Raw genomic sequence first — 72,089 nt, 5'->3', positions numbered from 1 at the left:
CACACATCCACAATATCTCAAACAGCTTTTTACACACATCCCAAATACATCAACTGCCTTTTACACACCTCCACAATACTTAAAAATGCCTTTTACACACATCCCCACTACATTAAACTGCCTTTTACACACATCCCAATAGATCAACTGCCTTTTACACACATCCACAATATCTCAAACAGCTTTTTACATACATCCCAAATACATCAACTGCCTTTTACACACCTCCACAATACTTAAAAATGCCTTTTACACACATCCCCACTACATTAAACTGCCTTTTACACACATCCCCAATAGATCAACTGTCTTTTACACACATCCACAATATCTCAAACAGCTTTATAAAAAAATCCCAAATACATCAACTGCCTTTTACACACCTCCACAATACTTAAAAATGCCTTTTACACACATCCCCACTACATTAAACTGCCTTTTACATACATCCCCAATAGATCAACTGCCTTTTACACATCTCCCCAAAACATCAACTGCCTTTTACACATCTCCCCAAAACATCAACTGCCTTTTACACATCTCCCCAAAACATCAACTGCCTTTTACACATCTCCCCAAAACATCAACTGCCTTTTACACATCTCCCCAATACATCAACTGCCTTTTACACATCTCCCCAATACATCAACTGCCATTTCAGTTCAGTTCAGTGTGTCAAATCGGAGGGCATTTTGTCCATTCCTCTGGCAGTCTCTATGGGGTGCCACAGGGTTCATTTCTCGGGCCGACTCTTTTCTCTGTATATATCAATGATGTTGCTCTTGCTGCGGGCGATTCCCTGATCCACCTCTCCAGAACACCATTCTGTATACTTCTGGCCCTTCCTTGGACACTGTGCATCTAACCCCAAAACGAGCTTCAATGCCATACAACACTCGTTCCGTGGCCTCCAACTGCTCTTACATGCTAGTAAAACCAAATGCATGCTTTTCAACCGTTCGCTGCATGCACCCGCACGCCCGACTAGCATCACCACCCTGGATGGTTCCGACCTAGAATATGTGGTCATCTATATGTGGTCATCTATAAGTACCTAGGTGGAGAGGGTAGTAAGTTTTAAGTTCCTCGGCATACACATCACAGACAAACTGAATTGGTCCACTCACACAGACAGCATCGTGAAGAAGGCGCAGCAGCGCCTCTACAACCTCAGGAGGCTGAAGAAATTCGGCTTGTCACCAAAAACACTCACAAACTTCTACAGATGCACAATCGAGAGCATCCTGTCTGGCTGTATCACCGCCTGGTACTGCAACTGCTCCGCCCACAACCGTAAGGCTCTCCAGAGGGTAGTGAGGTCTGCACAACGCATCACCGGGGGCAAACTACCTGCCCTCCAGGACACCTACACCACCCGATCTTACAGGAAGGCCATAAAGATCATCAAGGACAACACCCACCCGAGCCACTGCCTGTTCACCCCGCTGTCATCCAGAAGGCGAGGTCAGTACAGGTGCATCAAAGCTGGGACCGAGAGACTGAAAAACAGCTTCTATCTCAAGGCCATCAGACTGTTAAAACAACCACTAACATTGAGTGGCTGCTGCCAACACACTGACTCAACTCCAGCCACTTCAATAATGGGAATTGATGGGAAAGGATGTAAAATATATCACTAGCCACTTTAAACAATGCTACCTAATATAATGTTTACATACCCTACATTATTCATCTCATATGTATACGTATATACTGTACTCTATCATCTACTGCATCCTTATGTAATACATGTATCACTAGCCACTTTAACTATGCCACTTTGTTTACATACTCATCCCATATGTATATACTTCGATACCATCTACTGTATCTTGCCTATGCTGCTCTGCACCATCACTCATTCATATCTTTATGTACATATTCTTTATCCCCTTACACTGTGTATAAGATATTAGTTTTGGAATTGTTAGTTAGATTACTTGTTGGTTATTACTGCATTGTCGGAACTGGAAGCACAAGCATTTCGCTACACTCGCATTAACATCTGCTAACCATGTGTATGTGACAAATAAAATTTGATTTGATTTGATTTGAGGTGTCTGGCTAGACTGTAAACTCTCCTTCCAGACTCATATCAAACATCTCCAATCTAAAATCAAATCTTTCTATTCTATTCCGCAAAAAAAGCCTCCTTCACTCACGCCGCCAAACTTACCCTAGTAAAACTGACTATCCTACCGATCCTCGACTTTGGCGATGTCATCTACAAAATAGCTTCCAATACTCTACTCAGCAAACTGGATGCAGTTTTTCACAGTGCCATCCATTTTGTTACTAAAGCACCTTATACCACCCACCACTGCGACCTGTATGCTCTAGTCGGCTGGCCCTCGCTACATATTCGTCGCCAGACCCACTGGCTCCAGGGCATCTACAAGTCCGTGCTAGGTAAAGCTCCGCCTTATCTCAGTTCATTGGTCACGATGGCAACACCCACCCATAGCACGCGCTCCAGCAGGTGTATCTCACTGATCATCCCTAAAGCCAACACCTCATTTGGCCGCCTTTCCTTCCAGTTCTCTGCTGCCTGTGACTGGAATGAATTGAGAAAATCCCTGAAGTTGGAGACTTTTATCTCCCTCATCAACTTTAAACATGTGCAATCTGAGAAGCTCACCGATCTCTGCAGCTCTACATAGTCCATCGGTAAATAGCCCACCCGATTGTCCTACCTCATCCCCATACAGTTTTTATTTATTTACTTTTCTGCTCTTTTGCACACCAGTATCTCTACCTGCACATGACCATCTGATCATTTATCACTCCAGTGTTAATCTGCTAAAATGTAATTATTTGCCTACCTCCTCATGCCTTTTGCACACAATGTATATATACTCTTTTTTCCCTTTTTTCTACTGTGTTATTGACTTGTTTAATGTTTACTCCATGTGTAACTCTGTGTTGTCTGTTCACACTGCTATGCTTTATCTTGGCCAGGTCGCAGTTGTAAATGAGAACTTGTTCTCAGCTAGCCTACCTGGTTAAATAAAGGTGAAATAAAAAAATGAAAAATAAAATGTACACATCTCCCCAATACATCAACTGCCCTTTACACACACCCCCAATACATCAACTGCCTTTTACACACATCCCAATACATCAAAATGCCTTTACACACATCCCCAATACATCAACTGCCCTTTACACACATCCCCAATACATCAACTGCCTTTACACACATCCCAATACATCCACTGCCTTTTACACACATCCACTGCCCTTTACACACATCCCCAATACATCCACTGCCCTTTACATACATCCCAATACATCCACTGCCTTTTACACACATCCACAATACATCAAAATGCCTTTACACACATCCCCAATACATCAACTGCCTTTACACACATCCCAATACATCAACTGCCTTTACACACATCCACAATACATCCACTGCCCTTTACACACATCCACAATACATCAAACTGCATTTCACACTAAACCAACCCCTGCTAAGATGCACTGTATCCATTTACAGAATCCACGTTGATCTAAAGGGGTGAGCAGGTGGACAATATACAGTTATATACATATACAGTTTTTTTTACCATGATTTATTTTGGCTAGATAATTCCCTTTTAAGGCCTTCCTACTACCCTAAGGTCTATTCAAATGTTGGTCATTACTGCACCTTTAATGTACTGGACTTCTCTCCTGTGTTTCTCCTTACAGATACATTAAGCCAAGCGGTGGGTTCTAGGTTAACACCACCAACCATGCGGCAGTTCACCGTGGTTCTGATGTTAATCGCTTCACTAACAGAGACTTTCCCCACTAGCAGTCTCAGATACTCCCACTATACCCAAGGTACAGTCACTCATGTAAATTAAATAGTGTCTGTAAATACAGTATGTATGTGGACAAATTATCAGTGGTTTAGATCAAATGAGATGAGATAGAAAGCATGAAGGTCATGCTTCACACGAGTGTTAGTCCTAAAAGCATTATTTTGACTATGACATGACAGTATTATAACAGAGATATAAAGGGTGACTGAGACATGTGTTGTTTTTGCTGTGGTGACTGTTAAGGCTCATTTTGGGATCTACAATGCAATATAAACGTTGTTTCCACAGGGGAGAGTCCAGACAATGCAATGCTAAAAGTCTTGAGAGATTTATCCACTGCATCAACAGAGGGCCCACCCCTGACAAACTTCCTGCACTTCTACCCAATGACGTAGACAATCCACTGCTAGAGGCGGAACTACCCAGAAGGGTGTGTTGGTGGTGGTACCCAGCAAAGCCCCACCCACAAAACAGGATTCGTCAGAATCGAGCATGGAGGTCCTCATACAACCATAACTCCTTCGGCCTACGTTACGGGAAATGATAGTTATTAGGATGGGCTCTACGTCTCTCAGTTATGTATTTGATTATATTTTGAACAGTGCCTGACAATATGATGATGGTAGATATATTTATGTGTAAAAATCAGACAAAATTCCAAGGCCTACACTTGAAATATTGCTATATCATCTATGACGATTCATGACAGCTATTGATGAAATTACTTTATAATGAATTTATAATTTCTTGTTTACAACAGCCACTGTCATGTGTTACCCATATGTGTGTGTGAACCCTATGTTTTGCAACATGTTTCCGTTCTGATATCTGTGATAGTTTTATGAATGCAACTGGAAATCAAAAAGATGACACCATTCAATAAATGGGCACTGTAATCCAGCAGACTGAAATGTAATTTATCTTCAGCAATACTTTCAAGCAACTCCACCTCATGGAGTGGTTGTGGTCAACACGTTTTCACTGGGGGTTTGGCTTATTTGTCTGATCTATTGGTCTATAAACTGCTCAAGCATAAGATGAACTAAGTGCTGACGATGTAGAGTGGATAATGTTTTAGAATGAAGTAGCCAAAGCATGTAGCCACTCAGAGACAACTGCACCTTTACTGGGTCAGAGACCTTGGGCCTAGAGTAGTAGGACTTTATTACTGTACATGAACATGAAGATAGTCTACACTTTTCTTATCGGGATGCTTCTGCTTACCAGGTTGGAAGGTAAGGTTCAACAGAACAGACCACAATGCATTGGGGGGGGGGGTGTACTAAAGTAACTAAATAAAGTAAATTCATAAACTTAATTAGTAGTTAACCAAACATGAAAACATTTAGTTTTATTGACTAAAAGCCCATAGATTTTGTTGAGTGGCTAGCACTAGCTAGCATGGTTTAAAGCTACTGTTCTGTTCACTGAAATTGATATACAGTACAAGAAAATGAATGACAGTGTAGAAAAAGGCAGATCACAAAATGGGGCCTGTGTGAATTATACCAGATCTGGTATCCTCATTCGGACATTTGCATGCAAATTAGAGCTAATTAAAAAAATATACAAAGTGACAATTCTACAATTTCAACAGGTGATTCGGGAGTTCAGCAGAATAATGGAACATTTGGAGGCTCTGTGGGAGTTAAGTGTTCAGATGGTTACTGGATATGGAAATGTCCAGTTTGGCCTATCATTGAAAACTGTGAGCAGCTTTTTGTCAAGTTTCCAGACACTGGAGAAACAATAAGTTAACAGTTCCAACCTTTTCTGCCTGCCCTGACACCGAACGCGCCTGCCATACCATTCGGCCTGCCCTGACCTCGAGCCTGCCTGCCACCCTGTACCATTCGGCCTGCCCTGACCTCGAGCCTGCCTGCAACCCTGTACCATTCGGCCTGCCCTGACCTCGAGCCTGCCTGCCACCCTGTACCATTCGGCCTGCCCTGACCTCGAGCCTGCCTGCCACCCTGTACCATTCGGCCTGCCCTGACCTCGAGCCTGCCTGCCACCCTGTACCATTTGGCCTGCCCTGACCTCGAGCCTGCCTGCCACCCTGTACCATTCGGCCTGCCCTGACCTCGAGCCTGCCTGCCACCCTGTACCATTCGGCCTGCCCTGACCTCGAGCCTGCCTGCCACCCTGTACCATTCGGCCTGCCCTGACCTCGAGCCTGCCTGCCACCCTGTACCATTCGGCCTGCCCTGACCTCGAGCCTGCCTGCCACCCTGTACCATTCGGCCTGCCCTGACCTCGAGCCTGCCTGCCACCCTGTACCTTTCGGCCTGCCCTGACCTCGAGCCTGCCTGCCACCCTGTACCATTTGGCCTGCCCTGACCTCGAGCCTGCCTGCCACCCTGTACCATTCGGCCTGCCCTGACCTCGAGCCTGCCTGCCACCCTGTACCATTCGGCCTGCCCTGACCTCGAGCCTGCCTGCCACCCTGTACCATTCGGCCTGCCCTGACCTCGAGCCTGCCTGCCACCCTGTACCTTTCGGCCTGCCCTGACCTCGAGCCAGCCTGCCACCCTGTACCATTCGGCCTGCCCTGACCTCGAGCCTGCCTGCCACCCTGTACCATTCGGCCTGCCCTGACCTCGAGCCTGCCTGCCACCCTGTACCATTCGGCCTGCCCTGACCTCGAGCCTGCCTGCCACCCTGTACCATTCAGCCTGCCCTGACCTCGAGCCTGCCTGCCACCCTGTACCATTTGGCCTGCCCTGACCTCGAGCCTGCCTGCCACCCTGTACCATTCGGCCTGCCCTGACCTCGAGCCTGCCTGCCACCCTGTACCATTCGGCCTGCCCTGACCTCGAGCCTGCCTTCCACCCTGTACCATTTGGCCTGCCCTGACCTCGAGCCTGCCTGCCACCCTGTACCATTCGGCCTGCCCTGACCTCGAGCCTGCCTGCCACCCTGTACCATTCGGCCTGCCCTAACCTCGAGCCTGCCTGCCACCCTGTACCATTCGGCCTGCCCTAACCTCGAGCCTGCCTGCCACCCTGTACCATTCGGCCTGCCCTGACCTCGAGCCTGCCTTCCACCCTGTACCATTTGGCCTGCTCTGACCTTGAGCCTGCCTGCCATCCTGTACCATTCGGCCTGCCCTGACCTCGATCCTGCCTGCCACCCTTTACCATTCAGCCTGCCCTGACCTCGAGCCTGCCTGCCACCCTGTACCATTTGGCCTGCCCTGACCTCGAGCCTGCCTGCCACCCTGTACCATTCGGCCTGCCCTGACCTCGAGCCTGCCTGCCACCCTGTACCATTCGGCCTGCCCTGACCTCGAGCCTGCCTTCCACCCTGTACCATTCGGCCTGTCCTAACCTCGAGCCTGCCTGCCACCCTGTACCATTTGGCCTGCCCTGACCTCGAGCTTGCCTTCCACCCTGTACCATTTGGCCTACCCTGACCTCGAGCCTGCCTGCCACCCTGTACCATTCGGCCTGCCCTAACCTCGAGCCTGCCTGCCACCCTGTACCATTCGGCCTGCCCTAACCTCGAGACTGCCTGCCACCCTGTACCATTCGGCCTGCCCTAACCTCGAGCCTGCCTGCCACGCTGTACCATTCGGCCTGCCCTGACCTCGAGCCTGCCTTCCACCCTGTACCATTTGGCCTGCCCTGACCTCGAGCCTGCCTGTCACCCTGTACCATTCGGCCTGCCCTAACCTCGAGCCTGCCTGCCACCCTGTACCATTCGGCCTGCCCTGACCTCGAGCCTGCCTGCCACCCTGTACCATTCGGCCTGCCCTGACCTCGAGCCTGCCTTCCACCCTGTACCATTTGGCCTGCCCTGACCTCGAGCCTGCCTGCCACCCTGTACCATTCGGCCTGCCCTGACCTCGAGCCTGCCTGCCACCCTGTACCATTCGGCCTGCCCTAACCTCGAGCCTGCCTGCCACCCTGTACCATTCGGCCTGCCCTGACCTCGAGCCTCCCTGCCACCCTGTACCATTCGGCCTGCCCTGACCTCGAGCCTGCCTGCCACCCTGTACCTTTCGGCCTGCCCTGACCTCGAGCCTGCCTGCCACCCTGTACCTTTCGGCCTGCCCTGACCTCGAGCCTGCCTGCCACCCTGTACCATTCGGCCTGCCCTGACCTCGAGCCTGCCTGCCACCCTGTACCATTCAGCCTGCCCTGACCTCGAGCCTGCCTGCCACCCTGTACCATTTGGCCTGCCCTGACCTCGAGCCTGCCTGCCACCCTGTACCATTCGGCCTGCCCTGACCTCGAGCCTGCCTTCCACCCTGTACCATTTGGCCTGCCCTGACCTCGAGCCTGCCTGCCACCCTGTACCATTCGGCCTGCCCTGACCTCGAGCCTGCCTGCCACCCTGTACCATTCGGCCTGCCCTAACCTCGAGCCTGCCTGCCACCCTGTACCATTCGGCCTGCCCTAACCTCGAGCCTGCCTGCCACCCTGTACCATTCGGCCTGCCCTGACCTCGAGCCTGCCTGCCACCCTGTACCATTCGGCCTGCCCTAACCTCGAGCCTGCCTGCCACCCTGTACCATTCGGCCTGCCCTGACCTCGAGCCTGCCTTCCACCCTGTACCATTTGGCCTGCCCTGACCTTGAGCCTGCCTGCCACCCTGTACCATTCGGCCTGCCCTGACCTCGATCCTGCCTGCCACCCTTTACCATTCAGCCTGCCCTGACCTCGAGCCTGCCTGCCACCCTGTACCATTTGGCCTGCCCTGACCTCGAGCCTGCCTGCCACCCTGTACCATTCGGCCTGCCCTGACCTCGAGCCTGCCTGCCACCCTGTACCATTCGGCCTGCCCTGACCTCGAGCCTGCCTTCCACCCTGTACCATTCGGCCTGCCCTAACCTCGAGCCTGCCTGCCACCCTGTACCATTTGGCCTGCCCTGACCTCGAGCTTGCCTTCCACCCTGTACCATTTGGCCTGCCCTGACCTCGAGCCTGCCTGCCACCCTGTACCATTCGGCCTGCCCTAACCTCGAGCCTCCCTGCCACCCTGTACCATTCGGACTCTGACCTGTTTTACGAACTTATGCCTGTCCTTGACTTGCCTCTTGCCTGCCCCTTATATTTTAATAAATATCAGAGATTCGAACCATCTGCGTCCTGTATATGCATCTGGGTCTTATCCTGAAGTTTGATAGAAATGGAATTACCGACAATAGTTATTGTTGTTATATCAATGACATTAACTGGTATAAATCCTAACTTGATATGTGTCCGCTTCACTCAGACTTTCACGTAAATCATGCATTGTCCATTGAAGATTTGGACAAAAACAGATCGGATAAGATGAGATAAGTTAATATTCGGCTCAAAGGCAATACATCCTCACCCACTGTGTTATTTTTTTTTTTCTGCGGCCCAAACCCATTGGTGTTCTACATACATGGCCATAGGAGAGGCACTGCCATAGCTTTGTGTTGGTGGTTCTGAAGAAGCGAAGGGGTGAGTGTTAAGGGTGATCATTTCAACTTAAAACAATGGTTGATTAATCAGATGTCATCATAATCTCATATGTTAATAACATTGTTCCTTACATAACACGGTTGGGGTCAATTTTAAATCAAGGCAGTCAATTCAGGAAGTAAACTGAAATTCCAATTCAATCATTTTTCCAATTTCAATGATTTTCAATAAACTGAAATGAAGAAGCCAAATATTTCAAATGTTTTTAAATGTTTGAATTTTATTTTGGAATCACCTCCATGAATTGACTGCCTTCGATTTGAATTGACCCGAGCCCTGTTACATCAGAATCTCAATCATTTACCTACATTAACTCTAATTTTCACTTGAAATCTTTTTGAGTAAATGAAGTTGACATCCTGTAATGCATGACATACACCGAAGTTTAAGTTAAACACAATGGCTGCATCTCAAGATAGATGTGGTCCTCTGGCTCAATAATGGGTTTAATTCCCGCTGGGGCCACCCATACAAAAAAATGGATGCACGCATGACTGTAAGTCGCTTTGGATAAAAGCATCAGCTCCATGCATGCATAAACTAGGACTCTTCCCTAACTTTCTTAATGCTCTTCGTCCCTTTTGGGGAACAAAAGCTAGAGGTCTGTAACGTACAGGGCATTATCTGTGAGGTAAATCTCAGCAGCTATCTTATCCATTACATCCACTCATAAATCAACATATGAAAACATTTGTGTCTTTCACTAAATCCAGCCACATCCAACCAAGGTGGAGGCAAATACCAGGTAGGATTGTCCAGGACCACCCCAACAAATATGGCTCATGGCAATGCTTATGACTGGGAGATGTATTTATTATGTACCATCAACACCATCATCTCACCGGAGTCATTGAAGAGGCTGCAGATAAACGTATCTCTCTCCTGTGTATAAGTAACATTCCCACTTGGTATACCAATCATTTATGTACATTTGTTTTACAATTAACCAATGTAGACCAGACATGATTTAAGTACATACAGACTTTATAAACTAAATTCAATACGGATGTCTCCATTTTGTTGATGACAAGACTTCCTCAACGAGATCTGATGACTTGGTGATTTACCTCACAGGAAGCAGGAACCCTCTAAAACCTCTGCTTTTGATTATTGCCGTAACATGAAGCTAAAAATAACATAATATAACTTGGAGAACATTATGTTTGGCTATTCTGTTAGAAGAGTTTACTTGAGATGTGCACAATCCTGACAACTGTTGAGTTCTATAAAATACAGAATAATTCCTATATGAATAACAGTGTGTAAAGTTGACATTTCCCCTGTGTTCTTTCTAGTCTGAAAATTTCACCTTTGGCCCCTGCATTAATCCCAGTGTCAGAGCATTCGGCCAAGACAAGGACTACATCAACGTTTCCCCTGAGGCTTCTTTAAGGAGGGACTATGAGAACGTGGCGTCTGTCCTGGGAGGAAGGTACCATGGTCGATGGACGATCTGCTCTGGAGTTGACTACAAGAACGTGGAGGAATAGCTAAGAGAGGCAAAGGAGGAGGAGGATGACTATTACGGTGAGGTGAAGACAGAAGAGGCCTCTGCCAGGATATGTAGCCCAACAGAAGAAAGAGAGGGGGTGAGACAGACAAAGGAGATGATATGGAGGACGGGGAGGACATGGAGGATGGGGAGGACAGTGATGACAATGATAATGATGACTCTGTGAACTACACCACTGTGGTGTTCAAACCCAGAAACAAGATCAAATGAGCCTGAAGAGGGAAGCTACCAGATACTGTCTGTCAGTATGCTGTCACCTTGTACCAAAAGTATGGTTGTAAATGTGCAGTGTGTAGAAATCGCTCCTGTATTACCTGGATAAAAATGATAAACTGTTTGATTTATTTCAGTTATTGTGACAAAACAAGAAATGTAGAGATTCATTGATTCATCTAAACAGATTTAAAATGTATTTTCAATAACCAAAAATATAGAATTTTCAGCTGTTTGAAGCTGGTGTACAAAACTGAAAGTAAAAAGATGCAAAAACGAAGCTTAACAACAAGAAGCATAGAAGTAGTAGAATGAATAAAATGAATCAACTGCTTGTCAGACTTGCGTTCAATGAGAATTACAGATCCAATGACATTTCAATTAGTGATGCACCGATATGACATTTTGGCCGATACCGATATCCAAAATGTTCCTTCCGATACTGATAACCGATATTTAACATTTATGCTGCTTTTGAAGCATTCTAGTACAGTTAAATAGTTAACACACACACATGGACGCAGCAGGTCTAAGGCACTGCATCTCAACACAAGATGCGTCACTACAGTCCCTGGTTTCGAATCCAGGCTATATCACATCCGGCCGTGATTGGGAGTCCCATAGGGTGGCGCCCAATTGGCCCAGCGTTGTCCGGCTTTGGCCGGGGTAGGCCGTCATTGCAAATAAGAATTTGTTCTTAACAGACTTGTCTAGTTAAATTAAGGTTACACACACACACACACGCACACGCACACGCACGCGCACACGCACACACACACACACACACACACACACACACACACACACACACACACACACACACACACACACACACACACACACCACACTGACCAAAAGGTTATTTTGTTGGCATTTACGTATGTCCCCATTACCAGTAAAATGTAATCAAAACCTATTTCTTTCACTTACTTGATGTGCTGTTTCGTTGTTCATTTGTTTTGTCGTTTCATTCTCAACCAGGATTTCTATGGAACGCTGTTTGGGTCTTTGCTATGGAACGCCATTCGGGTCTTTGTGTGTCGAAAAAATATACTATTTAACACTATTTAACGTGTCAAATAACACTAGGAGACCATGTGAGGTTATGACAGAGCCAGGCGAGAATAGGAGATAGGTTGGAGTGGTGAAGGTATGAGCAGCCACCTGGTGGGAAGAGATGCCCAACTCGGAGAGGGTGGAGAGGAGGATCTGATGGAAGACGTGTCAAATAATCAGAAGCTTGTTGACCAATCAGGACCTGAATATGACTGCACGTCACATAATCATTTAATGCTTTCATACATTTTTTACATAGTTATTATTACACATTGTTTACACTATCACTCGCATTTCATGTCACAACAATTAATCGATACATTTGCTATAATGCTGGTAAAGTTGTCTTGCACACCTACAGTGCTGTCATAAAAAAAGCTAGCAAGCTCATGGATGCAAACAATGTTCTTCCCTAAAAACATAACAAAACAATATAATCTGTTTCAGTAGCTATAGTTAGCTAGCTAACTATATAGTAGGTATCATCATCTAAAATAACCCTCATTTATAAGACAGTTTTTATTGGATTAATGGTGGTAGGACCCATCTATGTTAAACTAGCCACAATAAGGATTAGTCACAATAGTGGGCGTTTTTAGTTAATATCGTCCGATTCCGACATGTTCTCCGATCTATCATGCATCCTTAATTTCAATGTGAATTTGGTCGGGTCGCTTGCGAAGCTGAATATTGTGCCTTTAAAATAATGTTCCATAACTCAAATGTTATGTGCATAGATGACATCAGTAATTTATGTAACTATTGAGTAGTTTGCTGTTTGGACAACGTGTAAGTAAACCCACTATGGTCCTCAAAGATATTCAAGACTTCTCTCCTCTACATTATGTCATTACTGTTTATTGATTAATATTATTTAACTCAGAAACATACTCGAGGGATTCTTATCTATGTGTCTGATGTTCTGGCAATAGCAGTGCGTGGGTAAAATCACTGGGGAAGCCAAGCCAGGGAAAAAAAGCAATATTACAACACATATGTTGTGATAATTGTGATTGCGTTGATTGCTTTTTAACCTGTTAGTTCATATGCCTTGCACCATGATATATAGGCCTAAGGCTGAGACAATAAGAAGACACAGTGGTAGAATAAATTCAACCACACCTTTGCTTCATGAGAACTCTGGAGAGGAACATCTGTCCAGTGAAGTCCACAAAGCATTTTACATGTAACTAACATGATCTACAGCATGGTCAAGCAAATCGTTGATTTAGAACCACAGCGAGTTACTGTAAGGAGCTTCCTCCACTATTCCAGCACCATTTCAACTTCAACATTTCAACATCATCAAATCACCTATGCTTAGTTTAGTACAGTGACAACTAAAAGACACCAAAAAAATGTAGTTCAATCAATGTAAGCTAAATATGATGTGGCTGTCCATGGTGCTAATTTCTCTGTGTGTGTGTGTGTGTGTGTGTGTGTGTGTGTGTGTGTGTGTGTGTGTGTGTGTGTGTGTGTGTGTGTGTGTGTGTGTGTGTGTGTGTGTGTGTGTGTGTGTGTGTGTGTGTGTGTGTGTGTGTGTGTGTGTGTGTGTGTGCATGGCCGCAAGTAGAAAAAATATGTTGAATCACCCTGCTTGCAGAAAAATTCCAATGATATCCAAAATGGACTATGATCCTATCATACAGTACAAGCTTTGAGTTTTTGTTGTCCTAGGCTACCTGGCAAAAAATGCTTGCTTGCTAGCCTAACTTCCTTTCATGGGCAATGATGCTACAATACTACTTCTACGTATTGAACTTCCATCCTCTCAGGCCAGGGGCGAAATATATGAATTTATGGTCGGATCACTATCACCGTTAAAATCATTGGCCAGTACAGATAATAATGTAAAAGTCAAATTCCCTTACTCCATCCATGGCTAATTTGGTGTTTGGTATTTTATTAGGATCTTCATTAGCTGTTGTAAAAGTAGCAGTTACTTTTCTCGTAGGGTCCACGCAAAACATGAAACATGACATGATACAGAACATTAATAGACAAGAACAGAATTACATATATACATATATTTTTTAAAGGCACACATAGCCTACATATCAATACCTACACACAACCTATCTAGATCAAATAGTGGAGAGGTGTTGTGCTGTGAGGTGTTGCTTTATCTGTTTTTTGAAACCAGGTTTGCTGTTTATTTGAGCAATATGAGATGGAACGAAGTTCCATGCAATAAAGGCTCTATATATCATACTGTACGCTTTCGAGAATTTGTTCTGGACTTGGGGATTGCGAAAAGACCCCTGGTGGCATGTCTGTGTGTGTCAGAGCTGTGTGTAAGTTGACTATGCGAACAATGATTGAATCTATATGTTTTGCACCTGACAGTTTACAATGTAAGGCAACACCAAATAATTTAGACTCCTCAACTTATTCAACAGCCACACCAACCAGCCATGCGAGACACAAAAGTCAGAAATAACGATATAAGTCATGCCTTACCTTTGAAGATCTTCTTCTGTTGGCACTCGAAAATGTCCCATAAACATCACAAATGGTCCTTTTGTTCGATAATGTCCTTCGTTATATCCCCAAAATGTCCATTTATATGGTGCTTTTGATTCAGAAAAACACCGGTTCCAACTCGCCCAATATGACTACAAATGATCTAATAAGTTACCTGTAAACTTGGTCCAAACATTTCAAACAACTTTCCTAATCCAACTTTAGGTATCCTAAAACGTAAATAATCAATCAAATTAAAGACGGAATATACTGTGTTCAATAGTGGATAAAATCAAGGTGGAGCGAGCTCCAGGTCGCATGTCCCAAACAAATGAGTCCACTTGGCTCGAAAAAAACTTGGAACTCAGAAAGGAAAGGGCTACTTCTTCATGACTCAAAAGAAAAACATCAACCAATTTCTAAAGACTTGTTGGCATTTAGTGGAAGCAATAGGAACTGCAACCAGGTGCATCAGAAATCTAGATTCCCATTGAAAAATAATTGAAAACACAGTGAACTCAAAAAATGTTTTTCCTGGATGGTTTGTCCTCGGGGTTTCACCTGCCAAATAAGTTCTGCTATACTCATAGACATTATTTTGACAGTTTTAGAAACATTAGAGTGTTTCCTATCTAAATCAAATTATATGCATATCCTAGCTCTGGGCCTGAGTAGCAGGCAGTTTACTTTGGGCACGCTTTTCATCCGGATGTGAAAATACTGTCCCCTATCCCAAATAGGGTTTACAAACCCATCACCTACAGAGAGATGAACCTGGAGAAGAGTCACCTAAGCAAGCTGGTCCTTTGACTATGTACTATGTACTTTGACTCAGTGAGCATAGCCTTGCTATTGAGAAAGGCTGCCGTAGGCAGACTTGGCTCTCAAGAGAAGACAGACTATGTGCACACTGCGCAGAAAATGAGGTGGAAACGAGCTGCACTTCCTAACCTCCTGCCAAATGTATGACCATATTAGAGACACATATTTCTCTCAGATTACACAGATACACAAAGAATCTGAAAACAAAAACAATTTTGAGAATCTCTCATATCTTTTGATGAACTACCACAGTTGGCCATCACAGCAGCAATATTTGTGACCTGTTGCCACAAGAAAAGGGCAATCAAACAACATAGTAAATACAAACCATATTTATGTTTATGTCTTTTCCATTTTGTAATTATTTGCACATAATATGACATTTGTAATGTCTTAATTCTTTTGGAAATTTTGTGGGTACTGTTAATTATTATTATTTATTTCACTTTTGTTTATCTAGTTCACTTGCTTTGACAATGTTAACATATGTTTCCCATGCCAATAAAGCCCTTGAATTTAATTGAATTGAGAGAGAGAAGAGGAAGTGGAAGAGGAAGAGAGAAGAGAAAGAAAGAGGAGGGCAGAGGGCAAACTCCACAGAACTAGTTTCAATGTATTGAATCATTTGGGAGTCTCTGGATTTTCACAATAAAAGGCAAAACCAGGGATTCATTCCAGTCCAATTTTTATTGAGGATTCCTTTAATATATTGTTCTTTCTGCATTTAGACACTAAGGCTTCAACTCGTTCACGCATGTACAGATATAGGATCTTAATATGAGCTAGTTTGCTACAGCAACAGGACATGTAAATTATAATGTGGATTAATATGTATGGACATTTTTGTAGGGGTTAATACATTTTTAAGGGAAAATCAAGTCTGAGATTTCAAAGTGGAAATTACAAACTTCAGAAACCCTTTTAAACATCAAAACACTACACGTTTTAAATTATTCTACAACAGGGTGATCAAATTAAGTTCCTAAATCTAAAGACAATGCAGCTTTTAAGGCAATGTCCCCACTTTTGCTGAGATTGCATTGACGGTAAACGCTGCAGATGTCAGCTCAATCGGATATGACCTTCACGTCAAACGCATTATAACATGACTCTAACACCTTTTTGGATTGAATCGTGGCCTAAGCAAAGACCAATATGAACAGACCACACCTCAACTTCTATTTACTGCAATTGTGCATAAGAGTCTAAATATTTAACAGTTCCATGTCAATCTTCATTATTATTTGTATTATTATTACTATTATTATTGTATACAGTATTAAAGTAATACATAAATGATCCTGGGGCTTAACATGATCTAATACATTGCATTGAATCAACACAATTGATCCGAAATACAGCATAATCCAAGGGTAACTCATATGGGTTAGCACTGTCAAGATGTTCATTTACACTTATTACAGGGCACAAGTCATATTGAAACATTTCATCATTTAGGTAACAAACTGAAAATGGAATTGCAGTTTCTATTTAATTGTGTAGTGCTTGTTGAAGGTTCTAGGCACAGTCATCAATTAGCAGCACTTCAATTGCATTCTCTTACTTCCCAATTAAGCAATTGAAAGGGACAAAGGACCAACAACGTGTTCAACTTTTGTGATTTACAAAAACCCTCACGCCACATGACTATAACACAATCCTTTGTATATGGATATGATTCACTGTATGGGAATGGAGCGCTCTAATAGGTTGACAAACTGCTGGAGATTGTCATACATTCTCATTGGTATCAGCACAACACGGCATGAGAAACAGGTTTAAGTCATTGTCATAATTTGAAAGGGACAAAACAGAGTAATGTTAAAATGCAAATTCATCCAGTATGATGCATCATTGCATTTATGGAGTTCACTAAAAACGTTGTGGTTTTTTTCTATGAAATGTATTTATCCCCAAAGATACATCTGTCTGTCAGCTTGAGGTAATGGCACCTGGTTTTACTTTGGCTCAAGAACCCAACACCATTCAACAATGTCATGGGAGTACTTCAGTCACACAGACTTTCTTAACTTTGATTTTGACTTAGGAGACACATCCAAACACAGATGCTGATGTAATAAAAAATGAGGTTCTTCCCCTCTTGAACTGTGCATTTCACTGTGAGGATCTATCAGTCACGCTTGGAGATGGTTACGAAGAGTCCTTGGAGGATTGATTGGTCCACTCTTTCTGATGTACATGACACCGTCCAAATTGTCTATGAGCGACACATTCACTCAAACCTTTCAAACAAAAAAAGAATAGAAGCAGGCCAATATTGTATAACTTTGAAACCATAAGATTCTCTGTAAAAAAAAAAATCCAGCAATATTTCAAGCAATAATAAACTTAATTTATATAAAAATAGATTACTTTAGATATTCTTAGATATTTATATACAAAAGTGACACAAGTGAAATAGTTCAGCCAAATGTCCATGTCTTTCACTTATTCGACAAATTAGGTGGTTATTGGTCTCTTACTGGCAGTTGAAATCAATCCTAGAGAAAGAGAGAGAGAGAGAGAGAGAGAGAGAGAGAGAGAGAGAGAGAGAGAGAGAAACTAACTTCTTAGTCATTGTGTGAATGATATACTGAGAGAGGGAGAGAGAGAGAGAGAGAGAGAGACAGACTAACTTCTTAGTCATTGTGTGAATGATATACAGAGAGAGAGAGAGACTGAATTCCTAGTCATTGTGTGAATGATATACTGAGAAAGAGAGAGAGAAAGAGAGAGAGGGAGAGAGAGAAGGGATAGAGAGAGCGAGAGAGAGAGAGAGAGGGAGAGAACTGTTTCCCTCATATCTCAATAGGGGTGCATTAGTCCCAGCCAATTCCACATGTGGGACATTGTAAAGAACATACCATTTGAGAAATGTTCAAAGTGAAAACAAACCCTGGCCATCTGAAGTGCTTGGATAGGAATGAAGGATGTTTTCTAATGACTCAATAAATAATTTGGAGTTCATTCTTGCTGAAGATGTGGAAAGGAATGTTAGTGGCTCTTACCAGATCTCTCAATCCTTGGCTTTATAATACTGCAGCTCAATGTCCTTAATGTTGCGGCATGCCCTGTGGAACATGTTACAGTCCCTTCAGATATTATTCACACCCCTTTACTTTTTCCACATTTTGTTGTGTTACAGCCTGAATTTAAATGGATTAAATTGAGATTTTGTGTCACTGGTCTACACAAAATACCCCATAATGTCAAAGTGAAATGATGTCTTTTACAAATTAATAAAAAATAAAAAGCTAAAATGTCTTGAGTCCATAAGTATGAAACCCCTGTCACACCCTGACCGTTTTTATGTCTCTATTTTTGGTTTGGTCAGGGTGTGATTTGGGTGGGCATTCTATGTTCATGTTTCTATGTTTTCTATTTCTTTGTGTTTGGTCAGGTATGGTTCTCAATCAGGGACAGCTGTCTATTGTTGTCTCTGATTGGGAATCATACTTAGGTAGCTTTCCCCCCCTGTCACACCCTGACCATAGTTTGCTTTGTATGTTTCTATGTTTTGTTTGGTCGGGGTGTGATCTGAATGGGCATTCTATGTTACATGTCTAGTTTGTCTATTTCTATGTTTGGCCTGATATGGTTCTCAATCAGAGGCAGGTGTTAGTCATTGTCTCTGATTGGGAACCATATTTAGGTAGCCTGTTTGGTGTTGGGTTTTGTGGGTGATTGTTCCTGTCTCTGTGTTTGGTTGTGCCAGATAGGCTGTTTAGGTTCTTTCATGTTTATTGGTTTTTGTATACTGTTTGTGTTTTCATCTTTATTAAAGATGTATACAAGTAACCACGTTGCATTTTGGTCTGCCTCTCCTTCAACTCAAGAAAACCCTTTACACCCCCCTTTACAACCCCTTTATTATGGCAAGCCTAAATAAGTTCAGGAGTAAAAATGTGCTTACCAAGTCACATAAGTTGCATGGACTCTGTGATTAATAATCATGTTTAACATGATTTTTCAATGACTACCTCATCTTTGTACCCCACACATACAATGAACTGTAAGATCCCTCGTCGAGCAGGGACTTTTAATCACAGATTCAACCACAAAGACCAGGGATGTTTTCCAATGCCTCATACAGACGGGCACCTTCAGTACTGGTAGATGGGGTAACAACAAAAAAGCAGACAGTGAATATACCTTTGAGCATGGTGAAATTATTAATTACACTTTGAATGATGTATCAATACACCCAGTCACTATAAAGATACAGGCATCCTTTCTAATTCAGTTGCGGAGACGAAGGAAACCGCTCAGAGATTTCACCATGAGGCCAATGTTGACCTTAAAACAGTTAAAGAGTTGAATGGCTGTGATAGGAGAAAACCGAGCATGGATCAACAACATTGTACTTACTCCACAATACTAACTTAAATTACAAAGTGATAAGAAGGAAACCTGTACAGAATATTGCCTTAATGCAAACAAGATGCATGTTTTTGAATATTTTAAGTACAACTGTAAAAACCGTGGCAAAGAAATAAACTTTATGTTCTGAATACAAAGTGATGTCCTGGAGTTTTTAATTAAGGAATAGTGCTAAGCACAGTCAAAATCCTAGAAAACCTGGTTCAGTCTGCTTTCCAACAGACCCTGAGAGACAAATTCACCTTTCAGTAGAACATTTACCTAAAGCACAAGGCCAAATATACACTGGAGTTTATGATAACAAGATGACATGGACTGTTCCTGAGTGATCTAGATCAGCTTGAAAATCCATGGCAAGACATGAAACAACCAACTTGACAGAGCTTGAAGAATTTTTTCAAGAATAATGTGCAAATATTGTACAATCCAGGTGTGCAAAGCTCTTAGAGACTTAGCCAGAAAGACTCACAGCTGTAAGGGGATTCTAACTGTATTGACTACTTATGTAAATGAGATATTTCTGTATTTCATTTTCCCAACATGTTCACTTTGTCTTTATGGGGTATTGTGAGTAGATGGGTGAGAAAACAAATCTATTTATTCCATTTTGAATTCAGGCTGTAACACAACACAATGGGTTAGGTTTTAGTGAAGACGAGTCAATGGTATTGTGAGGGTGAGGTAGCATGTGATCATTGTGGAAATATAGGCTACTTAAGTTAAAACAGAACAGACAGTTGCTGCAGTTTTATATTAATAAATTAATCAACAATACATTTATTTAAATGAATGAATTCATCTGAACATGTGGAAAGACATCACTAGGACTGAACGTACCAATAAACATTAGCCTATTTGTAGATTTTGATTTCCAGAGAACGTTTGAGTAAAAATCAATATGACACTGAGTTGGAGTTGACTATAAATTGCAGATGATCATCTTGAGCCAAAACCATAAGTTCCTTGCCTGACGATTCATGTCACTGTTGACTGCACCATCGCCATGTCTGAATGTTTGTGTTGTGGTTGTTGCCTAGCAATAGTGCCGCCCTGATTAATGTAAAAAGCCTTCAAAGGACTATACTATCTTTTCAGTTTTCTGTTTTTACCACCATGACATTTAAGGATCATATTAAATATAATGTTTTACCTCTGGTTTTCAATTATGTTGGAACTATGGAGAAGGGCTCGGAGTCTCTGAGAAATGAAAAAAATATTCAATTAGACTTCTATGTAGGAATTAGAGTGGGATTGGTTAGCAGGGTTAATCCCCACATGTGGAGGCAGATGTAAGTAGTTGTCTCTGACAGCTTAGTTGGGCACTACAATTGTTTGTTCAGTGTGTGTTCCCTCTTACCCTCTTCTCACTGAATAGTGTTGTGATGAGGAGAAATCCACCGCACATGACTGCAATGATAAAGGCTGTCTGGTAGTAGGTGCTGGAATCGTAATGACCAGTTTTCCCATTCTGGAATTTCTTCTCTGAGCCTTCACTGGGCCTTTCTGAAATAGGAGTGTCATCCACATCTGTCTTCTCTGACAGGATATCTGAGGGATGATGGCATGGTATTTAAATGGCATGGTATTTAAGATTATTCTACATGGCAAAATGGTATTACACAGCAACATGCATTACTTTATTGTTTCCTTAAAATGCATTAAAACATGCTGAATTTGGTAGTACCACATACTTACGAATACTTTCTTTAAAGTATCAGGTAAATATCAGGTACATACCAGAGAAAACAGCCAAATCTCTATGCAAGTGAATGTGTGTATTTTGAATCAGGAGGAGAACACATAAAGTAGTTCAAACAGGGTGCTATGCTACAGTATTTACCTGTGCTCAAGACTTCCTCATAGTATGTCCTAGCATGTTTTGACTCAGTCTTCCTGATTTGGCCCAGGACCTTTGTAGTGGTGTGTAGTTTGTCTGGCTCCTCCTCTGTCATCTTCAAATGTGGAGATGCTTCAGTCGAGGTGCTCCCAATTGGATGGTTCCAGTCATGTGAATATCTCTCTGTGCTTGGGTATGTTTTTGTAGTGTCCTGTAGTTGAGGGGTCTCTGTTGAAACTCCACCCAGATATATTCCATAGTTCCTGGCATCCAGTGACCTCTTGGCCAACACATAGGCAGTGCCCTCATCACGACTGAGGGTGATGCCCATCACCTTGTACAAGAAAGGGACAGGTGTGACCAGCTTGACCCTAGGGACAGCAAAGAGATTGTGGGGTGAACCTGCTGCTCCTCTCCCTGCTGGTTTGTCTGCAGAAGCCTCCATCGCCCTTTCAGTCTGGGGGTAGTAAAAAGCCTTGTCCTTGGAGCCAACAGTCTCCAGGAGAACTAGGCTGGGAGGGGAAGACAATAAAGGGTGGTCTGTAGCAGAAGGGGGGTTAGAGCCTGTTTTATAGAGTGCAGAGTCTGACTCAGTTCCAGTGGGTGGAGGTGGACGAGAGTCCCAGTGTAACTCCCCCTCTCTGCCCTCTCCAAGTGAATGTCCATCAGGGACAGTCACCTGCAGCTCCCTAAGGGAGGGGGGGCCTACGGTACCAGGACTCCCTAGGAACACCTCAGGGTCAGCGCTGTGGGTACCCAAGGGTGGGTTAGGAGACCTGGGTTGCATGGCTGAGGTGGGTTGGGAGAGGGTGGGCTGTGGGGGATTGCTCCATACACTGTGGGAGACCAGGGAGACATCAGGGGCCACCGGACCCACTGTTGGACATTCACACTGGTGTTCCGGTTCAGGTTCAGCTAGGGGCAGATGAGAGGAAGATGTAAGGGGTTTGGTTTACATTCATTCTTTTGCAGGTTTTACTACATCATTTCTTCCATCCAAGCCAAATGTCCTCATCTGCTTGCATGCTCCTCCTCTATATCAAGGTGTTCAGTACTCCCTTTTGACCTATGCTTTTCAACACACTAACTAGTCAACCAATCTAACTGTCTATCCTGCTCTCTATCCACCATTCATAGCGACAATAGTGGTAGGTGGATTGTTTGTCCAGATCTGAAATAGGCTAACTAGCAATCATACCACACATAAAAGCCTTCAAATCTGCATATATTTTCTATATGAATACACATGAACAAAAAGGAATAGCTGATAGGCAGCGGTAGAGGCCAGGTGCATCACTGCGTATGATAGAACAGCGAAGACATGAGACACGCAGCTCAAAAAGCTCCCCTATATACGTATCTTGTTTAGGGACAATACAATTATTGTACCTAGACTAGCCTACAACACCACAATGCAATGAATAATTGAAATATTGTTTTCAAATGAGTACCAAAGTCTACTCTAGGCGGCAGTGAAATCATCATTTGAATAACAGCGCAGAAGCTGTGTGATTTGAATGTTTCATTCCATTTGTATTGGTTGTGAGTCTACTCTCCACAATTTATACAGTCTAGAAAGGCACAGTAGCAGGCCAGTCTGGCTGTATTTCTACTTCTGATAATGAGATGGGGTGTCTGTTGCAGATCATCATTCTCCCAAGTCATCCTATAATAGGGAAAGGGGGATACCTAGTCAGTTGTACAACTGAATTCCTTCAACTGAAATGTGTCTTCCTCATTTAACCCAACCCCTCTGAATCAGAGAGGTGTGGGGGGATGCCTTAATCAACATCCATGTCTTTGGCACACAGGGGCAGAATGACAGATTTTTACCTTGTCAACTCTGGGATTCGATCCAGCAGCCTTTTGGTTACTGGCCCAACACTCCAACCACTAGGCTACCTGCCGTGGCCACATATGCTCCCCGAAATCTTAGTGTACACTCTGCCTCCTCTCCAATCGGAGCAGCTCACACACCTAGAACCGAACACTTCAATATAGTCTAAATGTGTGTCATTTAACTTTTAAAATGTTTTGGCTTTTATATGTGGCATAAACACAGCCAGTCACAATATTTTAATCTGATTAGGCTACTTCAAAAGTCTCCTGTAAGCGTACACGCGTTCATCCCAAATATAATTCCTGCATCCTCAAAGTAAAGTACATGTCGGATAAAAAATGTCACAACGTCATGAGAAAGCATGCAATCCACAGATTAAATAAGTTATGATGAACTTCACAGGGTGGTGAAAGTGCACGTTGATGAGTTTGATGCTCCTTTCAATAAATATTGAGGGTCTTATTCTGGTGACATGATGATCGACACTTGGCTGCCATTTGACAGATAAAAATAATCTCACAGTTTTGTCCATAATAATCTCATTGTGTAGGCTATACCAACACCATATCTCTGAGCTATTGACTAGAGCACACATGCCAGTACAAGAGTGGGTACATTCACTATACTATACCTATACAACATTTTTTTGTGACAAAACCATCAGTAGGCCTAGAGTTGAAAATGAGATGGAAACCCATTTAACTTGAATTTTGTGTTCGTTACAATTGAATTGAACTGCAGAAGGTATTTGTATGTTCACTACATATTTACTTAAGCACAGACTTTTATCCACAACAAGTTAATTTGATGGACACAAAACACTGATGGGAAAATGCACATATTTTTCTGAAGCAGATTTGAGAATATTTGCATGACAATCTGTGGTCAACTGGATGGTAACCTACAGACACCCTAAATAACACAGTTGCAGTTCTGACATACGCTATTATGTTTGTTTTAACAAAACAAACTGTGTACACCTGCGCCCAAACAGGCCATTGTTTTATTAGAAAAAATATGGCCTTCATAATATCCACTGATGTACATAGGATGCTGTATATAGCATTTTGTAAACATACTAAAACAAAAAAAAGAGATACATAATATTTGTCCAGCCTTTGCTGCTATGCTTGCAGATGCGCATAATAAGCTACGACCCCCTAAAAAGTACGTAATAACTCCAAATATAAAAAATGTAGCTTGGTTGTTGTCAGTGGCGATTTCAGCATGTAAATCTTTGAGGGGAAAACCTTTAAAAATGTATTAAGACGCATGCCAACTATGCCACTGCACAACAGTAAATAATTGCACTATAACAGTGACAAACGGTGTCCATAAACTGTTAGAGCCTACATAAAGCTGTCCCAACAGCAGAACTTTCCTTCAGCACCATGGAGGGAATCCTTACCACCTCCAGCGGAGCCTTGTCTGGCAGCGAACAGTTCATTCAGCCTCATTTACTGCCTTTTTAAAAAACAAAGTTGATATGGCTGACTTGTTTAAACAAGTGTATTTTCTACTGACAATTGACATGTACAAACTATGGCATATGGGAATGATGAGCTGATAGGAGGCAATCCATGATTTTTATTAAGACATTAATGAGCAAGCCAAGACAGACGTAGTCAATAAAACTATTTGTTCAGCACTTTTGAAATGTACAGCGACAGAGCTCAGAACATGGGCCGTTCTTACAGTACTTTCCCTGTACACCAAGCCAGAACCGTAGGATAAATAAACGGGGCATATAAACAGACAATGAAAGCTTTTACAATATTCGATGATGACATTTCTCTATTCCAGACTATGTGCACCACCAGCTCAGAACAGTAGGCTGAGTTATTTGAGGAAAAGCGACCAATTTATTAGGGTGAGGCACATGGGCTACTAACAGCTTACTACACAACATTGTTGTGCCTTTGGTATCATTAAACTGAAGACTGTTAGTTTATCGAATCAATTCTCTGTAATTATTATTACGTGACTAACTACTCAGGTAATTGTAATGAACTAGAATGTCTTGGCACCAAGGAAAATAGGTTATAATTTTCCTAATATAACTTTCAGATATTTTAATATCTGATCAATTAGTCTTCTAATTAATTAATTATTCTTTACCTCACATTAGTCTCATTCCAAACGTCGTAAATTGTTGGTTATCTGCACAAATCCAGTCTTCACTATGAATCCTTCATACATTAATTGTCTCAATCATTTATTTATTAACTAACTAAATAATCACAGAAATGCACATACAAACAAACAAAGTAGATATGGTTACAAGGAAATGATAGGGAATGTGCCCTAGTGGCCTAAACCTGTATTATGGATTGGTGGACAAAAGGGAAGTGGGTGTAGACTGAGAAAGGCGGGAAATACGCAAATTAGTCACGACACACTTGATGATCGTATTCATTGAAATGCTAAACGTTTGCACATGAACGCTCACTCATTCGGGAATAATTGCAATCAAAATATATATTTATGCTCAGTGTGTCGTCGTGATCTCTGTTGGGATCGTTCGTCTTTCTGTTGGAGAGTTTGTCCGCCCTCTCTCTCTCTCTTTCGTGGTTAGAATGGATAGTTCAGAGTAACATTCAGCAATGTTGTTATAGAATAGATGTTTCAGCGGTTGTCGGCCTTCGCATTCAATGGTATAGAATTCCTAGCTGCAGACTAGTAATTGGTATCGAAGATTTGCTCTTATTCTGTTGGTATCGATAGTCTCTGAGTTTCAACAAGCATTACAACAAGCATTACAACCTTTAATCGAGGTAAGCTGGTCTGAAGAGAATTCCTCCCTGTGGGGGTTATATTCGTAAAAGTAGAAAGGGGCTGTCCCGTGATGTCAGATCAAAGTCTGTGCTCATGGGGGGGGCAATGATTTAGTTATAATTGAAAGTGAATTGGAGTTTCCTTCATTAAACAGTTTAAAATCACATTACATAATTTCACAAATAGTTTCATCTTTACTCATTAATTTTATACAACAATTAGATGTAAGCCTCACAACTGAGACTCTTGTATAAACATAGTTATGGTAATGTGGCTGTATAGTCTCTCATGAGTTTCAGAAAATTGTACAACACGGACCAGTTCATAGCTGGATTCTTCCCCGACCGTGTACACCTTCTCCAAAACATGGAAATTGCTCAGTTCTCAAGTTCTGTGATGTGGAAGAGGTTAATTTGTTCCCCTGTGAACCTTACTCCCTCTCTACTCAGGCCATGAGGAAAGAACTCATCTAGGAATTTATGACCTGCCTAACAAAACCTGGGTGTAGGGGGAAGAGACAGAGGTGGTGAGAGAGAGAGGGGCATGGTGCAGAGAGGGGGGGATGGTGCTGGCTGTACCCAAAGAGGGCCACGTTATGACAACATACACTTAGTATTACTTTCTTTGCTACAATATACATATCTCCCTATGACAATTTTGGTCTCACCATGAACAGGAAGGTGGCGAGGCGGTCCTTCTTGTGGGCAAATTTTGTCATCAACCTTTGTCATCAAAGTCTGCCATTCTCTGGATTGATGGTGCATTCAAGACAACTGGGAACTCCAAGAAGAAAAAAACAAGGTTGAATCATGACATCTTCATGTCAGAGCTTTAGAAAGAGGCCTGAGTTCCCGACTTGGAATTTTGAGTTCTTTGACCGTTCAAAACGCATTTTCCAGTTGTTTTTTTCCAAGTTGTCTTGATCTTACTGAAGTCTGAGATTTCCCAGTTCTGAGTTACCAGATGTTTTGAAACAGCAGAAGTCATGCTGGATTGACAACATGGCCAATGTACTCAACCTTTTCTGGCCCATGGAGTTGCATGTGACCCTTAAACCAAGACTTGGACCACTCCACTGAATAGCAGGCTATTGATTGCTTTGCAATGCTTGCAGTTAGCCACTGATTCCTTCCAAACCACTCACTCTTGAATTTGCGATTTCCGACTTGTTGTGTAATGTTTATGTCCAGTGGCCGATGAGCACAGATACATTTTATCTATAATGTCTCTTCATATGACAAGGATTGAAAAAGATTTGCCAGTAGATTGTCGACTTGATTTATGGAGATGACTGCTTGTCTAGCTTGCTAGCTAAGATTTTGAAAGTATGATGTTGACATGATCAGTCCTATCAAAGCTACGATAGATATAACATGATTTGACATCATTTTATCTGTGGCCAATGACCTTGAGCCTTCTCGGATCAGCACCCAAGGGACTTGAATTGTTTTGCTCTCCCTGTAGATTTTGCGGTGACGTAGGTGTCCCCATGATTGACAGAACACTGAGCCAATCACAGGGCAACTAGAGAACATTACCACCCCTACGATCTGTATTTTTCCGCTGGCTACCCCACCACCACAGAAAGCACTGAGTTAGGCTGAAACACCTTAATTTTGGAGCTGCCTAACTCAAAAAAGAAAAAAAGAGACAATGTTTGTAGGTGGCTATATTAACTCAATTTTAATTGTATTTATTACGTTGTTTGCAAACTGATATGTGCAATAAAAAGCATGAGCTGGCGCACACCCAGAGACAATTATTTAGTGTAAAGTACTGACTGATGGTGAATAAACTGTAAATTATAAAACAAAGAGTCGCACACTCCGAATGTATAACCTCCCAGTAATTTACCGGGTAAAAAAACACCAATGTTTCGGCATCACTGTGCCTTCTTCAGGGTAATGCCATGAATGCTTGAACCAGGTTATGTAGACAAACAGTGCAATTAGTGCAACCAATGACAAAAGTGAGTGGTGTGTCGTAATTGCTAGGTTGATCTGAATGAATTGAGCTAAACTGTTAAAAGACAATAGCCCATAGCATATTGGATATATTATGCCATTTATATTAGCATAACATTAGCATCAACATACATTATTTCATTTAATTTTACCTATATATTTCAATATTTTTGATTTCATTTAAAATAATGTTACATGTAATAGTTTGGTTAAACCGTAATAATAATAAGCATCATCAACAGTGGGAACATAGTAGGTGCACTCTGATAAGATGTAGAAAGAATACATTCATTTACAAGCCCTCTTCACAGAATATATAATTGGTCATAAGAAGGGCCTGAGATCAAAGTCAATATTCAGACCACTAGGGGTCAAAGTTTTTAAATAGGATAACCAGTAAACCTTCCTCTGTAGTAGTAGGATCTCCATGTTACCTCCTCTCCTTGGTAGAGAAACATGCTCAATGCCTCTACATTTGAGGGAGGAGATGGGATGGTTAGTATTGGATTTTGGGTAAACTTTGAACATTGCTAAACTACAGGACTGTTTTGCTATCACAGACTGGAACATGTTCCGGGATTCCTCCGATGGCATTGAGGAGTACAGCACACCAGTCACTGGCTTTATCAATAAGTGCATCGAGGACGTTGTCCCCATAGTGACTGTGCGTACATACCCCAACCAGAAGTCATAGATTACAGGCAACATTCGCACTGAGCTAAAGGGAAAAGCTGCCGCTTTCAAGGTGCGGGACTCTAACCCGGAAGCTTATAAGAAATCCTGCTATGCCCTCTGACGAACCATCAAACAGGCAAAGCGTCAATACAGGGTTAAGATTGAATCGTACTACACCGACTCCGACGCTGATTTTATGTGGCAGGGCTTGCAAACTATTACTGACTACAAAGGGAACCACAGCCATCAGCTGCCCAGTGACACAAGCTGATGAGCTAAATCACTCGCTTCGAGGCAAGCAACACTAAGGGAACATGCATGAGAGCTTCAGCTGGTCTGGACGACTGTGGGATCACGCTCTCCCTAGCCGAAGTGAGTAAGACATTTAAACAGGTCAACATTTACAAGGCTGCGGGGCCAGACGGATTACCAGGACGTGCGCTCTAGGCATATGCTGACCAACTGGCCGGTGTCTTCACTGACATTTTCAACATGTCCCTGATTAAGTCTGTAATACCAACATGTTACAAGCAGACCATCATAGTCCATGTGCCTAAGACCACAAAGGCAACCTGCCTAATGACTACAGACCCGTAGCACTCACGTCCGTAGCCATGAAGTGCTTTCAAAGGCTGGTAATGCCTCACATCAACACCATTATCCCAGAAACCCTAGACACACTACAATTTGCATACCGCCCAAACAGATCCACAGATGATGCAATCTCCATTGCACTCCACACTGCCCTTTCCCAGCTGGACAAAAGGAACACCTACTTGATAATGCTGTTCGTTGACTACAGCTCAGTGTTCAACACCATAGTACCCTCAAAGCTCATCACTAAGCTAAGGATCCTGGAACTAAACACCTCCCTCTGAAGCTAGATCCTGGACTTCCTGACGGGCCGTCCCCAGGTGGTGAGGGTAGGTAGCAACACATCTGCAACGCTGATTCTCAACACTGGAGCCCCTCAGGGGTGTGTGGTCAGTCCCCTCCTGTACTCCATTCTCATCAACGGGGCTGTAGTGGAGCAGGTTGAGAGCTTCAAGTTCCTTGGTGTCTATCACCAACAAACTAGAATGGTGCAAAAACACCAAGACAGTTGTGAAGATGGCACGACAAAGCCTATTCCCCCTCAGGAAACTGAAAAGATTTTGCATGGGTCCTCAGATCCTCAAAAGTTTCTACAGCTGCAACATTGAGAGCATGGTTGCATCACTGCCTGGTGTCAGGACCCGGTTGCGAACCTGGGTCTACCGGAGTGAGAAACAGTCACTTAACCAACTGAGCCACGAATAGTCAGCAGAACCCAGAAGATGAGGCAGACACAGCAGTACTTAAGACGGTGTATTTAATAAAGTAAAAAGGAGAAGTCCTTCAATACAAAAATGGTAAATCCAAAAGGTGGTAGGAATAGCACAAAAAAGCCTTAAGAGATACTCAAAAACAAAAACAGAATTCCACAAGAGCATCCACCGGAATCGACAAGAATACACAGAACACTAGGGCTGGGTGCTAACATACAAACACAGAGCACAGAACTGAGGGAAACTAAGGGTTTAAATACAATCAGGGGAAACGAGGCACAGGTGCAAATAATAATGGGGAACAAGGAAAAAACATAAGGTCAAAAAGCACAATGGGGGCATCTAGTGACCAAAAGAACAACCCTGGCCAAATCCTGACAGAATCCCCCCTAGGAACGGCTCCTGACGTTCCTACCAGCTCTCTCAGGTTGGAGGGCCCTGAATGACGAATGAGGTCAGGGTCCAGGATGTCTTTGGCAGGAACCCAGGAGCGCTCCTCGGGACCGTAGCCTTCCCAGTCCACCAGATACTGCCAGGACCGCTGCACCCGGCGGGAATCCAGTATCCGATGGACGGTATAAGCCGGCTGGCCTCCAATGACACGAGGCGGAGGGGGAGGTCTGTCTGCCGGGACAAGGGGAGAAAAACAACAGGTTTTAACAATGAAATGTGAAATGTGGGATTAATCTTAAGGGATCTGGGTAAGTGTAGGCGATAAGAAACTGGGTTAACTCTCCTGGCAACCTTGAAGGGACCAATGTATTTTTGGGACAGCTTCGAGACTCCACCCGTAGAGGTAAGTCTCTTGTGGAGAGCCAGACTCTCTGGCCGGGGCGCAGGGTAGGCCCGGGACGGCGACGTCTGTTGGCTTGTTGTTGGTACCTCTGTGAGGAACGCATAAGATTAAGACGGGTCTTCCTCCACATAAGCCGACAGCGTCTGACGAACTTCAAGGCTGAAGGCACTCTGACTTCTGCCTCCTGGTCCGGGAACAATGGAGGAGCATAGCCAAACTGACACTCGTGCGGGGACATACCAGTGGAGGAGGAGCGCAAGGTGTTGTGCGCGTATTCGGCCCAAACAATAAAGGATGACCATGTGGACGGGTTGTCACGAGTCATACATCGGAGGGTGGTTTCCAGCTCTTGATTCATCCCTCTGTTTGGCCGTTGGACTCCGGATGGTACCCTGAAGATAGACTGGCAGAAGCCCCCATGAGTTGGCAGAAGGCCTTCCAAAACCTTGAGGCGAACTGGGGACCTCTGTCAGAAACCATATCTTGAGGAATGCCGAAGACTCGGAACACATGATTAATTACCAACTCAGCCGTTTCCTTGGCAGAAGGTAACTTAGTCAGAGGGACGAACCTGGCCGCCTTTGAAAACCTGTCGATTATGACTAGGATAGTAGTATTGCCATGGGATGGAGGAAGTCCAGTAATAAAGTCCAATGAGATATGGGACCAGGGTCTGTGGGGAACAGGTAAAGGGTGAAGGAGTCCTTGAGGGCGGAGGTGAGAAGATTTGCCCTGGCAGCACACGGGACAGGCATTGACGAAAGTGGCAACGTCTTCTCTTATGGTAGGCCACCAGACCAGAACTTACGCTGGATGAACTCCAAGGTGCGACCTACGCCCGGATGACAGGTGAGGCGAGAGGAGTGCCCCCACAGAAGGACCTGAGTCCTCACTGCCTTGGGGACAAACAACCGATTGGCAGGACCTCCTTTCGGGTCCGGTTCGCTAGCTTGAGCACGTCTCACGGTATCCTCAACTTGCCATGAGATCGGAGCCACAATCTTAGCAGCAGGAAGGACAGGCATGTCCGTGTCATCTCGAATGGCAGGAGCGTAGACTCGGGACAGGGCATCCGGTTTGAGATTCTTCGACCCGGGCCGATAGGTGAGGATAAACTGGAATCGATTGAAGAAAAGAGACCATCTAGCTTGTCTAGAGTTCAACTGCTTCGCCTGCTGGATATACTCCAGATTTTTGTGGTCCGTAAGCACTTGAAACGGGTGAGAAGCCCCCTCGAGCCAGTGTCTCCATTCCTTCAATGCCATCTTAACCGCTAGGAGTTCACGATCCCCCACATCGTAGTTCCTCTCAGTCGGGGTAAGCCGGTGTGAGAAGAAAGCGCACGGATGAAGCTTCTTGTCTTCACCCCTCTGAGACAGGACAGCTCCAACACCAACCTCTGATGCGTCTACCTCCACCACAAATGGTTCATCCGTAGTCGGTAGTATCAGGATGGGAGCAGAGAGAACGCGCTGCTTGAGTCCTTGGAAGGCCGTCTCAGCTTCTCTTCCCCACAAAAACCTTGCATTGCCACCCTTGGTTAAAGCTGAGAGAGGGGCTGCCACCAAGCTGAAGTTCTTGATGAACTTGCGGTAAAAGTTTGTGAAGCCCAGGAAACGCTGAACTTCCTTAACGGATTTGGGGGTGGGCCAATCCGCTACCGCCCCTACCTTCCTGGGGTCCATTTGGACTCGACCGGGTTCCACTACAAATCCCAGGAATTGTACTCGGGATGAATGGAATCCACATTTTTCCGGCTTAACGTACAGATGGCTGTCCAGGAGGCGTATGAGTACTTGTCTGACATGCTTAGTGTGTTCTTGAAGGGAGCTCGAAAAGATGAGGATGTCATCCAAGTAAACGAACACAAATATGTTAAGCATATCCCTAAGCACATCGTTTATGAGCGCTTGGAACACCGCTGGGGCGTTGGTCAGGCCGAAGGGCATCACCAAGTATTCATAGTGACCAGTAGGCGTGTTGAAAGCGGTCTTCCACGTCACCAGGTCTGATCTGCACAAGATGGTATGCGTTCCGCAGGTCAAGCTTAGTGAAAACAACTGCTTCCTGGAGCAGCTCGAAGGCTGTGGCCATAAGGGGTAGCGGGTAACGGTTACGGACGGTTATGGCATTGAGTCCCCGGTAGTCGATGCAAGGACTAATCCACCGTCTTTCTTGGCCACAAAGAAAAACCCTGCTCCCGCCGGGGAGGTGGATGGAATGAACTTCCAGAGCGTCCTTGATGTAGGTATCCATAGCAGCTCGTTCGGGTGGAGATAGGGAAAAGATCCGACCCCTGGGGGCAAGTGCCCGGAAACAGGTCGATGGGGCAATCGTAAGGTCTATGGGGTGGTAGCATGGTGGCCCTCTGTTTGCTAAACACCAGTTTGAGGTCATGGTAACACTCGGGAACTCGGGTCAGGTCGATGGATTCTAAAGACTCGGGAGTAGAACTCGGGAATTCTGGAAAATACAAGTAGCTTGGCACGTAGGACCCCACTGCTTGATAGTGCCCACAGACCAGTCGATGTGAGGGTTATGGCTGTGAAGCCAGGGGTATCCAAGGACGAGAGGGAACTCGGAACAGGAGATCAAATGGAAGTTCATCAATTCCTGGTGTTGTGAAACTGAAAGTCGCAAGGAGGTAGTGACATGAGTGACAAGTCCAGATCCCAAAGGGCTTCCATCCAATGTAGTGACCCTCATGGGTTCACTTAGAGGTTGAGAGGGAATCATTCTCCTTCGCCCAGACACCATCCATGAAGTTACCTGCGGCTCCAGAGTCTACCAAGGCTTGAAGGTGAAGCTTGTGGTTGTCCCAGGAGAGGGTGACTGGAATGAGCAGACGGGAGTTGGACGGATGCGAGGAGGTTATGTTTCCCGTTACAGTTCCCCCGGTCTGTATGGGACAGAGCGTTTCCCTGGAGCCCGGGACACGTGGAACGGAAATGGCCCGGTTTGCCGCAATATAGACAGCGTCGCTCCTCATCCGGCGGTCTCTCTCAGCCTGGGAGATTCCAATCTGCATGGGTTCTGATGGAGCCAGCGAGGATAAAGGTGGGGACTCGGAGCTGGGACTGATAGGGGCTAGAGGTCTACGGTTGAGTTCTCTCTCTCAGACGCTGGTCAATGCGTGAGGCCAACTTGATCAGGGACTCGAGATTGTCCGGTGGTTCCCGAGTGGCCAGTTCATCTTGGATAGTGTCGGAAAGGCCTTTCAGAAAGCACACCGTGAGCGCCTCGTTGTTCCAGCCACTTGCTGCTGCCACCGTGCGGAACTGGATGGCATAGTCGGTCACGCTGGAGAGTCAGGAGCTGTTTGGCTGAGTCAGAATCACTGCTTGGGCCTTGAAACACTCGTTTGAATTCCTCAGCAAAGGCAGAGTAGCTGGCACAGCAGGAACTATGGGCATTCCACACAGCAGTAGCCCAGGCCAGGGCTTTTTCCGACAGCAGGGTGATGATATAAGCGATCTTAGACCGGTCGGTGGGAAACGACGAGGGTTGTAGCTCAAAGGAGAGAGAACATTGGGTGAGAAACCCTTTACAAGCACTTGGATCACCTGAGAACCGTTGGGGAGGTGGAAGACGAGGTTCAGCCAGGGGGTTAACTGCCATGGGTACGTGAATCTGAGGTACTGGGACGGGAACTGTTGCCGGGGTAAGACGATCAGATATTTGCTTAATGGAAGTCAGCATCTCCGACAGAAGATGAGAATGTCTAGCCATTAAGGCCTCTTGCTGAACCAGGGCGGCTTCGTGGCGTTGGACAGTCTCCTGGTGGTGGGACAGCATGGCAAAAGGTCCTGGGAACTGGCTGCCTCTGGGTTCATTTATGGCTCTGTGTTTCTGTCAGGACCCGGTTAGAACCTGGGTCTCCGGAGGAGAAACAGTCACTTAACCAACTGAGCCACGAATAGTCACAGAACCCAGAAGATGAGGCAGACACAGCAGTACTTAAGACGGTGTATTTAACCTCTTACATCTATGGTGGCGCTATTTCATTTTTGGATGAAAAACGTTCCCGTTTTAAACAAGATATTTTGTCACAAAAATAGACTAAGCATATAATTGCTACTGGAAAGAAAACACTCTGACGTGTCCAGAAATACAAAGATCTTCTCTGTGCGTGCCCTTTAACGTGAGCTTCAGGCAAAACCAAGATGAGATGGCATCCAGGAAATGACAAGGATTTTTGAGGCTCTGTCTTTCATGATCTCCTTATATGGCTGTGAACGCAAGAGGAATGAGTCTGCCCTTTCTGTCGTTTCCCCAAGGTGTCTGCAGCATTGTGAATTTGTAGGCAGATCATTGGAAGATTGACCATAAGAGACCACATTTACCACGTGTCCGCCCGGTGTCCTGCGCAAATTGGTGCGCAAAAGTCACCTGCCAGTATTTTTCCATGGGACACAGAGAGGAAAGCAAGCTTCCAGAACTGCATGTCAATGAAGAGATATGTGAAAAAACACCTTGAGGATTGATTCCAAACAACGTTTGCCAGGTCGATATTATGTAGTTAATCCGGAAAAAGTTTCACGTTGTAGGTGACTGCATTTTCGGTTTGTTTCGGTAGCCAGGCGCAATGTAGAAAACGGAACGATTTCTCCTACACACAGACGCTTTCAGGAAACACTGCATCTGGTATGTGGCTGAGAGTCTTCCTCATTGAAAACATCAGAAGCTCTTCAAAGGTAAATGATTTTATTTATTTGGTTATCTGGCTTTTGTGAAAATGTTGCGTGCTACATGCTACACAAAATGCTATGCTAGCTTTGCATACTCTTACACAAATTAGTCCATTTCTATGGTTCAAAAGCATATTTTGAAAATCTGAGATGACAGTGTTGTTAAGAAAAGGCTAAGCTTGAGAGCAAACGCATTATTTTAATTTTATTTGCGATTTTCAGAAATTGTTAACGTTGCGTTGTGCTAATGAGCCTGAGGCTTAGTCACAAACCCGGATCCGGGTTGGGGAGTTTCAAGAAGTTAATAAAGTAAAAAGGAGAAGTCCTTCAATACAAAAATGGTAAATCCAAAAGGTGGTAGGAATAGCACAAAAAAGCCTTAAGAGATACTCAAAAACAAAAACAGAATTCCACAAGAGCATCCACCGGAATCGACAAGAATACACAGAACACTAGGGCTGGGTGCTAACATACAAACACAGAGCACAGAACTGAGGGAAACTAAGGGTTTAAATACAATCAGGGGAAACGAGGCACAGGTGCAAATAATAATGGGGAACAAGGGAAAAAACATAAGGTCAAAAAGCACAATGGGGGCATCTAGTGACCAAAACCCGGAACAACCCTGGCCAAATCCTGACACCTGGTATGGCAACTGTTTGGCCTCCGACCGCAAGGCACTACAGAGGGTAGTGTGTACGACCCAGTACATCGCTGGGGCTAAACTGCCTGCCATCCAGGACCTCTACACCAGGCGGTTTCAGAGGAAGGCCCTAAAAATAGTCAAAGACCCCAGCCTCCCCAGTCATAGACTGTTCTCTCTACTACCACATGGCAAGTGGTACTGGAGTACCAAGTCTAGGACAAAATGGCTTCTCAACAGATTTTACCCCCAAGCCATAAGACTCCTGAACAGGTAATCAAAAACCTGGACTATTTGCATTGTGCCCTCTCCCAACCAACCCTTCTTTTACGTTGCTGCTACTCTCTGTTTATCATATATGCATAGTCACATTAATTATACATTCATGTACATACTACCTCAATTAGCCCGACTGACCAGTGCCCCTGCACATTGGCTATCCGGACTATCTGCACCACCCGCCCAACCCTCTTTTACGCTACTGCTACTCTGTTTATCAATTGTCACTTTAACCACACCTACATGAACATACTACATCAGTCAGCCTGACTAACCAGTGCCTGTATATAGCCCCGCTACTGTTATCGCACCGTTACTGTTATTTTTCTTTTTTACTGTTGTTTTTATTTATTTCGGTAACTATTGTTCACCTAATAGCCTTTTTAAAACTTATACATCGCACTGTTGGTGTGACGTTCTGACCATAGGTCTATTATTTTATTCTTTGTTTTAGTATGGTCAGGGCGTGAGTTGGGGTGGGTAGTCTATGTTTGTTTTTCTATGTTGGTTTTTGTGTTCGGCCTAGTATGGTTCTCAATCAGAGAAAGGTGTCGTTTTATTTATTTATTTATTTCACCTTTATTTAACCAGGTAGGCAAGTTGAGAACAAGTTCTCCCGTTAGTTGTATCTGATTGAGAATCATACTTAGGTAGCCTGGGTTTCACTTTTGGTTTGTGGGTGTTTGTTTCTGTGTGAGTGTTTGGGCCACACGGTACTGTTTCGGTTTTTGTTGTGTTTTTGTTTTGTTTTGTTTTGTTTTGTTTTGTTCACATCGTTTATTGTTTTGTATTTCAGTGTTCAGTTCGTTTTGAATAAATCATCATGAACACTTACCACGCTGCACTTTGGTCCGATCCTTCTTCCACCTCTGAATGCCGTTACAGTTGGTTAAAGCCTGTAAGTAAGCATTTCACTGTAAGGTCTACACCTGTTGTATTCGGCGCACGAGACAAATTAAATTTGATTTGAACATTTCTATACTAATGACATGATAGATCAGAAGTAATGCTATAGTATCAGGGATGATAGAGAATTGTTTTACATCAGAAGTTAATGGTTATCTGTAGGAGCCAGATGTCTTTGGAGTGTGTAGGGGAGACGGGTGGAGATCTTAGAAACTAACAATGTCACTGAGGGAGAGAGGGTAATGTATAATGTTTACATTATGTCAGGATATGTTTTTGTTAGTCATCAGGGATCCGCTGGGAGGAGAAGAGACAGTCTGGTTTTAATGACCATGACAGCCTTGAGTTGGTGAGGAGTGAGCACTTTGGGGTAGAGGTCAGGTAAGATGAAGTGAGGAAGAACAGATATCACTAAGGTTCTGTCTAGCAACAGGGATGCATTGGCTGTTCAGTTGTGGAGAATGCGACTCCAACTAGGAGAAAGGGTTAAATATCAGTACTTTTGTATCAACTCTTAGGGAAGAATTACACTAAGCTTCTCTAATGTCCGTGAGTTATTTACTCTGAAAATTAGAACTTAATATTAGATTCAACAAAGTGAGCTGTAACTGGATAGTCCGTATTCTTACACCTAATTGAGCTGCGGTGTTCAGCTATGCGTTGTTTTAATTGTCTTTTCGTTTGTCCCATGTAGGCTTTCCCACATGTAAAGGATATGAGAGAGATTACTCCCTTTGTCTTGCCTGAGATGTTACCCCTAACATGAAGTTTTTTCGAACTGTATGTGGGTGTCTGAAGAAGGATGTTTTTATAGTGCTATTGCACTGTGCGCAAGATCAACATTTGTAGTTCCCATTTGGAATAGGTATCAAGAGTCTAGGAGTAGGCTCAGGAGGCAGGTCAGATCTCACCAAGTTAACCCCAATATTGCGACCCCAGCTTATAGACCACCAGTGGAGGCTCCTTGAAGAGGTGTGCAATTTTTTTGCCTGATTGCAGAATATGCCAGTGCTTTTTCAGGATTGCTTTCATGTTCTCTGAACACTTGGTGCAAAACTCTGTTGCATTTTTTCTTTGGTTTAGTTTTTAGCAATAAATATTTTCATCGCAGCATTAAGAGTTTTGTCCTTGTAGCCTCTAATTTTTAATTTATCTGTCCTTTTCTTAGCATTGCTATCAAAATCTGACTGGTGGGCACAGATCTGTTTTAACCCAGCATAACTGGCTATGTGGTAGACCATTCCTGAGGGGAAGGGGATGCATACTATCTGCATGTAGCGGGGTATTGCGGTCTGTGGGCTTTGTGTATAAGTCTCTATGTAATGCATCATTCTCTTCGATGATCCATAAATCCAGGTAATTACATTTTCTCTCATCAGTCTGAGTTTGAAGATAGGCCTTGAAATACATCCACAGGTACACCTCCAATTGACTCGAATGATGTCAATTATGTCAATTAGCCTATCAGAAGCTTCTAAAGCCACAACATCATTTTCTGGAATTTTCCAAGCTGTTTAGTGGATGTAAACAACTTAGTGGATGTAAACTTCTGACCCATTGGAATTTTGATACAGTGAAATAATCTGGCTGTAAACCATTGTTGGAAAAATTACTTGTGTCATGCACAAAGTAGATGTCCTAACCGACTTGACAAAACTATAGCTTGTTAACAAGAAATTTGTGGAGTGGTTGAAAAACAATTTTTAATGACTCCAACCTAAGTATATGTAAACTTCCATTGTGTTATTTCATAGTTTTGATGTCTTCACTATCATTCTACAATGTAGAAAATGGTAAAAATAAAGAAAAACCCTGCAATGAGTATGTCCAAACTTTTGACTGATATTATGTATATTTATCTTGTTTAGCATTGCTTGCTGTTTGGAGTTTTAGGCTGGGTTTCTGTATAACACGTTGTGACATCTGCTGATGTAAAAAGGGCTTTATAAATACATTTGATAGATTGATTGATTGTAATAAGTCTACATGTTTCTCCTTTGCAATGTGTTTTAGGTTTTGTTTTTTTGTTGTTTTGAAGTCATGCAAAAACGTTTTTGCCTGCTATCGGTCCAATTTATCAGGGAGTGTTGCAGCACCCTTAGCACCCCTTGGAGGAGGGTGTTGTGTGTGTGTGTTGCAATTCCATTTGGTGTGCAGCACGTTGGCAGCACTTGCTGTGACGTGGAGTGCAGCGCATCGTGGGCTGTATGGAAGCGTGCCTAATTGAATTGACAACCCAAATCATTGGGCGGCCAGATAGAGATGTATCATGGGCCGGATTCTGCTCACAGGCCTTGTGTTTGACACGTGATCTAAAGAATAAGCTATAGACTATCCAAAACAAGATTGTAAGAATTGGGATTAAACTCCCCTCATACTCCTCTGGAGGTTGAGCATGTACTTTGTCCATATACTGTGTCTTTTTACTGGCAAATAAAATTAATCAATCAATACAAACTTGGCAGCAGACATTTGTTGAATGGAAAGAGACATCTGTACCAGAATACCAAAACGTTTAACGACATTTGGAGATTGCCAAGCCTTTAATACTGGATAGACCTTCAAGGTAGGTAAGGATGTATTTTCTGTTTGTCGAGCTTGACATTGTCTATTTACTGTGATGTTGAAAACACAAACCGTGATATTGAAGTGCGCAAAGTCAGTATGCTTTGTTTATTGGTTGTGGGGTGCATTTGCACATTTGAACATGTTGGTCTAAAATTTGTTGCATATATTTTATACATTAGTAAATATGGCATCGAAATTGTGTGAACCTAATTTCCCCCCAACTCGTCATTGTCTGCAAGCCGGCTTGTAATGTATGCCTAAAGAAACCAACAGGGAGCATGAGCTCGTCCGTGGTGATCGGTGAACCCTCAACTTTCTGGCCTGTAGCTCTGCTTGGCATCGACTTGGCATCGACTGCCACAAAAGTCGATATCCACGTTTATAAACGCATGGTCGCTTTAGTTATTGTTATTTTTGGTGGTAAACATTATTTAGAGTTAATTCTATGAGGGGGGGACGGTGTGCAATTTTATTTACAGTACAAGGGGAAGGTCATGTGAAAATATTTTTTTATGTTGGGGAGGGGGGTGCATTTTTTTTGGTGGACACCTTGAACTGTCTCTAACATGGTCACGATAAGTAGGTCTGAGAATAGTCTGAAAACAGCTTGGAGTAATCATGTGTGGCAAAAATGTTTTGTTCTTAAACAGCAAAGTAAACACGTATACAATCTCTAAAACATTGCTGGGAGTTTTGCTGGCTTTTGAAAAGCAAGCATTGTTTAGATGCGTGTTTCCCAGATTTTCTGTTGATACTTTAGGCCTTGACTGGTTTTTAAATGGGCTATAATGTTATATTTTCATCAACCTTTAAGCCTGCCATTCCAAATGAAAGATGATCCTTTAAGGCTACGCTCATAAAATGTTCCACTACGGGGGACAAACAGCAAAAACAATCAAAATAATATGTGGTAGTTATGGGAAACAGTAAACAATTCACAATGACTTCAACCATCTCTTAGAATAGATATTAATGGATAGTATAATTAATCTCACTCTACCTTTGGTTGGGATGGGGAGCACAGTGGCGGATTCTGAGTAATCCTCAGCGTACTCTTCCTCACAGTTCCAGTCAACAGGCCCGTTGCTCTTGGTCATCAGGGTCATGTACATCTCAATGACCCCGCGGGCTTTCCTCAGAGCCTCTCTGGGCGAGGTGCTGTGCACCCTCACAAACTTCACTGGGTTGTCCTGTGACAGAGACAAGAGGAGAGAGGGAGAGTGGTGACGGGATGGGTCACTTTCTCTACAAACAATTCAAAACATCCTGAAATACTTTCAAGTTGTTTTTAATGGCACTCAGTTAATGCCTCATACCTAATGAATGTTTCATCAACTATGAAAACTCCGATCCTATGAAGGAAGTTGCAAGAGGAGCAGGCTATTCTTGATAATTATTAGAAACAAAATGAAAGTGTCTATTTCCAACGCCACTTCATTGGCTATTGGCCACCTTGGCTTAAGTCTTCAGTATTTCATAGTTTAAAATAGTTTTGTGAAGCACTCTAAAACAAATTACTTGAAAGTAAAAGTATTTCAAAATAGTACAATTGTTTGTTTTGTTGAAAGAAATCAACTGAGAAATTATACAATCAATCACTCTGATTGGGTCGAGTAATTTGTTTTGAAAAGGAGTTCATTTAATATTTGATACTGGATAAAACTACAGCCATACAGACACATTAAGCCAGCCCAAACTTCACAGTGTAGATGTTGGACAAGCATTCCCTTAAGAGACAGGAGTCACTTGAAGAGGGACCATTGTCTGATACCATCATCACAGGGTACCCAGAGACATACCGGGGCACCAGTCTCATGTCTGACCTTAATCTAACACTAATCTAATATAGACAAGATGATTTGCCCAGACTTACGGGCATTCTGAAGTGTGCATGCTTATGCTGTCTCCTGGGCCCTGCTACCTCCCCAAGCCAACTTAATAGATATCACATTGTTTTCCATGCTGTTAAACATATTCTGTTAACCCTGCCATATCAGGGGTCACAATCTCATTGAAGAAAGAATTCAATGCTAAATTGAATATTGGTGACTGTTCCTCTGTACTCTGTAAATTGAATTGATTTGAGGTCTGAGGAAGCTGGATTGATTGTATTTCATCCCTACTTTATCTTATCCCTACTTTATCTATTTAACAACCATGATCACTGAGCAGCTCAAAATGTTTAGAGAAAATAATATATATCTGAGCCATATTGTAATAAAGCAATGTGTTTAGAGTTATCATGTCCTATTGGAATTTAAGAAACATTATTAACATCACTGCATACTATTATGCCTTTTCAAATAGTCCAATTTAATAAGGCTGAACTTCATGCACCAACCACCCAAGCAGTGTTTCACTTTGTTTACTTCTAAGAGGTAATTATGCTGCCATCAATAAAAGTTGAAGTCTGGCACAATCCAACAGACCTTTGGAAGAGATTTAGCTAAGCCTATTCCCAGACTAGAGTAGCAATGCTCATAAGTAAGTAGCACACACCTCAATCTCCTCGTTGATTTCAGGTATGCAGTTGTGGGAGTAAAGGTTGTAAATGACCTTCTTCAGGGATTTGACATAGCGTCCGTTGTCCGACTTCATGACATAATTGAAGTTTGTGTTCAGAAGCTCCAGGATTTGTGGAAATGCTGCTTTCACATAACAGACTTCACTCTGTGGTTCAAAGGAGAAAGAAACCTATCGTCACTGCATTTTTTTAACACCGATTTCCATTGAGGTTTGAACCTCCTTTCCAAAGCAGACCTGGAAAGTCACTCATGACTCAACATTCATTTCCACTTAGCCATAGTGACTTTGCTTCCTGTATCACTAGCCTTAATTGGAGGTGGAGGAAAAGTTAGCGACATACCAACAGGTCCTTGTGGTTGTTTTTGACACAACCTTTAAACAGACCTTCACCATTTCAGAGACCTTGATAGCCCTTTCCTGCAGTCAAATGACCTAGTGGCCGCATGGGTGGAATGCTATCAAAATAATAAACCTTAGAAAGACCGGCATTTACATTTTTTTATGTCAAACAGTTTAGTTATATTTCAGTCTTCCATGTATATAAAGTATAATATTGGGATGCAAACTCAACACATTGAAACTCTATCTGACATGGTACAGGGGTATTATTTTCTGAAGCCCATAACCATGTGTGTGAGGTGTAAACTTTTGTTTCAAAGTACATTTGTTTAAGACTACCAAGAAACACTCTGTGTGACCCTGATTTAGCCCACTGCAGTAAACAGTTAACCCGTAAACCATTTCCTGATCAGTGTCAAGTTAAACTGGTGGGGGGCTTGACTCCGCACTGCCACACAGCTCTCTCTCTCTATCTATCTACTGTAACTTGGCACAGTTCAGAGGTATTTTCAAAACATTTCCCTTCCAGGGGATGAACAACCTGGTTCGTTCATGGCATTATATTTTTCTTCTAAATATAATTCAATTTTTGCGTAAAGGCTGGATGGAGCGAGAGATGTTATGAACTTAGACCTGTAATGTCAGAAGTGAGCATTAGTTTGAATCAGAAGGCCAGCCTGGCACATCTTGAAAGTACAAGACTATCTTGACAGTGACTGGTTGTGATGTTTATGGTATAATATCCTTTATGTGCACGCATCACTCATATGGTGTTGTGAAAGTTGTAATTACAGTGTAGTAGGAAGGAAATACTCACCAAACTCTGGAGCTCAGTAAATACATAGGTTATTGAACAGCCATTCTCCAACTGATTGTCAATCTGTGTGGTAAACAAAGATCCAAACAGTGAAATGTGGAACTCAGTCATGCAGCCATACAGAATTCACGGCTGCCACATTTTGTGTGCGGGTCACAGAAGGAAAAATCCTACATTTAGATAATACATTAACTAACTTGGGAGGAAACATTTCATTAACATCAATATGTTCAGGCATGAGTTATATGACAGTTTGAGTGATTGAAAGCAACTGTCTCAAGTAGATTTTTTTGTTTGGAGTCTATCCTTGCATGATTAAGTGTGGTATGAGGTGACCTCACCAGGCGATTGAGGTTGAGGAGGTGACCCTTTGTCACAGAGTGCTGACATGGACCAGGGACGCCAGCCCACGCCAAAGGGAAGCAGAGGAGGACGACGAAGCACAAATGCCTAGCCTGAAATGAACAGAGCAGTATTATTACATAACTACTGCTACTACTACTACATAGTACTACAACAACTTATATTTCCACTACAACTACTTCTTAGGGATATACAGGTCAAAGTTTAGTTCACACTGAACCATATGTTCCCATAAAGAACAGCAAAGATCTAAATCGGGTTCAATATTGTTCATTAATGAGTTGCAAAATGTTAGGCACAATAGTTACTTTTATCCACATGTGATAACTAAATTACATATTAAGTATATACAATTCTAGGTCACATGGGGTATGACACATTTTTGGATATGTCTTCAAATTTGATAGTCAATAAAATCATGCTAGTTTAATTTAAAATCATATTGTATCTTGTTTAGTTTTTTCACTTTTCATACTGAAAGTGATTGTAAAGTACTACAGTATCTCTGCTGCCAATTCCCATACTCTTGCAGATCACTGGTTATAAACATCTGGAAAAGTGAACAGCTAACAGTATATCCTATCACATCAAAAAAGAGTGAGAGAATACAAATGATTTGGTTCTACCTGATTGAAGACACTTGTTTCAAGAAAATGTTGTCATTTTTACAACTTGTAATTTAAATTAATATTATTCTTTTTTACAAGGACGTAAAGATGTAATCTTTAACAAATACATGCACACGCACACATGCGCACACACACGTACACGATACAATTATCATTAGGCTTATCAAGTCTGAAATTTTCAAGTGGAAATTACAAACTTTAGAAGCCTTTTTAAAACATTACATTACAAGTTCATACCTGTCGGGGGGGGGGTGCTGCAGCACCACTTGCAAAATCATAAGTAGTACATTTAAAAAAAATATGTGAATAAATCTTTAAAAAGTAGTGCACTGGGCCTTTACGCCAACATAGCCGTCTGTAACGCAGCCAAACATTCCCCAGCTTCCCCACCCCCACCACACACACACACACACACACACACACACACACACACACACACACACACACACACACACACACACACATCCTATGGCTATACAAGTTTGCGTTTCCTACAACAACAGGAGGATCAAATTACGATACGGCATTTGTATTTTATGGTTATTCTCCCCAAAATCATGACCAGATGGAACCTGTGGGCTTATTTATTTTCCTTTCTTTCACAGCAAAAGCGGCATATGTAATTGATAGATTGATATGTTTCGCAACAGTATAAAATGTTATATGGATTAATGCCATAATAATAAAAAAATAAAAATATTGAAATAACATGTGTTCATCAGAAGATGTTGCCTCCATAGATTCCGTCATGGCCTTAACCATACACCAGAGAACACTTCATTTCAAGACATATACAGACATCAGACACTGGTCACATTCATCCCATCTTTGTAACAGAACAGAAAAAAATCATCATGTGAATAAAATCTTAATGTACACATTGGCTAGCACCGTGGAGGCCAAAAACAACAGTTATTGATGGGTGGGTGTTCTAATGAAACACTCCAACAGCACTCAAGTATTTTTTATTTCAATTAACTCAACTCATGTAAACACCCTGCTTCCAATATCCCAACAATATGAGCACAGTTATTTGTTTAATATGAAGACCATTTGTGACCCACTGTATAAAACAGGACTTTTGTTGAAAAAAAGTACATATAGAGATTTTTGTTACAATGACGGCTTTCAAATGAATGAATTATGTATTTTCATTAAAAAATCAAATGCAATAATAATCTAAGAAGATTAATGTAATAATAAAATAATATTATTACTACATCTTGAAGCTGTTTCCTGTAGAGAGGAATTCCAAGACTTGCCTTTCTGAGAGAACAGTATATCAAACAATTATAAAAAGATAATTCTATTAGTAGCGTCCGTTAATGTGGAAGAAATGTTTAGCTTTTAAATTGAATCCCTTTCAAATTCATATACAGAGATATGGATCCAAGGAATGACCATGCATGATATCACCACTACAGTTAAATACATGTTTTGAGGCTATACAGTTTGTTTACATGTATTTTGTTTACAAACAAGATTATATTTTGGGTTCTGATGGGGTACAACAGTTACACTAAGTTCATGTGGCATTTATTTACAGTGCCTTCAGAAAGTATGCATACCCCTTGACCTATTCCACATGTTGTGTGTAACAGCCTGAATTCAAAATGTATTAACTTCATTGGGATAGGGGGCAGCATTTCACTTTTGGATGAAAAGTGTGCCCAGAGTAAACTGCCTGCTACTCAGTCCCAGATGCTAATATATGCATGTTATTAGTAGCGCTGGATAGAAAACACTCAAGTTTCTAAAACTGTTTGAATAATGATATATGATTATAACAGAACTCATATGGCAGGCAAAAACCTGAGAAAATCCAACCAGGAAGTGGGAAATCTGATGTTGGTAGTTTTTCAACTCAGCCCCTATTGAAGATAGGTGGGATATTGGACACGTTGCACTTCCTAAGGCTTCCAGTAGATGTCAACAGTTGTTTATTTCAGGCTTCTACTGTGAAGGGGGTGAGAGGGGAATGAGTCAGAGGTCTGCCAGGAGCCACGAGCTCATGACGCACGGTCATGTGAAAGTCATGTGAAAGTTACCTCGCATTCCATTGCTTTTCTACAGACAAAGGAATTCTCCGGTTGAGACATTGAAGATTTATGTTAAACATCCTAAAGATTGATTCTATATTTTGTTTGATATGTTTCTATGACCAGTAATATAACTTTTAAGACCTTTCATCTGAACTTTCCGCTGGATATATGGACATAAATGATTAACTTTATCGAACAAATCAAACATTTATTGTGGAACTGGGATTCCTGGGAGTGCATTCTGATGAAGATCATCAAAGGTAAGTGAATATTTATAATGCTATTTTTGACTACACAACATGGCGGATATTTCTTTGGTTGGTTTGGGCTCTGAGCGCCGCACTCAGATTATTGCATGCAATGCTTTATCTGTTAAGTTTTTTTAAATCTGACACAGCGGTTGCATTAAGGAGAAGTTTATCTAAAGTTCCATGTATAATAGTTGTATCTATTATAGTACATGTTAGAATCACCTTTGGCATTGAAAACAGCTGTGAGTCTTTCTGGTTCAGTCTCTAAGAGCTTTGTACACCTGGATTGTACAATATTTGCACATTATACTTAAACATTCTTCAAGGTCTGTCAAGTTGGTTGTTGACCATTTTCAAGTCTTGCTACATATTTTCAACCCGATTTTTAAGTAAAACTGTAACTAGGCCACTCAAGAACATTCAATATTGTCTTGGTAAGCAACTCCAGTGTATACTTGGCCTTGTGTTTTAGGTTACTGTCCTGCTGAAAGGTGAATTTGTCTCTTAGTGTCTTTTGGAAAGCAGACTGAACTAGGTTTTCGTCTAGGAATTTACCTGTGCTTAGCTCTATTTTGTTTATTTTTATCCTGAACAATACTCCCTAGTCTTTTGCCCCAAACATAATTCTTTGTATTCATGACATGAAGTTCATTTCTTTACAACATTTTTTGCAGCCTCCAACTCAATCATCAAGTTTGCAGTCGACACAACCATAGTAGGCTTACCAACAATGATGAGACAGCCTACAGGGAGGAGGTGAGGGCCCTGGTGGAGTGGTGACAGGAAAACAACCTCTCCCTCAACGTCAACAAAATGAAGTAGCTGATCGTGGACTTCAGGAAAAGGCAGAGGGAACACACCCCTATCCACAATGACAGGACCGCAGTGGGTGGAAAGGTGGAAAGCTACAAGTTCCTTGGCGTACACATCACTGACGATCTGAAATGGTCGGTACAGGTGCACCAAAGCTGGGACTGAGAGACTGAAAAACAGCTTCTATCTCAAGGCCATCAGACTGTTAAATAAACATTACTAGCCAGCTACCACCCGATCACTCAACCCTGCGCCGTAGAGGCTGCTGCCCTATATACAGTAGGGCAAAAAAGTATTTAGTCAGCCACCAATTGTGCAAGTTCTCCCACTTGAAAAGATGAGAGAGGCCTGTAATTTTCATCATAGGTACACTTCAACTATGACAGACAAAATGAGAGAAAAAAAATCCAGAGACTCACATTGTAGGATTTTTTATGAATTTATTTGCAAATTATGGTGGAAAATAAGTATTTGGTCAATAACAAAGGTTTCTCTCAATACTTTGTTATACACCCTTTGTTGGCAATGACAGAGGTCAAATGTTTTCTGTAAGTCTTCACAAGGTTTTCACACACTGTTGCTGGTATTTTGGCCCACTCCTCCATGCAGATCTCCTCTAGAGCAGTGATGTTTTGAGGCTGTTGCTGGGCAACACGGACTTTCAACGCCCTCCAAAGATTTTCTATGGGGTTGAGATATGGAGACTGGCTAGGCCACTCCGGGACCTTGAAATGCTTCTTACAAAGCCACTCCTTCATTGCCCAGGCAGTGTGTTTGGGATCAGTGTCATGCTGAAAGACCCAGCCACATTTCATCTTCAATGCCCTTGCTGATGGAAGGATTTCACTCAAAATCCCACGATACATGGCCCCATTTATTCTTTCCTTTACACGGATCAGTCGTCCTGGTCCCTTTGCAGAAACCAGCCCCAAAGCATGATATTTCCACCCCCATGCTTCACAATAGTTACAGTGTTCTTTGGATGCAACTCAGCATTCTTTGTCCTCCAAACACGACGAGTTGAGTTTTTACCAAAAAGTTATATTTTGGTTTCATCTGACCATATGACATTCTCCCAATCTTCTTCTAGATCATCAATGCTCTCTAGCAAACTTCAGACGGGCCTGGGCATGTACTGGCTTAAGCAGGGGGACACGTCTGGCACTACAGGATTTGAGTCCCTGGCGGCATAGTGTGTCACTGATGGTAGGCTTTGTTACTTTGGTCCCAGCTCTCTGTAAGGTCATTCACTAGGTCCCCCCGTGTGGTTCTGGGATTTTTGCTCACCATTCTTGTGATCATTTTGACCCCACGGGGTGAGATCTTGCGTGGAGCCCCAGATCAAGGGAGATTATCAGTGGTCTTGTATGTCTTCCATTTCCTAATAATTGCTCCCACAGTTGATTTCTTCAAACCAAGCTGCTTACCTATTGCAAATTCAGTCTTCCCAGCCTGGTGTAGGTCGACAATTTTGTTTCTGGTGTCCTTTGACAGCTCTTTGGTCTTGGCCATAGTGGAGTTTGGAGTGTGACTGTTTGAGGTTGTGGACAGGTGTCTTTTATACTGATAACAAGTTCAAACAGGTGCCATTAATACAGGTAATGAGTGGAGGACAGAGGATCCTCTTAAAGAAGAAGTTACAGGTCTGTGAGAGACAGAAATCTTGCTTGTTTGTAGGTGACCAAATACTTATTTTTCCACCATAATTTGCAAATAAATTCATTAAAAATCCTACAATGTGAGTCTCTGGATTTTTTTTTCTCATTTTGTCTGTCATAGTTGAAGTGTACCTATGATGAAAATTACAGGCCTCTCATCTTTTTAAGTGGGAGAACTTGCACAATTGGTGGCTGACTAAATACGTTTTTGCCCCACTGTACATAGACACTGTACATAGACATATAATGACTGTTCACTATAATAATGGAACACTAGTCACTTTAATGTTTACATACTGCTGTACTCATTTCATATGTATAAACTAAATTCTATTTTACTGTATTGTAGTCAATGCCACTCTGACAATGCACATCCTAATATTTATATATTTTTAAATTCCATTATTTAACGTTTAGATTTGTGTGTATTGTTGTGAATTGTTAGATATTACTGCACTGTTGGGGCTAGGAACACAAGCATTTCGCTACACCCACAATAACATTTGATTTGAAACTCAACTGTTTTAAAGTCAACATTTGCCTCATGGTGAAAGCCCTGAACGGTTTCCTTCCTCTTTGGCAACTTAGTTAGGAAGGACGCATATTCCCCCTCAGGAAACTAAAAAGATGTGGCATGGGTCCTGAGATCCTCCGACCGCAAGGCACTTCAGAAGGTAGTGCGTACGGCCCAGTACATTACTGCCATCCAGGACCTCTACTCCAGGCAGTGTCAGAGGAAGACCCTAAAAACCCTGATCAAAGACCCCAGCCACCCCAGTCCTAGACGGTTCTCTCTACTACCGCATGGTAAGTGGTACTGGAGTGCCGAGTCTAGGACAAAAAGGCTTCTCAACAGTTTTTACCCCCAAGCCATATGACTCCTGAACAGGTAATCAAATGGCTACCTGGATTGTTTTCATTGTGCCTCCCCCAACCCTTCTTTTACGCTGCTGCTACTCTCTGTTTATCATATATGCATAGTCACTTTAACTATACATACTACCTCAATTTGTCCAACCAACCAGTGCTCCCGCACATTGGCTAACTGGGCTATCTGCATTATGTCCCACCACCCGCCAACCCCTCTTTTTACGCTACTGCTACACTCTGTTCATCATATATGCATAGTCACTTTAACCGTATCTAGATGTACATACTATCTCAATAAGCCTGACTAACCGGTGTCTGTATATAACCTTGCTACTGTTATTTTCAAATGTCTTTTTACTGTTTTTCTTTACTTACTTACCCACACACACACCTTTTTTCGCACTATTGGTTAGAGCCTGTAAGTGAGCACTTCACTGTAAGGTCTACAGCTGTTGTATTCGGCGCATGTGACTAATAAACTTTGATTTGACTGGGTGTATTGATACAACAACCAAAGTGTAATAACTCCAGCATGCTCAAAGGGATATTCAATGTCTACCAATAGGTGCCCTTCTTTGCAAGGCAATGGAAAATCTCCCTGGTCTTTGTGGTTGAATCTGTGCTTGAAATTCACTGCTCGACTGAGGGACCTTACAATTATCTGTATGTGTGGGGTACAGAGGTGATGTAGTCATTTAAAAATTACTTAAACACTATTGCACACAGAGTGAGTCCGTATTTAAACTTGCCATAAGGTTGAATGCTTACTGACTCAAGACATTACATGATTTACTAATTTGTAAAAATTTCTAAAAGCAGAATTTCACTGGAATTATAGAATATTGTTTAAATGTAATCCATTTCAAATTCAGGCTGTAACAAGTCAGGGGGTGTGAATAATTTCTGAAGACACTGTATATTCTTCAGGAATCAATAGGTGTATATATCATTAATTTATGAGTAGACAATAGTATGTAGCAACTGCTGATTTCCCTTAAGGTTTGGGTGCATTTTCTGACATTTGCGACAAATGCACTGTTTGACGGAGAGCATCATATTTTGAACACAGAATATTTAGAATCATACGATAGCACCTATGTATCATCCAAGCTCACTTTAATCCATTTTACAAAAAAAGGACGATACAATCATTAATTTCTTCAATTTGCTATCGTACCCAGAATCTAACAGAACAGTTGAAAAATGTTGCATTTGAAAATGTGACTGTCTCAGCTCCGTACATGACACCCTTCTATTGGGGTTAACGCTGTTGCATGTTTCAGAATACCCTGTGTCTGAGCAGTTGGAGCCAGGTTCCATACCACAGCGCCAGGGAATTCCACCCAATAGTACAGGAAGGGAAAGAAGGAAAATAAATAAAGGAGATTATTCAGTCCATCTTAATGCTTATCAATCATCTTCACTGTGAAAACGCTAGCAAAAAAATGCTTTGCTTTTAAGGATTCAGACATAATTCACATCTTCAGTCATAGTAACAGACACCAGATTGTGGCAAATTGTTGAACTTTTCATGCGAATCATTGATCCCATAGATGTAGACATGCCCTTGGAATTATCATATTCGTGTCCGGTATCTGAAATAGGTCAAAATTAGACGTTCATCCATTTTCTCAAATGTAACATTTCAAAGTTATTGCAAAAGTCAAATTTTGAAGTGTTTAAGGTTAAGTTGAGGCATTAAAATCTCAAACAACTTTCTATCACTGGGATGGAACTTGAAACCTCTATATATTTTCCACTTCACAGTAACAGCAGACATTTGACGAACTGACTTGTTGGAAAGGTGTCATCTCTGATGGTGCCACGTTGAAGTTACTGAGCTTTTCAAAAGGACATTTAATGCTAATGTTTGTCTATAGAGTTTGCATGGCTGTGTGCTTGATTTTATACACCTGTTAGCAATGGGTGTGTCTGAAACAGCCAAATCCACTTATTTTAAGGGATGTCCACATACTTTTGTGTATATAGTGTATTTAACCCCTCATTGTTGTCACTAAACAGTCTCCATATCTACACTGAACAAAAATATAAACGCAACACGTAAAGTGTTTGTCCCATGTTTCAAGAGCTGAAAGAAAATATCCCATATATATTCCCATACACTTTATATGTTCCATACACATAACAGTTTATATCTCTCAAATTGTGTCCATAAATTTGTTATGTGGACACCAAAGAACGTGAAGCTCTCAAATCCCTGTTAGTGAGCATTTCTAATTTGCCAAGCTAATACATCGACCTGACACATGTGGCATATCAAGAAGCTGATTAAACAGCATGATCATTACACAGGTGCATTTTGCCAATAAAAGGCCACTCTAAAATGTTCAGTTTTGTCACACAATACTATGCCACAGATGTCTCAAATTTTGAGAGTGTGCAATTGGCATACTGACTGCAGCTGTTGCCAGAGAATTGGCAGTACGTCCAACCGGCCTCACAACCGCAGACAACATGTGGCATTGGGTGAGCAAGTGGTTTGCTGATGTCGGGAACAGAGTGCCCCATTGTGGTGGTGGGGTTATGGTATAGGCAGGCATAAGCTATGAATAACAAACACAATTGTATTTTATCAATGGCTCCCCCTGCAACTGGATCCTGGACTTCCTGTCGGGCCGCCCCCAGGTGATGAGGGTAGGTAGCAACACATATGCCAAGCTGATCCTCAACACTGGAATCCCTCAGGGGTGCGTGCTCAGTGCCTTCCTGTACTCCCTGTTCACCCACGACTGCATGGCCAGGCACGACTCCAACACCGTCATTAAGTTTGCAGCCAACACAACAGTGATCACTGACAACCTGATCACTGACAACAACGAAACAGCTTATAGGGAGGACGTCAGAGACCTAGCCAGGTTGAGAGCTTCACGTTCTTTGGTGTCCACATCACAAACAAACTAGAAGGGTCCAAACACACCAAGACCGTTGTGAAGAGGACACGACAAAGCCTATTCCACTACAGGAAACTAAAAATATTTGGCATGGGTCCTCAGATCCTCAAAAGGTTCTACAACTGCAACATCGAGAGCAACATGACTGGTTGCATCGCTGCCTGGTACGGACTGCTCGGCCTCAGACCGCAAGGCACTACAGAGGGTAGTGCGTACGGCCCAGTACATCACTGGGGCTAAACTGCCTGCCATCCATGACCTCTATACCAGGCGTAGTCAGAGGAAGGCCCTAAAAAGTAGCAAAGACTCCAGCCACCCCAGTCATAGACTGTTCTCTCTACTACCGCATGGCAAGTGGTACCAGAGCGCCAAGTCTAGGTCCAAATGGCTTCTCAACAGTTTTTACCCCCAAGCCCTAACACTCCAGAACAGCTAATCATATGGCTACCCCCCCCAACCTCTCCACCCTCCCGACTAACCGATGCATCCGCACACTGACTCTGTACCGCTACTACCTGTGTATAGCCTCGCCACTGTTCTTTTTGACAGTTTTTTTTACTTTTTATTTCTTTACTTATTTATTGTTTACCTAATACCTATTTTTTTACTTAACTGCACTGTTGGTTAGTGCTTGTAAGTAAAGTAAGCATTTCAATGTAAGGTCTACCTACACCTGTTGTGTTCAGCGCAAGTGAAAAAATACATTTTGATTTTATTTTATTTGAATGCATAGAGATACCGTGATGAGATCCTGAGGCACATTGTGAGGCCAATTTATTTTAAGGTATCTGTGACCAACAGATTCATATCCTTATTCCCAATAATAGGATATCCACAGATTAGGGCCTAAGGAATTCATTTAAATTGACTGATTTCCTTTTATGAAATGTAACTAAATAACATCTTGAAATTGTTGCATGTTGCATTTATATTTTTGATCAGTATACTTCCATGAATTTTTCAACTGGTACCCGGGGACCTTCAGGCGAGTCTTGTGAGGACTGTGAGTATTCTAGAACAAAACAACCTACATCTACGTGTTCATGAGAGACTCGTCTGTCTTTTGTAGGCCAAACCGTTCGATAGATAGAGACTAGTGTGTGAGAAGAACAATTTTAAGGACGTCCCATGGTCTGACAAACACTGCCCTAGCTCTGTCACCTTTCAACACAGACGTGAGACATAGCCGGATGTGGTGGATTGAGACGCATCTAATGCAAAACAGCAGATATCTCTAACTTGAACTGATATATTTATTTTTATGCTAATTACATTTACACGGGGGCACGAAAATTGACCTTAAGGGGTTTAAACTTGTGAAGTCTTTTTGCAGGAAATTGACTAATTCCTTTGATGTGGCTTTTTGTCTGCTTCAATTACTCCTCTTTTCACAACCCATCTCCCCATCCATCCCATTCACGACGGTCATATACATGTATGATACACCAAGAGCCTGGCCGTCGGGGGAAAACGCAGCACCCCCACCCCCAAACTACTTCCTGTGGCTGTGAATACCAACAAGAACCACAGGAGAGAGAGATATCTGCTGAGCTTAGCAAATAAGTTCAAGAAGAGACATTTAAAAAAGACAGTGTTCTTATGTCATCCTAGATGTTGTCTTTTCAGTGTGGTACTGTGTGTTTTAGCTGGGCCACAGAAGTTGTTTCATAAACCTGTGACGCATCCCAAGGTCATTTCATAAGCAACAAAAAAATGCTTCCAATATTTCTTCTCACTGCCTAAGATCCATTGGCTACACTGGGTGTGTTTCACAGTACAGACTGGAACCATCGATCTTCTTCACAGTAACAGTAACCACTCTCTGTGCATTGCCTAGGCTACTACAGTAAATGCAGTTAATTACAACTCAATAACTGTCTTGTCAAATTCACACAAAGTATAAAATAAATAAAATAAACTTGCCTTCAATCAAGTCAAAGCATCACTCTCTGTGTGAATTGCAAACTTAGACCTTATACTCTAAACAAGATCCACAGCCATGATGAATACGTAATTTAAAACAAATAAATACATGTCATTAATGTCAATAACAAATGTTGATAACAAAATATCTAGCATTCAGCATTCAGCTTAAGATTTCCAGCCCATAATCTTTGCCCTCAACAAAGAAAGCTTGGAATGATACAAGTTGACATCAGAATAAGATGCCCAAAATGCCAAAGTTCCAGAGTGGGGGACCTACCTTGGCTTTGTGGGCTGGTTTGTGTGTGTTCATCTGGCTGACCTAGGCAAGTAGAAAAGAGTAGAGTCCACTTTTAGAGTCATTGGAGCAAAGTTCCTTTCTCTGGTGGTGATTCAATTATTTCCCACTTGAAGTGCATAACGATGAGGAGAAAAGAGAAGGGAAGAAGTGACACCAAATGAGGGAAAGATCAATGTCCGGATGTTGACTGACAAGAAGTTCAGCTCTGCTTAGCCATATCTGTCTTCACTGACTGAATGACTGAGCGAGTCTGAGTGTGGATTGGGTTGTGGGTGTGGGTGTGTGTGTGACCGCCTCTCCTCACTGGTACCTCATTTAAAAAAAAATGTTTTTTGAGAGGCAGTATTAAAACCACTCCTATATCTCTCTGTCTTTGTCCGTCCCCCAGCCACACTCTCTCTTTCTCTCTCTTGTTCCTCTTACTTGCTCTCTCATTCTCAATCTCCTCTCTTTGTAACTTGCTGTCAAAATCTACTGTATCAATCTCTCTTTCTCAAGTCATACTTTCCTTGACACATGGAGCGGTGCCCCTGTTGAGCACTCATGAAACCCAATGCAGTGAGAGTCCTATCAGATGTCTATCTCAGTCCAACTCTTTGGCACAGTATGACCACTTGTTATTTGTCTTGTATGACCTTTGTAACTGGCCCGTAATATCTTCAAGACTCTGTATGTGAAGACACATTGAGCAGCTCTGTGAACATGAAGGGTATTTTCTAATTCAACTCTACAAACAAGACCGAGCTTTTGTGTTTCAATAATGTCTCATTAAAGATCACATGAACAGGTTGAATCCTTATAGCAATAGTTTACCATTGTGAACATTGGTGGTATGTTCACAATGGTAAACTATTGCAAAAAGGATTCAGCTTGACCATGTGATCTTTAATGAGACATTATTGAAACACAAAAGCTCGGTCTTGTTTGTAGAGTTGAATTAGAAAATACCCTTTGTGTAGAAAATCCTTGAATTCAGTGCATTTTTACAAATGAGTGAAATCCAAATTAAAAATAGCAAAACTTTTGTAATTATTAGATTAGATTGAAATCATATTGTACAATCTATGTGTCTCCCTTTCGTACACATACGTTATTGGTTGCATTCAAGAGGAGATCATTTTTTGTTTTCAGTTTGTCAATATCAAAGTAGCCTGTCATTTGTGTCTTTTTGTGGTATAAAAACATTATGCTAATTTCTCCAGTTTGTAAAATTTGGTCCAATTTTTTTGTAAAAGGACAACATTTTCCCGCACAGCCTAAATAATTTACCCCTGGACCTCGAGTGTGCGCTCTGTACAGAAGGTAATTTTTGCAAATAGTTGTTGACTTCAATAACCTGCAGTGACTAGGCTACTGGTACCAAATCTGGACATATTCCTAGTCATCACATTAGGAATAGTATTTTACTGTTTGTCTGCAAATGCAATGATAGATGCATATGCTTTATTATCCAGATGATCTATTTATTTATTATTAAAGTGAATTCTTCAGTTCTGGTCAAAGGTTTCAACTACAGCCTGGGAAGATAGTTTAACACTTAACCTTGACCCTTCCTGTGGCTATGGTGGAAACTAGATAACTGGTCAAATTCCTTTTTTAGTACATAATGACATTCAAAATGTCAATATTTACCACTAAATCATGAGACCAGGCTGTCAGACTCAGTACATTATATAATGATGACCCAGCTCCAGTCCATTGGGTCATGGGGAAAAGTCAGGATGCTGAGATTTCACTTTCAGATTGTTGTCTCACCCAGAGTCAAGCCAATCACTGCTATATGACACTTGGCAGACTGGAAATCACTGATCACATTAGCCTTCTGGCATACCCAAAGCCACAGTCCCGGACAATAATGTTCCAAATAACTGCGGCCCTCTATCTCCTATCTAATAAGCTGTATCGCCATTGAACAACACATCTGTCTTTATGGTCCCCAGGCCCTATTGGCTATGTATACAGTGCCTTCAGAAAGTATTCACACCCCTTGACTATTTCCACATTTTGTTGTGTTACAGCCTGAATTTAAAATGTATTAAATTTAGATTTTGTGTTACTGGCCTACACACAACACCCCATAATGTCAAAGTGTAAATATGTTTTTTGACATTTTTACAAATTAATTCAAATGAAAAGCTGAAATGTCTTGAGGCAAGACATTGCGTATTCATAATGAAGGGCACAAATTGGTAGACTGGTAAAAAAAAGCAAACATTGAATATACCTTTGAGCACGGTTAAGTTTTTAATCACACTTAATTACACTTTTTTAACCTGTTGAAACTCTGGGGGCGCTATATCATTTTTGGATAAAAAGACGTGCCCGTTTTAAGCGCAAATTTTGTCACAAAAAGATGCTCGACTATGCATATAATTGTTAGCTTTGGAAAGAAAACACTCTGACGTGTCCAGAACTGCAAAGATATTCTCTGTGCGTGCCCTAGAACGTGAGCTACAGGCAAAACCAAGATGAGACGGCATCCAGGAAATGAGCAGGATTTTTGAGGCTCCTTTTTCCATTGTCTCCTTATATGGCTGTGAATGTGAGAGGAGTGAGTCTGCCCTTTCTGTCGTTTCCCCAAGGTGTCTGCAGCATTGTGACGTATTTGTAGGCATATCATTGGAAGATTGACCATAAGAGACCATATTTACCAGGTGTCCGCCCGGTGTCCTGCGCCGAAATTGGTGCGCAAAAGTCAGCTGCAAGTATTTTTCCATGGAATTCAGAGAAGAAAGCAGGCTTCCACGAACGATATATCAATGAAGAGATATGTGAAAAAACACCTTGAGGATTGATTCCAAACAACGTTTGCCATGTTTCGGTCGATATTATGGAGTTAATTCAGAAAAAGTTTGACGTTGTAGGTGACTGAATTTTCGGTTCGTTTCGGTAGCCAAATGTGATGTACAAAACGGAGCGATTTCTCCTACACAAAGACGCTTTCAGGAAAAACTGCACATTTGCTATGTAACTGAGAGTCTCCTCATTGAAAACATCCGAAGCTCTTCAAAGGTAAATGATTTTATTTATTTGGTTATCTGGTTTTTGTGAAAATGTTGCGTGCTAAATGCTACTCAAAATGCTAAGCTAGCTTAGCATACTCTTACACAAATTAGTGAATTGCTATGGTTCAAAAGCATATTTTGAAAATCTGTGATGACAGTGTTGTTTAGAAAAGGCTAAGCTTGAGAGTAGGCGCATTATTTTCATTTTATTTGCGATTTTCAGAAATCGTTAACGATGCGTTATGCTAATGAACCTGAGGCTTTAGTCACGATCCCGGATCCGGGATGGGGAGCTTAAAGAGCACACCCAGTCACCTTTCTTAACTCAGCTGCCGGAGAGGAAGGAAACCGTTCAAAGATTTTACCATGAGGCCAAATGTGACTTTAAAACAGTTAGAGTTTAACGTCTGTGATAACTGAGGATGGATCAACAACATTGTAGTTACTCCACAATAATAACCTTCTCACACCCTGATCTGTTTCACATGTCTTTGTGCTTGTCTCCACCCCCCTCCAGGTGTCGCCCATCTTCCCCATTATCCCCGGTGCATTTATACCTGTGTTCTCTGTTTGTCTGTAACCAGTCCCTCTTGTCTTGTCAGGTCTTACCAGCATACTTTCCCATCTTCCTGTTTCTCAAGTTCCGTTTCCTAGTTTTCTCAGTTCTGACTATTTTGCCTGCCCTGACCCCGAGCCTGCCTGTCATGCTGTACCTGCCTGTCTCTGACTGGATTACGAACCTCTGCCTGCCCTGACCCCGAGCCTGCCTGCCATCCTGTACCTGCCAGACTCTGACCTCATCACAAACCCTTGCCTGCCCTCAACCTGCCCTTTGCTGGCCCGACTGGCCATGACAGACCCAGCAGACTCAGACCAGATCCACATTGTTATCTCCCAGCAAAGAGCCACCATTGGAAGACACGAGGAGGAACTCTATACCTTGGCAGAATGCCATGACCAGGCGTTCGATACATTGCTGGAGCAATTCCGTGGATTCCTTGCTAGGCAGCGGGCCACACCAGTAATCCACCAGACTCTCAGCAACCCTGCCACCAGCGATTGTTCTTCCCAGCCTACCCCAGTGTCCCGAGAACCCCACTTACTTCCTCCGGAGCACTACACTGGAGATTCTGGAACCTGCAGGGCCTTTCTTTCCCAGTGCTCTCTCATCTTTGAGCTGCAGCCTTTTTCGTTTCCCTCTGACTGCTCGTAACCTCATAACGCTGTTGTCCAGGAGGGAACTCGCCTGGGCTACAGAGGTGTGGGAGCAACAGTCTGCCGTCTGCCTCATTCTGAAGGAGTTTGTGGCAGAAGTATGGAAGGTGTTCGATCCAGCGCTACGCCAAGACTCCCGTAGTGTGGCAGACAACAAGGTGGATTTTTGAAAGTTGGCAGCTGAGAGTGCCTGGAACCCATAAGCATTGTTCGACATGTTCCTTCACAGATTATTGGAGGTGATCAAAGATGAACTCGCAGCCTGGGAGCTGCCAATGGACCTTTACTCCCCCGATCGATGGGCGGCTACGAGAACATAGGAAGGAGAGGGAATCTGTGACCTTTTGCCCTAGCTCGTCCTCGATTCCCACCTCGCCTCCAATGAATCCCAGAGAGCCCCGAAGTCTACATATCCGAGTGAATCCGATGTCACCCGAGTTCACTCGGGAAAGACTGAGGGCTGCCGACTCACCTCATTCGGATCCCATGCAACTGGGCAGGGCTAGATTGTCTCCGGCTGAGCACGTATGCGGACTTAACACCCAGAGCTGTCTATTTTGTGGAGCTATGGGACATTTCTTAGCTATCTGCCCATTAAAAACCGAGGCTCATCAAGTAGCTATGAGTACGCTGCTGAGTCGTATGGAGAGTTTCCCATCCTCCATTGCTCGTACCTCTCTCCATGCTACCCCAAATCTCTCCGGATGCTCATTGACTCATGGGCCGATGAGAGCTTTATGGACGATACCCTAGTCTCGGAGCTGGGAATCCCCACACAACCCATCTCCATTCACATGGATGCCAGAGTGTTAGATGGGAGAGTCACCCACACTACGTTTCCCATTAACCTGAGAGTGTCGAATTCCTGTCAATTGAATTCCCTCATGAACCCGTGGTTTTGGGGTTCTCCTGGCTCCAGAGGAACAATCCTCTGATCAGCTAGGCAACTGGTTATATCCTGCGTTGGAGCCCGTTTTGCCATGTACATTGCCTGAAGTCGGCACTGCCTGCCCTGGGACATCTTTCTGTGGGCTTGGGAGAAGCCACGAACCTAACCGTCATCCCTGCGGAATACCAGGACCTCTGGGAGGTTTTCAGCAAGGCCTGTGACACCTCGGTTCCTCCGCATTGGCCGTAAGCCTGTGCCATCTACCTTCTCCCAGGCACTACACCTCCTCGGGGTTGACTTTATTCCCTGTCGGGTCCGGAGACCGAAACGATGGAAAGGTATATTGAGGACTCTCTCACTGCTGGATTTGTGTCTCTCTTCCTCCCCGCCTGCATCCATGTATCGACTACCGGGGTCTCAATGACATTACGGTTAAAAACCGTTGCACGCTACGACTCATCTCCTCAGCTTTCGACACTCTCCAGGGAGCAACCATCTTTTCCAAATTGGACCTTTGGAACATCTACCATCCGTTTCGGATAAGGAAGGGGATGAGTGGAAGACTACCCTTTAACACAGTTATCGGGCACTCCGAGTACCTGGTGATGCTGTTCAGACTGACCAACGCTCCAGCAGTGTTCCAGGCCCTGGTCTATGATGTACTCCAAGACACGTTGATCCGATTTGTGTTTGTCTACCTCGACGACATCCTCATCTATTCTTCGTCAGCTCAAGAGCATGTCCTCCATGTCCGAAGTTTCTCCAGTGTCTCCTGGAGAACCAGCTGTTCGTGAAGGCAGAGAAGTGTGAGTTCCATCACACCACCATCTCCTTCCTAGGATATGTCATCGCTGCAGGGAGTGTTCAGATGGACCCTGACAAGGTGAGAGCGGTGATGGATTGTCATCAACCCACGTCCAGAGTGCAGCTTCAGCATTTCCTGGGGTTTGCCAATTTCTACCGTTGTTTCATCCGGGGTTACAGCACCCTTGCTTCCACCCTCTCTGCACTCACCTCTCCCGAGGTGCCATTCATATGGTCTCCAGCAGATGACCGGGCGTTCTCTGACATCAAGCTGCAATTCACTACAGCCCACATCTTAAGCCATCTGGATCCGTCCCATCAGCTTGTGGCGGAGGTCGATGCCTCGGACACCAGGGTGCGGTGCTATTCTGTCTCAACGCTCTTCCAGGACCAGAAGCTGCATCCCTGCTCTTTCCTTTCCTTTCCCATCACCTTAACCTCGCCAAGAGGAACTACGATGTGAGAAGACTTACTCGCTGTACGGATGGCGTTGGAGGAGTGGAGGCACTGGTTGGAAAGGGTGGAACAGCCATTTTTGGTGTGGATAGTCCAGGTTCTTATGGGCCATCTCCGCACAGCCAAGCACCTCAAGTCCAGGCAGGTGAGATGGGCCCTGTTATTCACTTGCCTCCATTTCACTATTTCCTACCGCCTGCGGTCCAAGAATGTGAAGGCTGACGCCCTCTCATGTATTTACAGCTCCGCTACTTCACCCTCAAACCCCGAGACCGTCCTCCCAACTTCCTGTCTAGCAGCTGCTATTGTCTGGAGAATCGAGAGTCTGGTCCGCAAGACTCTGCCCGTGCTCCTGTTCTGGAATTGACTCATTCCTCGAGACTCATCTATCATCCTGGCTCCAGTTGGACCTTGAATTTTGTCCGACAACATTTTTGTTTACCCACTATGGTTCCTGATGTCTCTGCATTCGTTGCCACCTGTATTGTGTGTCCGCAAAACAAGACTCTGCAGCAAGCTCCGACTGGCCTCCTTCAACCACTTCCTGTCCCTCACCTCCCCTGGTCCCATATATCCTTGGACTTTGTCACGGGCCTCCCGCCGTCTGATGGCAACACCACCCTCCTTACGGTGGTGGACCGGTTTTCCAAAGCCGCCCATTTTTGCCCTCAGCTAAGGAGACGGCCCAGCCCATGGTGCCGTCTTCCGGATCCATGGACTGCCAGTCGACATGGTCTCTGATCGTTGTACCCAGTTTTCGTCCCGGTTCTGGAAGGCATTCTGCACCCTTATTGCTTCACCGGCCAGCCTGTTGTCCAACGGCAAAGCAGACCATGTGATTGTCTGAGGATGGCGCCCCACATTAACCTCTCTAGGGTAGGGGGCAGCATTCAGAATTTTGGATGAAAAGCATGCCCAAATTAAACGGCCTGCTACTCGGGCTCAGAAGATATGATATGCATATAGCTGGTCGATTTGGATAGAAAACACTCTAAAATTTCCAAAACTAAAATATTTAAAATAGTGTCTGTGAGTATAACAGAACTGATTTAGCAGGAGAAAACCTGAGAACAATCCATTCAGTAAGTTTATTTATTTTTTTGGTTTTGTAGTTTTCTATTCAATGCCATTACAGTATACATTGACTTAGGACTCCATTTCTAAAGACTCCACAAGAAATGGTTTCAGGCTTGTATTCTTATGAGGGAGTAAGACCAGTCTGAACGAGTGGACCCTAACGTGACGCAGAGTGTTTTTCAGGCGCATGTGCATTTTATATACCTTTTATATTGACAACGTTATTGTCCGGTTGAAATATTATAGATCATTTAGGCTAAAAAACAACCTGAGGGTTGAAAATAAACATTGTTTGACATGTTTCTATGAACTTTACGGATACAATTTGGATTTTTTGTCTGATTGTTTTGACTGAGTTTGAGACTGAAGAAAACGCGCTAACGAAACGGAGGTTTTTGAATATAAGGAGACTTCATCGAACAAAATGATCATTTATTGAGTAAATTAATGTCTTCTGATTACCACCATATAAAGATCATAAAGATCTAGGAGCATGAGGACAGATGCAGAGCCTCGGTCTGACGCCATTATAAGCTAATTTACCACCTTCACGAGCACAGTCTCAGTGCTATGATGGGGTCTAAAACCAGACTGAAGCATATACATTCTGTGTCTTCAGGAAGGCAAACAGTTTTCTTAAAAAAATTTGAGAGGAATTTGAGATTCGATATAGCCGATAGTTTATTATATTTTCTGGTTCAAGGTTTGGCTTTTTCAAGAGAGGCTTTATTACTGCCGCCTTTAGTGAGTTTGGTACACATCCGGTGGATAGAGAGACGTTTATTATGTTCAACATAGGAGGGCCAAGCACAAGAAGCAGCTCTTACAGTAGTTTAGTTGGAATAGGGTCAAGTATGAAGTTTGAAGGTTTAGAGGCCATGAATATTTTCATCATTGTGTCAAGAGATATAGTACTAAAACACTTGAGTGTCTCCCTTGATCCTAGGTCCTGGCAGAGTTGTGCAGACTCAGGACAACAGAGCTTTGGAGGAATACGCAGATTTAAAGAGGAGTCCGCAAATTTCCTTTCGAATGATCATGATCTTTTCCTTAATTAAAGAAGTTCATGAATTTATCACTGCTGAAGTAAAAGCCATCCTCTCTTGGGGAATGCTGCTTTTTAGTTAGCTTTGCGACAGTGTCAAAAAGGCATTTTGGATAGTTCTTATTTTCCTTAATTAAGTTGGAAAACTAGGATGATCAAGCAGCAGTGCGGGCTCTTCAATACGGCATGGTATGGTCGTTTTGTTCGATAATGTCCTTCTTCATATCCCAAAAAGTATGTTTAGTAGGCGTCATTAAGTTCGGTAATCCACACGTTCAACAGGCAGACAAAGAAGTCCCAAAAGTTACTGGTAAAGTTTGTCCAAACATGTCAAATTACATTTCTAATTAATCCTCAGTTAGTCTAATATCTAAATAAATTATAATATTTCATACAAAGAATAGTATGTTCAATAAGGAAGTAAAATAACAAAGAGCACTCCCTCGTTTACGTGCTCAAAGAGACTACTTTTGCCTTAGTGCTCCAGATGGATAAACAACTATTCCTGGTTGGTTTTTCAAAAAACAAGACTGAAGCCATGTATAAAGTCTGTTGACATCTGGTCATAGGAATTGCAATCTGGGAGGCGGAAGTCATAGTATCCACAAGATTCACATGTGAAGTGGGTGGGAGCCAAAAAAAAGATTCTGGATTGATTGTCCTCGGGTTTTCACTTGCCATATCAGTTCTGTTATACTCACAGACATTATTTTAACAGTTTTAGAAACATCAGAGTGTTTTCTACCCAATACTATCAATTAAATTTGGCACATCAGTCATCCGAGATTCCGAACAAAAACCAGTCTCCAAACAGGTTAACAAACTATAGTTTTGGCAGGTAGAACATCTACTTTGTGCATGCAAGTAATTTTTCCAACAATTTTTTACAGACAGATTATTTCACTTCTAATTCACTGTATCACAATTCCAATGGGTCAGAAGTTTACATCCACTAAGTTGACTGTGCCTTTAAACAGCTTGGAAAATTCCTGAAAATAATGTCAAGGCTTTAGAAGCTTCTGATAGGCTAATTGACATCATTTGAGTCAATTGGAGGTGTACCAGTGGAGGTATTTCAAGGCCTACCTTCAAACTTAGTGTCTCTGTGCTAGTTATCAAGGGAAAATCAAAATTAATCAGCCAAAGGAGCAATTTCCAAATGCCTGAAGGTACCATGTTCATCTGTACACACAGTAGTACGCAAGTATGAACACCATGGGACCACTCATGCATCATACTGCACAGGAAGGAGTCGCGTTCTGTCTCCTAGAGATGAACGTACTTTGGTGCAAAAAGTGCAAATCAATCCCAGAACAACAGTAAAGGACCTTGTGAAGATGCTGGAGGAAACAGGTACACAAGTATCTATATCCACAGTAAAATTAGTCCAATATCAACATAACCTGAAAGGCCGCTCAGTAGGGAAGAAGCCACTGATCCAAAACCGCCATAAAAAAGACAGACTATGCTTTGCAACTGCACATGTGGACAAAGATCGTACTTTTTGGAGAAATGTCCTCTGTTCTGATGAAACAAAAATAGAACTGTTTGGCCATAATGACCATTGTTATATTTGGAGGAAAAAGGGGGAGGCTTGCAAGTCGAACAACACCATCCCAACTGTGAAGCACTGGGGGGGGGGATCATGTTGTGGGGGTGCTTTGCTGCAGGAGGGACTGGTGCATTTCACAAAATAGATGGTATCTTGTGGAAGGACAATTGGGTGGATATATTGAAGCAACATCTCAAGACATCCGTCATGAAGTTTAAAGCTTTATCACAAATGGGTCTTACAAATGGACAATGACCCCAAGCATACTTCCAAAGTTGTGGCAAAATGGCTTAAGGACGACAAAGTCAAGGTATTGGAGTGGCCATCACAAAGCCCTGACCTCAATCCTATAGAACATTTGTGGGCAGAACTGAAAAAGCGTGTGCGAGCAAGGAGGCCTACAAACCTGCTTCAGTTACACCTTCTCTGTCAGGAGGAATGGGCCAAAATTCACCCAACTTATTGTGAGGAGCATGTGGAAGGCTACCCGAAATGTTTCAGCAAAGTTGAACAATTTAAAGGCAATGCTACCAAATACTAATTGAGTGTATGTAAACTTCTGACCCACTGGGAATGTGATGAAATAAATAAATGCTGAAATAAATCATTCTCTTTACTATTATTCTGACATTTCACATTCTTAAAATAAAGTGGTGTTCCTAACTGACTTAAGACAGGGCATTTTTACTTGGATTAAATGTCAGGAATTGTGAAAAACTGAGTTTTATGCATTTGGCTAAGGTGTATGTAAACTTCTGTAATTACTATGCATGCAAGTTTCTCCTGTCTAAAAGTTGAGGAGAGACTGACTGCAAAACGTTAGTGCTGAAAATCCCAAATTGTTTGCTTAGTTAACTTACACACAGCTCTGACCCACACACTTATCCTTCCAGACATGCCACCAGGGGTCTTTTCACAGTTCCCAAATCAAGAACAAATTCTAGAAAGTGTACATTATTATATAGAGTCATTATTATATAGAGCCATTATGGAACGTTGTTCCTTCTCATGTTGCTCAAATGAACAGCAAGCCTGGTTTCAAAAAACAGATAAAGCAACACCTCACCACACGTCTCTCCCCTATTTGACCTAGATAATTTGTGAGTACAGTGCCTTGCGAAAGTATTCGGCCCCCTTGAACTTTGCGACCTTTTGCCACATTTCAGGCTTCAAACATAAAGATATAAAACTGTATTTTTTTGTGAAGAATCAACAACAAGTGGGACACAATCATGAAGTGGAACGACATTTATTGCATATTTCAAACTTTTTTAACAAATCAAAAACTGAAAAATTGGGCATGCAAAATTATTCAGCCCCCTTAAGTTAATACTTTGTAGCGCCACCTTTTGCTGCGATTACAGCTGTAAGTCGCTTGGGGTATGTCTCTATCAATTTTGCACATCGAGAGAATGAATTTTTTTCCCATTCCTCCTTGCAAAACAGCTCGAGCTCAGTGAGGTTGGATGGAGAGCATTTGTGAACAGCAGTTTTCAGTTCTTTCCACAGATTCTCGATTGGATTCAGGTCTGGACTTTGACTTGGCCATTCTAACACATGGATATGTTTATTTTTGAACCATTCCATTGTAGATTTTGCTTTATGTTTTGGATCATTGTCTTGTTGGAAGACAACTCTCCGTCCCAGTCTCAGGTCTTTTGCAGACTCCATCTGGTTTTCTTCCAGAATGGTTCTGTATTTGGCAGGCCCAAGCCATGATGCTGCCACCACCATGTTTGACAGTGGGTATGGTGTGTTCAGGGTGATGAGGTGTGTTGCTTTTACGCCAAACATAACGTTTCACATTGTTGCCAAAAAGTTCAATTTTGGTTTCATCTGACCAGAGCACCTTCTTCCACATGTTTGGTGTGTCTCCCAGGTGGCTTGTGGCAAACTTTAAACAACACTTTTTATGGATATCTTTAAGAAATGGCTTTCTTCTTGCCACTCTTCCATAAAGGCCAGATTTGTGCAATATACGACTGATTGTTGTCCTATGGAAAGAGTCTTCCACCTCAGCTTTAGATATCTGCAGTTCATCCAGAGTGATCATGGGCCTCTTGGCTGCATCTCTGATCAGTCTTCACCTTGTATGAGCTGAAAGTTTAGAGGGACGGCCAGGTCTTGGTAGATTTGCAGTGGTCTGATACTCCTTCCATTTCAATATTATCGCTTGCACAGTGCTCCTTGGGATGTTTAAAGCTTGGGAAATCTTTTTGTATCCAAATCCGGCTTTAAACTTCTTCACAACAGTATCTCGGACCTGCCTTGTGTGTTCCTTGTTCCTCATGATGCTCTCTGCGCTTTTAACGGACCACTGAGACTATCACAGTGCAGGTGCATTTATACGGAGACTTGATTACACACAGGTGGATTGTATTTATCATCATTAGCCATTTAGGTCAACATTGGATCATTCAGAGATCCTCACTGAACTTCTGGAGAGAGTTTGCTGCACTGAAAGTAAAGGGGCTGAATAATTTTGCACGCCCAATTTTTCAGATTTTGATTTGTTAAAAAAGTTTGAAATATCCAATAAATGTCGTTCCACTTCATGATTGTGTCCCACTTGTTGTTGATTCTTCACAAAAAAATACAGTTTTATATCTTTATGTTTGAAGCCTGAAATGTGGCAAAAGTTCGCAAAGTTCAAGGGGGCTGAATATTTTCGCAAGGCACTGTATGTATTGATATATAGGCTTCGTGTGCCTTTTTTGGAAATGTATGTAGATCTGTCCTTTAGCTGCTCTTGTCTATTAATGTTCTGCATTTTGTAATGTTTCGTGTTTTTGTGGACCCCAGGAAGATTTTCCTTTAAATGCCAAATTCCTTTAAATGCCAAATGCAGCTGTTTATATCAATATCAAATAATTTCTGAGTAACAATTAAGTACCTTAATAAGTACCTTACTAGATTTCAATTAAAATGGGTAATAGTAGCCTGTGTAGATTGTATTTTCAACCAGCAAATATCAGGATATAACATTGCTAAAAAAACTTTTTTAGTATTAGTTTTATCAGCTGTTTCAACTGCAATGGGCCCTTAATTAACAATGCAGGCAAAGTGCATGGAAATAATATTAAAACGTTCAATGCTGACAACTCATTAAATGGACTGCCACAAGGATAGTTTGGCAATTAGAAGGATAGGAAGTTACCTGTATATCACTAGATATAACTGACATTCCATCCACTGTTATAAGACTATTAAAACCAGATCAGCATGGACAGTATTATGCAGTACAGCTGCAGTCACATGAACAGTGGTCCTGCTGTCATGAGAGATCTGTTTCCAAGAGACAATTCACATTTCCTAGAAGGGGAAGAGTGAGATGCCTCTGAAAAATCCATATGTGGTCGTGAGTTTGACTGAGCCAGCTAGCCGTTTGGATGGAACTCAATCCATCTTAAAGCGATAGATATCAGAGTTGAATACAGTAACTGTCAAAACAAAGATATTGATTTTGGCACTACGTAACAACAGCTGTGGTGGTGAAATTGAGTGTAGCAGGTTAGCTAGCTGAAGTATGTCTGAGTGGACAGAGATGGACAATGCCTTGGGCAGCAGGGGGCTGAAACCCAATAAGCTTTCCACAGCATCTATTCAATATGGTGTCCTTCAAGGGTCGAATCTGGGCCCCACTATTTGTTCCCAGTACATTCCCTGTACATGGGAAACCTTGGTGACATCATCCGCAATCATAACATTCATATTCACCTCTGAGGATGACAGCGTTTTACCAATCAGTCCCAGTGACCAAGCTAGTGTAGCTACCCTTCACAATTTTCTTGCTGACATCAAATGTTGGATATCTGACAATTTTCTCCAGCTCATTGATAAGAAATAGAAGGTTGTTTCATTTGGCCCGCACATTGCTAGAACCCAAAATGTAAATAATCTTGGTCATTTGTTCACCTACGTAAATGTCACGTTCTACGTAAATGTCACATTCTGACCTTTAGTTCCTTTGTTTTGTCTTTGTTTTAGTATGGTCAGGGCGTGATTTGGGTGGGTTGTCTATGTTACATTTTCTGTGATTGGCCTGGTATGGTTCTCAATCAGAGGAAGCTGTCAATCGTTGTCCCTGATTGAGAACCATATTTAGGTAGCCTGTTTTCAATTGTGTTTTGTGGGTGGTTGTTTTCCGTCTTTGTGTGTTTGCACCAGACAGAACTGTTTTGGTTGTTTCTTTGTTGTTTTGTTAGTCAGTGTTCAGTTTTGATTATTATTAAAAATCATGAGCACTTACCACACTGCGCTTTGGTCCGATCCTTACTCCTCCGCTACAGTAAAGCCCACAGCCAGAAACCTTGCTGTCTTCTTGGACCATGACCTAAACCTCAAACTTAATGTAAAGAACGTTGTCCAGTCCTGCTTTTACCATCTAAGTAATATCGCAAAAACAAATCAGTCACTGATCTGGAGAGAGTTATACATAATGTTATTAATCACATTTAAGGTTAGGCTTGGTTTAGCCCAATCCTATATCTCTGATATTGTATCTCCATAGTGAGGACTCAGCTTGAGATCCTCTGGCAGGGCACTGTTGACCATTCCAAAGTCTAGGTTGAGTTTTTGTAGAATATCTTATACAATGGGTTAAAGCTATGTATAGTAACCCTTGGTGTAAAATAGTAAATAATGGCTATTTCTCAAAAAGTATTAAACTGTTAAGATGAGTAAAACAAGGTTGTCCACTATCGGCATTTCTATTAAAATCAGATCAAACAATAATATCAATGGGTTAAAAATCCAGTGCTTAAAAACAAAGGTGTCATTGTATGCTGATGATTCATGTTTTCTTTTAAATACACAGTTTGGATCTCTCCATAGTATCATAGAGGATCTACAAACATTTTCTAACCTAAGAATATTATATTATGTATTGGATCACTAAAAAATATAACTTTTACATTATTGTGTAGTCAAGGTTAGGTAACTAACTTTTCAAAATATAATCCATTATAGTATCGTAACTTTTGGATTACCCAAACTCAGTAACGTAATCTGATTGCATTCAGTTACTTTTAGATTACTTTTCCCTTAAGAGGCATTAGAAGAGGCATGAGAAGACAAACATGTATGTTACCAATTGAATGATATCTATTGCAGGATAGATCAATGTTAAAGTTTATATAGCTGTCCATATATGGATATTAAATGTTCCTTTATGTGTTGGTTATGTAGACTTCTTCTAACCCATTGCTTTCTACTAAATATAATAATACAATTAAATTATATATTTACAATGAAAACCAAAGTCTATCAGAATTACCTGAGCATGACCCCAAAATTAGGAACTTATTAGCCATCCCTGCTCTGTTGTTTATGATTTTGTTGTCATAGAGGACAGATTGGGCTCATTGATTTGTGTTGAACAATAAATGCTGCCCTCATGGAATGCCATGCTTTGAACACTACTGAAAAGTTATATTTACATGTGAAAAATGAATGTCATGTGCTGCATTTACTATAGGCCTATACTTTACCTTTTTGTTTGTGATATTTTGATATTTTGATAATATGCAGCTGTTTAAAGGGAAATCCACAGAAGAAACAATAGCAACATGTCGGCCACGCCTTTGTTTTGGTAAAAAGCTGAGGGATAACCACTCTCAGATTAATAGACAGAGCTATGGATGCAAGGACTGACCATCCATGATATTCAAATTATTGTTTTAACCATGTAATGAGGCCATACAGTGTTTGTTTACTAGGCGTATGTCACTGGTCACTACTTCACAGGAGAGCCATTTGAAGATAAACTTTACCCTTTCACATGTACCATCACATGGGTGTGATCGTTCTACAGTGGTCCCTGAAGCATACGATCACACCCGCTTATTTAGAATGGCTAGTTTCGAATGACGCAACAATCAGCAATTGAGCTTGCCACACTTTTTTCAGCCATGCATTTTTTCCTCACAGAAACCAAAGATAATAGAAGAAGACAAGATGAGTTTGGTCTGTTTATAGTATGCATGTTGAAGGGGTATGTCGTCTACCATCGTTCACATCCCACCATTCACTTCCTGAAGTTCTCAAAAAATTTGTGAACCCTTACTCACCTCATTTTGTTATAGCATCTTTGGTCCGACAGACAATTAAGAGGAACCCAGAATGCATTGTATGTCACCAAACATGGCCCCACACATAGCTGGAATTTTCTTAGCTCATCATAATCAGTACAACCTTCAAAAAATTATTTTACACACGTACTATGTGCCCATTACAATCTATGCAAAAATCAGAATGCATGATTTATCACCAGGAATTGAAAAATGTGAATAAAACAGTAAATATATCAATAATTACCACACAAAACATTTTCTGATAGTGATTTATTGATACAAATGGCGCGGGCAGGCAGTCAATCACGTAAACTCTCACTCCCGATGAGCCATTCAGTGTTGTTGTTTATGTATGTAGCTAGTGAGCTTAGCTGTAGCATTAGCAATGTCTTTCAAAAAGAGACAACTCACAAATGCGGACATTCTGGAGATTTAAAATAGTTCTGTCAATGAGTCTGAAAGTCAGGAATCAGATTCTGTGTGACAGTGAGGAGTTGCCCCCCAGTCATTGAGAACCCTGAATCTGAGGACCCCTTGT

General features: G+C 42.4%; 2 protein-coding genes across 4 annotated transcripts in view; one reads left to right on the top strand and one right to left on the bottom strand.

Moving 5' to 3' along the window:
- Positions 1–4,656, top strand: part of kiss1 (KiSS-1 metastasis suppressor) — a 10,250-nt gene extending 5,594 nt beyond the window's left edge. Inside the window, 3 exon segments of the mRNA XM_064967947.1 lie at positions 3,697–3,831; positions 4,101–4,180; positions 4,183–4,656. Coding sequence (XP_064824019.1) covers positions 3,741–3,831; positions 4,101–4,180; positions 4,183–4,356 — 345 coding nt within the window. The 5' untranslated portion in view covers positions 3,697–3,740 and the 3' untranslated portion in view covers positions 4,357–4,656.
- An 11,362-nt stretch (positions 4,657–16,018) lies between these two features.
- Positions 16,019–55,748, bottom strand: LOC135541629 (uncharacterized). 3 transcript variants are annotated; one of them, XM_064967943.1, is made up of 11 exons: positions 55,417–55,748; positions 44,017–44,130; positions 43,676–43,738; positions 42,493–42,663; positions 40,994–41,183; positions 21,556–22,467; positions 21,073–21,263; positions 20,866–20,912; positions 18,344–18,406; positions 17,819–17,836; positions 16,019–17,578 (listed from the first exon to the last, which is right to left on the bottom strand). In XM_064967943.1, exons 1-9 carry the CDS (start codon positions 55,447–55,449, stop codon positions 18,352–18,354), a joined length of 1,776 nt encoding a protein of 591 aa, XP_064824015.1. In that variant the 5' UTR covers positions 55,450–55,748; the 3' UTR covers positions 16,019–17,578; positions 17,819–17,836; positions 18,344–18,351. The 3 variants fall into 3 exon arrangements, with proteins under 3 accessions (XP_064824015.1, XP_064824014.1, XP_064824016.1); XM_064967942.1 differs by having other exon boundaries at positions 16,019–17,836; XM_064967944.1 differs by lacking the exon at positions 17,819–17,836.
- Positions 55,749–72,089: the final 16,341 nt, after the last annotated feature.

The sequence above is a fragment of the Oncorhynchus masou genome, chromosome 6 (genome assembly GCF_036934945.1).
Source record: "Oncorhynchus masou masou isolate Uvic2021 chromosome 6, UVic_Omas_1.1, whole genome shotgun sequence".
NCBI classification, from domain to species: domain Eukaryota; kingdom Metazoa; phylum Chordata; class Actinopteri; order Salmoniformes; family Salmonidae; genus Oncorhynchus; species Oncorhynchus masou.
This window is presented reverse-complemented; position numbering and strand designations above follow the sequence as displayed.

Excerpts from the sequence above, each read along its gene's own strand:
- LOC135541629 (XM_064967942.1), bottom strand. The coding sequence starts at position 55,449 with ATGAACACACACAAACCAGCCCACAAAGCCAAG. Across the intron at positions 44,131-55,416 it reads AACCAGCCCACAAAGCCAAG|GCTAGGCATTTGTGCTTCGT; the intron begins GTAGGTCCCCCA and ends TGTTCATTTCAG. Across the intron at positions 43,739-44,016 it reads TCCTCAACCTCAATCGCCTG|ATTGACAATCAGTTGGAGAA; the intron begins GTGAGGTCACCT and ends TTTACCACACAG.